We start from the raw sequence: 65,410 nt of genomic DNA, 5'->3' as shown, positions 1-65,410 counted from the left end.
CCCCCCCCTTAGAATTAAAAGACAGTTTATATAGAAGTGAAGGGAAAGAAAAGTTAAATCTAAGATGGGATCTAAGTGAGGTCACGAGGAAGAAAGTTCTAGAAGCCTTTCTCTAGAAAAATGGGGGTAAAGGTTTTATAATAGTCTCACTACGCAACCTCAACCATCATAGTCCTCTAAGTTTAGGCAGGAACTGGGCGTGGTGGCACGCATGCCCTTAATTGAGTTCCAGCACTCAGCAGGCAGGAGCACGCGGATCTCTTGTGAGTTCTGAGGCCAGCCTGGTGTACATAGTGAGTTCCAGGTCAGCTGGGGCTACAGGAGACCCTGTCTCAAAAAGACCAAAAAGGGGGCTGGAGAGATGGTTCAGTGGTTAAGAACACCAGTTGTTCCTGCAGAAGACCCAGGTTTGAATCCCAGCACCCACATGGCAGCTAGCAACTGTCTGTAACTCCAGTTCCAGGGGATCCGAATGCCTCTTCTGTCCTCTGTGGGCATTGCATGACATGGGTGCACTTACCTACATGCAGGCAATACACTCATACACATAAAATAAAAATAACAAAAAAAAAAAGAAAGAAAAAAGAAGAGGGCCTCTTGCTAGAAAAAGGATTTTGGTCTGAGGTCAAAGGATGTCTATTAATTCCCTGATGGTGGAATTCTGTATTAAAATAACGTTATGAGTGTTTACTAAGCACCATACCACTCAAATGTTGATTTCGCCATTTTTCTTTTCAGAAGTACAGCATGAATTAAGAACATTTTGAAATGGGTCCTAGTGATTAGATAGCCAGAGAAGACCTGAAACTGGACCTTGGGAAATGTAAATGATTCAAAAAGAAGCTTTTGGAAGCACTGAAGCTTGGGAAATTTTAAATGAAGGGTCTATCTTAAAATGAAAGCACTAAGATTTACCAGCTCTATGGCAAAGATACATACTTTACTTCCTAACAATTTGCCTCTCATTATTTAACAATCTAAAATTAAGATTATTCTGACAAAGAGACATAGGAACAAAAATCAATGATTCTCTTTCACTTTGCCAAGGCTTATCTGACAAACATTTTTGCAAAACTAGTGAAACAAAAATGTTTCATTCTTCAACACTGATTTTTCATTCTTAGCTGATTTATCATGGAAAAAAAAAAAGAGACAGTCTTGAACTGTACCCCAGGCTGGCTTTGAACTCTTGATCTTCCTTTCTCAGCTTCCTAAGTGTTGTGATTACAAGTATACCCCACCGCACCTACCCCGCAAAAATGTTTTAATTGAATCATTTACATTTAAAATAAATCATGTACCTTTCAAAGTTTTGCTTAATTTACATTTATGTTGATCCCAGAGGGAAAAAAATTAATTTTATGCATATAGCCTTATAGTCTTGTTTTTATTAATTGTACAAGTATCCTTATATTTGTAGACAAGTGCACCTCTCACCACTCATCAAAAAAGCTTCTTTAGAAGTTCCACAAATGATCTAATGCAGAGAATAAGTGACTGTGAGGTGCCCAGCCCTCGGTGACACATCTGTAATGCAACCTCTACACCTAAGGCTCAGGAAAAATAGCAGAACAGGGAGAAGAAAGAATATGAGTGCATCTCCTAACTCTCAACATCAAAGCTTCCTCACTCAACAGATGGTGATCAAGCCAGAAAGCCACAACCGACCGAAAGGCAGAGAATAAGAGACTACAGACCATGCCTGAATAGCACACCTTTATCTAACTCTGCCATCCAAGGCTCAGGGACCATTGGAGAAGGGCCAGTGGGGGGGGGGGGATATATGAGCCCGAGGTGGTCAGTGACACACGTTAACTCACAGCAATGATAACAGCATGCACAAGACCTATGCAAGCTCAAGCCAGACAAAATCCCAAATAGAAGTGGGAAAGGGGGAAAAGTTAAAACCTTAGTTGAGGAACTATTGGCCACCGATAACTACTGGGAGAAGGAGAGCAGGTTTTTGTTAAGGGTGTGACGATGGATGGGTTAACCCAGGGACCATTGGAGAAGGGCCAGGGGGGGGGGGGGGATTATATGAGCCCGAGGTGGTCAGTGACACACGTTAACTCACAGCAATGATAACAGCATGCACAAGACCTATGCAAGCTCAAGCCAGACAAAATCCCAAATAGAAGTGGGAAAGGGGGAAAAGTTAAAACCTTAGTTGAGGAACTATTGGCCACCGATAACTACTGGGAGAAGGAGAGCAGGTTTTTGTTAAGGGTGTGACGATGGATGGGTTAACCAGGCTCCAGTGAATGACAACACACTGATCTAAATATGTTTGAAATAATGCAATGAAAAATAGAAACAGAGAAAGAAACCAACTGCCATTTTACATGTGATATCCAGCATTGGCTGTTGGAGACATTCCTGCTTCCTTCTCAAAAGTCTTGGCTCCTTGTCAAAATCAGTTGGCGAGTCAGTTTATGTCAGATAAATTCTTAAACAACACTGAGAGTCGACTCTAAGCCTCTTGTTATTACAGTTAAAAATGGGTACTCTGGTAAATTTAATATACATTTTGCCAAAATTTTTAAAAAATTCAAACCTTGCTGTCTTGTTTGTATATTTTTTGAATTTTTTACTTCCGTTTTTTGGTTAGTTATTAATGATGGCAATTGTCTTACCTAGTTCTCCCTGAAGCTAAAATACAAAGAAATCCTCATTTGTAATCAGAAAAATAATTTCTGAACAATTTCATTTCCTCCTTAGGCGGGTTCAAATACCAACCACCACATGCCCACTACATTCCGTATAAGGTGAACTTAGTGTCTGCCTTGCTTTGAAATAGTTCCCAGAAAATTAGCACAACAAAATTCTCTGGTAACCTGTTATACACATGTCTTCAAGGAGTCAAGAGTTCACTGCCACCCCAGACCATCACAGGAAAGTGAATTCTGCATTAACGCTAGTGACACGTTTCTATGAATGTTTCCCAGTGTAGCCAGGTGTTATGTACACACCTACTATAACCTTGGCACTTGGGAGGTAGAAGCAGGTAGATCTCTGCGCGTTCCAGGTCAACCGGGTCTGCCTAGGGAGTTCCAAGCCAGCCAATGTCACATAGTGATACTCTGTCTCAAAAACAAAACAAAACAAAATTCTCAGTGCGTAGGAGTTATGACTGTGGTATGTACTATTAAATCTGTAATAGTATTATGTCTAAAAAACTGCACAAACCTTCACATTAAAATGTTTTATGCTAAAAATGTTAATGACCACGTGAGCCTTCAGAGAGTCATAGTCCTTATATAGCAGAGGGTCTGGCATCGATGGTGTTGGGTGCCAGTTGGTCAAGTGGTAGGTGCTTGTCTTAGTTGATGTTTTCATTATTGTGACAAAATACCTGACAAAAGCCCCTTAAGGACAAAGGGGATTTTTTGGCTCACAGTTTGGCAGAATGGAGAGCTCCAGCACTCACAGGGAAAGCTAGCTGATCTAGGACAATACCTGATCTTCAGAGGAAGATTCCAGCTAGAACCTCCGGCCCTAAGTGTCAGTCCCACAAAGGAAAAGGACACCTCAGCCCTTCGAGAACTTGGTCCTCTACTGAACAGTGCAGATGCACCACTGAAAGAAGAAAAAGGAAAGGTGATTAGAATTTTAAAAATAAAAAAATACAAAAGAAAGAGAGTCAACCAATGAACCAACTCCAGATGCATACACTAATCCCATAATAATGGCACCTATTGAAAATGACAGAAGAACTACTAGCAAAGATTTCAAAAGGATGATGGATGGTAAATATGTTCACACAGTTCAAAGACACATGAACAGAACGAGGAAGTCAGTCCGAGGTATGAAAACAGAGATAGAACTGCTGAAGGAAACACAAAATGAAGTGATGTTGGAAATGAAAATCTCTGTAAGCCAAATAAGACCCTCAGTGGCAAACCTCACCAATAGCAGATCACGTGGAAAACAGAGAGTCAGGGCTGAAGACAAGGCAGAGGAAGTGGATCATTTAGTAAAGCTGAACCATAAAAAGAAATGTGAACAGAAAGTGGGAGAGCGCAGGTCGCCGTGAAAGGCCTAATCATTGCGTTGTGGGCATAGAAGAAGAAGACCCACATAGTGAAGACACGGGAAACATTTTCAAGAAAACTGGGCAAGAAAATTTCCCAGTCCTGTAGAGAGATGCATATCCAGATACAAGAGGCCTACAGAATTCCATGTAGGACCTTTAGAGAAACTTCCCACAACTTATGATAGGTAAAGCATTAATATCACAGAATACAGAAAGGGTTTTAAAAGCTTTAAGAGAGAAAGATCAAATCACTTACAAGGGCGGGCCCATCAGAATAATACCTCATTATTCTACAGGAACTTTAAAAATATTTTATTTATTTTTATTTTATGTATGAGTGTTTTGTCTGTGTGATATAAGTACACCACATGCATTCAGTGCTTACAGAAGTCAAAACAGGGTCATTGGATCCTCTGGAACTGGAGTTACAGACCATAGTTAGCTGCCATGTGGGTGCTGGGAACCAAACCCAGGTCCTCTGCAACAGTGACAGTTGCTTTTAACAGCTGAGCCATCCCTCCATCCCTCTACAGAAATGTGTAAAGCTATAAAGGCCTGGAAAGATGTAATCTAAGTTCAGAAACACAAAAACTGTAAGCACAGAATCAGAATACTATACCCCCAAAGACCTGTTAAAATTGAAAGAGAAATAAAAACTTTCCAAGAAAAAACAAATTAGAGGAATTTATGATCACTAAGCTAACTCTACAAAGTTATATCAGAAAGTCATAATAACAGAAATAGCATGGTACTGACACAAAATCACATTGGTCAATGCAATTGAATTGAGGACATGGATATAAATCCATAAACCTATAGCCACCTTTTTAAAATAAATTTTTGTGTATTTCATACATCAAATCATCTTTATGCCCCCTTCCCCTTTGGCACCGTCCCACAGCCACTGCCCCCAACTGGAGTTCATACATTCGCTCATCTGTATTAAGGCCTGTTATGAAAAGTTAGTGTCCCAAGATGTACCTCAGTGCAAGTTCATCCACCGGGTTTAGTCAGCCTATCTAGTGTTCACCCTACAAGAATATCAACTCTTCCTCACCCAGCAGTGATCAGCTGCCAAAAATTCTTCAACTAAGATTGAGACTTGCTGTTCATTTCCACATTTCTGTTCTGGGTTTTTGTCTGCCTAAGTTTGCATGGGTCTTGTGCATGCTGATACCATTACTGTAGGTTTGTATGAGAGAAGGGGCCCAGGCACCTGTAGGACTATTTCCGTATGGCCATGCACCTCCTCCCTGGCTCTTACAATCTTTCTACCCCGCTTCCCCAATGGTCCCTGAGCCCTGGGTGGGTGGACCTCAATATAGGAGTCCTGACAAGAACCCACTCTGTCAACTCTTACTGTCTGTGTTTTGGCCATTTGTGGCCTTTTGTGTTCCTGGCCCTCTGTTGCATAAGGAGCTTCACTGATGGGAATTGAAAGATGCATTAGTGTCTCTTCATCCTTTGTTCTATGTTCTGTGAGTGTTAGGTGTAGAGGTTGCATCCTAGATATGCCACTTAGGCTTGGGCAATTCACAGAGAATCTCTCTGTGTGACCAGTGGTATAACTCTGGAATAATCTCTGTCTGTTGAAAAAGAAGCTACTTTGATGGGTGGTGACTGGGATACTTGTTTGTAAATATGAGGGTCCATGTTTTGCACATAATAAGCAATTAGATTTTTCTAGGGATATGAAAGCCTTAGGATTTTCTCTAAGATTTCTCCAGCTATGTGTATTTGGTTAGGTTTACAGTACCAGACATGAGTTTCCTCCCATTGAGTAGGCTTTAAGTTCAATTAAGCAGCTGTCAATTACCCCCAAGATAAAAGTGCCATTACTGCACCAGTGGTCGTTTGCTATGCTGGTCGTTGATGTGGTTATTAGGCCTTCAAGCTAGGGCTGGACCATCGGTTGATGCTGTCCCCTGTCAGCTTACATAGTGCCCTCCAAAACTGTGAGAGCTAGCTTTCAGAGGAGGTGGCTTCCAGGTCAGTTCCAGCTCCATTGCTCCAAATCCTGTGTCCAAAGTGTGTCCTGTCTTCAACATAAGATCTTACAATCAAGTTCTGGGAGGCAATCAAGGACTCTCAGCCACCTGTATTTTTTTTAATGATAATGCCAAAAATATACACTCATATTTAAAAAATGTTGGTGGGGAAATGAAATTATCGACATGTAAAAGAATGAAACTTGATCCTTCTCTGTCATCTGCACAAAATCAATTACAAATGGATCAAAGACCTCAGTATTAGACGTCAAACTTTGAAACTTCTAGAAGAAAGAGTAGGGGCTGTACTTCAGGATATAGGCTTGGGTAAGGACTTTCTGAACAGGATGTCAGTCAATTATATAGGGAATAAGACCAACAATCAACAAGTAGGACTTCATGGCATTAAAAGGCTCCTGTACTGTAATGGAAATTGCTAATCAATTGAAGAGGCAGCCTACAGAATGGGAAAAGAGCTTTCCCAGCAATTTGTCTGACAGAGAGTTAGTGTCTGGAATACACAAAGAACTAAAAAACTAAACACCAAGAAAACCAATTAAAAAGTGAGTTATGGAACTGAACATAGAGTTCTCAGAAGAAGAAATACAAATGGCTAATGTCTTAAAAGTGCTCACCATCCTTAGCCATCAGGGAAATGCAAATTAAACTGTTTTGAGATTTCATCTTACCCCCGTCAGAGTGGCTAAGATTAAGAGAACAAAAGACAACAAATGCTGGTGAGGACGCGGGGTATGGGGACCCTTCGTGAACTGCTAGTGGCCACTGTGCAAATAAAGTGTGGCAGTTCCTCAGAAAACTAGAACTAGCCTACCGTATCACCCAGCTATACCACTCCTGGGCATACACCCAGAGGGCTCTATTTCTTACTACAGAGACACATGCTCATCCATGTTCATAAGTGCTGTATTCACAATGGCTAGGACAGGAAAGAGCCTAGATGTCTATCAACTGATGAATGGATAACAAAAATGCAGTGTCTATACCAATGGAATTTTTGTCAGCTATAAAAAGACAAAAGAAATAGTGACATTTGTAAGTTAATGGATGGAACTTGAAAACATACTGAGCGAGGTAACTCAGACCTGGAAAGGTAAATGTTCTCATATGTTGATCTGAGCATTGGCTCTTTAGATTGGTGAGTAACCTAGAGTTCCTGTATAATCCAGGAAGCAAGGAAGAGACAATTGTTGGGAAGGGAAAAGAAAGCTCTTAAGGGAGGAGGGGCTAGTAGAGCACAGGTGACATGAAGGGAAAGAGGTGAACAGTGGGGAGAGGGGAAGATGAGGGAGGGCAGAGGAGGGGGTTGAGGAAGAGACAACTAGTTCTAAGAATGTTTGAAAAAGCCATATGGAAACCAACTATCTTATAAGCTTCCTAAATACACACAGACACAGACACAGACACACACACACACACACACACACACACACACACACCACGCACGCACGCACGTACATTCATATAAAAGAGTTTAATCGCAGTTACCCTATACAGAGGGATTATGTTCATCCCAGGTTGTCAAATAAAAAGCCTAGTGCCAGATGTGGACTCCTTCCCCTAGAGTCATTGGTCAGAGATGTCCCAGAGATGCCCAGAACAATACAGGTCACTGTCATTGCTCTTGGTTGCCTACCAGAACTTGGTAGTCAGACCCTATTGCTGAAGAGACCATACCCATTGGTCACAGGACATGAAGAAATCAAATTAATACTGAAAAGGAAGCTTCCTCCCTCTGGCTAGCTCTCATAGTACTGAAAGGTACTTTGGAGACTACTGGAGGGAAAAAGTCACCACAGTCTTACCCAGCTGTGAACCCAGTAAACTATTGTTTAAATAGCCAGTTGTTTCTGCAACTTGCAAATTTCCTGAAATGTTTACTTACATCTGGAGGTTGTTCCTGGCTTGGTCATAAGGGACTTGCCTGCTGGATGAGGACCATCACACACAGCTGCCCTGATGGATGCATAGGAGTATAATTTCACAGAACTCCACAAACTAAGCATCAAAAAAAAAAAATACCCCAAACAACCCAATTTTAAAATGGGGCAAGGAACTGCACAAGGAGTTCTCAAAGATGAGATGCAAATGAAATGGCTGAGAAACACTTAAGAATATGTTCACTATCTATCTTTAGTTATCAGGGAAATGTAAATTACAACCACTTTGAGATTTCATCTCACCCCAGTCAGATTGGCAAAGATCCAGCAAACAAACAATGACAAATGCTGGTGAAGATACGGAGAAAGGGGAGCTCTTATTCACTGCTGGTGGAGTGCAATCTGCTGCAGCCACTACGGAAATCAGTATGGAGATTCCCCCAAAAGCTAGAAATCCATCTATCATATGATCCAGCCATAGCACTCTTGGGCTTATACACAAAAAAACTCTATATCCTACTACAGAGATACCTGCTCATCCATGTTCATTGCTGGCCTTTCACAATCCAGGAAATTGAAACAACCTAGATGTCCATCAACTGATGAATGGATAATGAAGTATGGTGCATTTACACAATGGGAGATTATTCATCTGCTAAGAAAAATGAAATGATGAAATTTGCAGGTAAATGGTTGGAACTGGAAACAATCACCCTGAGTGAGGGAACACAGACCCAGAGAAACAAACACTGCATGATATCTCTCATAGCTGGATGTGAGCTTTGAATTCTTAGATATATATACTTCAATTAGAATATCCAGAGAGGTCAGGAAACAAATCAGACAGGGCAGAGGAGGGAGTATGGGGAGGGATGACTAGCATTAAAAACATGTAGACTGCAAGTTCATGAACTGATGCCTTTTCTAAGGTTTTGGAGCACCTGTAGATGTATGATTTAGCTCTCAGCATTTCTGTGTGCTCACAAGTACATGCCTTTGTTTCTCTATTTTCTCATGTCCTGAGTTTTCTGTCTGTATATTTGGACCTCATTACTACAGAACCCCAAAGAGGGATGAGAAGCAGACCACCAGGAAGCTGGAGTTGGAGTAAACACAGTATCCTATAATGAAGCAAACATCACAACACAATATTCACTTACACACAGGATTTGATTAAAAGATAAAGGTAACTGGAAATCATGGCACACACTTGTAATCCTAGCACTCGGGAGACACAGGCAGAATGATTGATGTTGACTCAAGATCATCCTAGACTACATAGTGAGTTCTAGGACAGTGAGTTCTAGGATAGCAAGACCCTGTCTGTAAGTAAACAAACAAACAAACAAATAAATATTTAAAAATATAAAAGCAGATGGTAAAAATAACCATTTTGGTTCCATCTATTACATGTATTTGGCTTTTATTATTTACTACCTCCTATAGGGAGTAAATAACTATTCTTAGACACCGTAGGTTCTAAATGCTGCATTTTCCTTTTCCAAAACTTAATTCAATGCTCATAATGTTTATTAATGAGGAAAAAGTTGTTGACATATTCACTAAGTCAAGCCCTACTTCAAGCAGCCCAGTGTCCAGCACGCAGCGGGCATAACTACCTGCTGCCTTTCCTTTCCAGTTCCCAAGCATTGCTGCAATGGTCATTTAGTTAAATAGGGTGCATATTGGGAAATAAAGACTATGACATTCACACAATGTAAATTCAATCATTAACTTTCAGAAGAAAAAGACACAAAAAAATCTGCTAATTTTTTTTAATAAAAGTGATTAGAGCTGGGGCTGGAGAGATGGCTCAGCAGTTAAGAACACTGGTTGTTCTTGCAGAAGACCCGAGTTTGAATCCCAGCACCCACATGGTAGCTAACAACTGTCCGTAACTCCAGTCCAAGGGGAGCCGACAGCCTCTTCTGACCTTCACGGGCATTGCATGACACTGGCCCACTTAAACTACATGCAGGCAATACACACACATAAAATAAAAATAATCATTAAAAAATGATTAGAGCTTCCTGGCATGTACGTACTGGCAATGTTGCCATATCAGCTGACAGAGTCTAGGGAGCCTCAGACTTGGTGACCCTATGACTAGGAGTCCAGGAGCCAAGGTGAGCTCACAGGAAGCCAGAGACTCAGACATGGTGAGCATTAGGGTGAGTATGTGAGGCAGACAGGCAGGGCTCCCAGTGGGGCCTTATCCTGGCGTACTCTTCTACTGAAGCCTCTGTCCACCTGTGCCCAGGAATTCCTGATTATGTCACAGAAAAAATATGTTCTTCCACGAGTTCTGCTGTGACACACTCCACAGGGAGCCCGGTTTTTGTAGCGTCTGTGAGGCTCTGGGTAAGCGATGTTTACAATCCAGGAGATTCTTCCCACCCCACTGCTGGTTAGGACAAAAGTTCTGAAAATTACAGGCATTTTTGTTGTTGTTGTTGTTTGAAAAACTCATTAGAACCAGAAGGAAATGTATTCATTCAAAGTCCTATTGAAAAATACATATACAATATATAGGTGCATGTGTATAGCTGAAGGTTATATAATAAAAAACATAGTGCCAGGCAAGAAAAATCTCCCTTTGAGTTGTTAGGGCAGTCCAAGAGACTCCTAAAATAACACAGTCTATTTCCACAACCCTTGATTCCCTCCCAGAACTTGAAGGTACTAAAGACATTACTAAAGACAGGCCATAATTCGAACCCAAGACTTGGAGCAATCGAGCTGGAACCGACCTGAAAGTCTCCTCCCTGAAGACTAGCTCTCATGGTATCAGAGGATACTATACAAGCTGTCAAGGGAGAAAACCAGTCCATGGTTCTACCCAGCTGTAAAGTCTAATAAACAGCAATGACTGACCCAGCAAACTATCACTATTTGTGCTACTACACAGAGGGACTTTTTATCTTGGGGGTAATCAATAGCTGTCAAATTTAAACTAAGGCCTACTCAATGGAAGGAACTCATGTGTGGTGCTGTAAACAACCAAATAGACATAGCTGGAGAGGTCATAGGTTCTAGAGGAAACCCTACTTTTGCCATACCCATAAACCAACATAAGTTCTTGCTTTATTCTAAATATGCATCCTCATATTTACAGACAAGTGTAATTTTACGCCTCATTAAAGAAGCTTCTTTTTGCAACAGATGGAGACTATTTACAGAGTTCCTGAAGGGTCAAACACAGAGAATATGTGTCTGTGAGACCCTTAACCCAAAGTGACAAATCTTCAGTGCAACTTCTACACATAAGATGAATGTATCTCTCTACTCTCATCAGAGAAATTTCTTTATGCAGCAGATGGTGTTAACAAAGAAACCCACAACAGGCCAGGCCAATGTACAGAGAAAGAGGCCACAGAGTGCTTGTCCCTGAATAGGACACTTATTTCAAGTCTGGCTGCCTAGCAAGGCTCAGGGATCAGAGGAAGAGGAGGTGGAAAGATTGTAAGAGCCAGAGGAGGTGGACGACCACAAGGAAACAGTCTTCCAGACAGCTGGTCAGTTACTCATATGAACTAACAGCAATGGTGACAGCATGCACAAGTCCTAAATAAGCTCAAAAGAAACAAAATCCCAGCGTAGACATAGGGAAGTGGGTAAGAAATCCCCACCTATGGAATTGTTGGCAATTGATGGTTTCTGGGAAGGGGAGAGACAGAGTCTCACAGAGATTGGAGTCTTAGTGGGCCCAGTGAATGGGCTCACACTGAAGGACATTTGGAGACATAAACCAGACTCTGTAGGCCTATATACATAAGAGTACATCAAATTTGGTGGGGGGCAGTTGGGGGAGGTTCGTGTATGAACATTCCAAAAATTCATAAAACAACAACAACAAAGCTCATTAAAAACTGGACTCCGTACACGCACACATGTTCTTGGGGCCACATCAGAAAAGGGAGCTTGAGGCCGTCATCATTGTTTTGTCCTAGATATACTTGTGGGCATTGATTTAAAATATGATGAAGACTGAGACAGAACATTATCTGAAAGGACTTCAATAAGGGAAAAGCCCCAAGTGTAAGGTGTGCAAGCATTTCAGGGGTCTGAAGAGAACAGTTCTCATTGTTAAAAGGAGGCAACAGTATAAAGAAGATGCAACTCAAGAAATAATAAAATAGTCAGACATGGTGTCGCCTGCATTTAATCCCATCACTGGGAGGGAGAAGCAGGCAGATATTTGTGAGAGTGAGGCCTCCGTGATCTACATGTACAGTTCCAGGGTAGGTGGGGCTATTCATGGACCCTGTCTCAATGCTAAGATATAATATTAGACTAGTAAACTGGGACAAATACAAAAAGTTTGCTTTAAAAATGGAAATGAGATTCTCCTGTCTCTTGATAGTAAAGCATGTGACCTCCTCATGTAGCCAAGAGACTGTGTTGTTAAGATTATGAGATCCTGTGAGATGACTCCATGTGCAAAGGCTCTCAACTTCAACCTGGCAACCTGCATTCAATATCTTGGACTCACATGTTGGAAGGGGAGAGCAGACTTCCAAAAATTGTCCTCTGACCTCTAAACTCCTGCACAGGGACTGGGATCTGGCAAGTTCCAAAGGGAGAGAGGGCCTTGGAGGAGGTGGTGGTCTTTGGATAGCAGCTATGTGCTTTGGGGTGACCTGAATGGACCATGACCAGAAGTGGGCACAGGTAACCTACCTGGGTCTCTGGCCACTTAGGGTGACTGGCAAGTGTGGAGAGTTTCATGCAGCAAATAAAGATTTTGCTTTTCTTAGTGATATGGATTTTATAGCCTTTCAAAAAGTAATGTGGAAGTTCCATTTAATAATCATCATTCAGAACAGTAACATGGTTCAGCAGGTTAGGGCACTTGCTGCAAAGCCTGACAACCTAGGCTCAGTTCACAGAACCCACAAGGGTAGGAGGAGAGAACCGGCTCCATCAAGTTGTGTCCTCCCACTGTCATACGTGTGCTGTGCTGTGTGCATCTGCAGGCGTACACCATTCATTCATCAAATGTAAAATACCTGTCCATCTGCCCTCTAGTTATGCTGCAATATCATGAGAGTCAACATTTGGGGGCTCAGCTATTGATTATTCTGATTTTAAAAATATTTGAGCAAGCCGGGCATGGTGGCACACGCCTTTAATCCCAACACTCGGGAGGCAGAGACAGGCAGATCTCTGTGAGTTCCAGGCCAACCTGGTCTACATAGCTAGTTTATATATATATGAGTGGTTTGAAGAAACATCAGAGGTATTAAAATTCCCATCACAGTTGGTAGAATTTTCTTCATGAACATTTCTAGGACTTTGGCTACTTGTAAATATTGTATATTTTAATAATTATGTGTATAATTTGAATATACTGAAATAGTATGCGAATAATTTTGATTCTATATAGTACAAAAGGTTTTCATTCATTATTAAATAAACATTTTAATATACTTAAGGTGTTAAAAAATACCAAGACAAATGAATTTGGAAGGATTCCAACCTCATAAAAAATAGTCCCAACAATATACTGAATCTACTGCATATCAAAAGAAACAATTCTAGGAGTGAAGAGAGCCACTAAAGTGGAAGAAAATCTTTAGCAATTAGACTTGACTGGGGAGTAATATCTTGAATGTATAAATAACTCCAAAATTAAAGACCAAGAAATGTTACAAATGAATAGCAAATAAATCAGATAGTTTGAGATGTCCAATTAAAACACGACCAATGAAAGCATGGAAAGAATCTTCTTCCTTAGCCATCGGAGAAACGCAAATTAAAACTGCTTTCTTTTACATCTTCCCCGTCAGAGTGGCTGTCTTCAAGAAGACAACTGGCAAGGATTTCCAGCTCTGATGTTGGAAAGAGCAACCTTTATGGTACTGCAGTTAATGGAAATTACACAGTCACAATGAAACTTACGTGGAAGGGCCTCCAAAAGCTCGACATAAATACATACGACCCAGCGAATGGAAACTAAGTCAGCATACCACAGAATTACCTGCACATCCATGTTTATTGCAGCACTACTAGTAAGTTCTAAATTATTTTTTTGTAGTATCCAAATATACAATCTGCCTAGGTGTCCCTCAGTATGCAGATGGATGAAGAAAATGTGCTATATGTATACAATGGAAACTTATTTAGCCATAAAGAAGACAGTATTTGTGTTTTAATACCTAAATTAAATGGCTAACCATGGTTAGATTTACCCATCTTTTGTAATATAAGGTTCATTTTTCTAATATTTTTTTGTAGTATCCAAATATACAATCTGCCTAGGTGTCCCTCAGTATGCAGATGGATGAAGAAAATGTGCTATATGTATACAATGGAAACTTATTTAGCCATAAAGAAGACAGTATTTGTGTTTTAAAACCTAAATTAAATGGCTAACCATGGTTAGATTTACCCATCTTTTGTAACATAAGGTTCATTTTTCTAATAAAGAAGTGAGGTGATTTTTGTTACGTTTTAAAATTAGAATAGAAAATCATCATAAATTTTCATGTTGTTGCTCAAAATCACTAAAAATATAATAAAGACAGATACATGGGCTAATTTCCAAGAAAAAGTGATTAGATGGCACATTCCAATCACAGATGGTGTTTTCTTTTGAGACAGAGTTTCACTGTGTAGTCCTGACTGGCCTGGAACACGCTATGCAGACCAGGCTGGCTTCAGACTCACAAGGATCCACCTGCCTCTGCCTCCCCAGTGCTGGTATTAAAGGAGTGTGCCCAGCATAGATGGATTTTTTTTAAAAATAAACTTTATATAAAGCTGAAATGTAATGAAGACATAATTATCATTCAACTCCAGATTTTATTTGTAATAAAATAGTCTATTACAGATCTGGCAAGTTTTGTATACACATTTTGACAGTAGAAAGTAAACTATTTATTAGGACATAAAACCTTAATAACAAAAACAATTAAAAGCAACGACAATTACAATATAATTTTACAATATATGTTTAACCACACAGTGTAGAACTAGCAACATTACATCAGTATAATTTTTGTAATATCACTTAAATAACATATATTTGAACTTTATAAACATGTATACACTCAGTTAAGCTATTCAGTTCTTTTCCTTCTATACACAATCTTTCATACATGCCTTCATTTGTAAAAAGTGTTGCCACTGCCCCAAACATCAGGCATATTTATACTCTAATGTTAGATACAAAAAAGTTCAGAAAACACTTTAGAGTTTAATGAGTACTTTAAGTTGTAATGCAAAGATAAATATTTATGTAATACAGTTTCATATTTAGGAATATTACAGATTAATCACTTGGTTATAGGCATTTCATAATTTAAAAAGATGGCTATGGAGGAATTAGAAAGAAATTCTCTGTGTGATAGATATTTTTAAGTTAGAGGTATTGTGAGGATTTCTAGGGTTCACAAGTGCTGAACAAGACACTCTCAAGCTTCCCATAAGGAATTTACAAGTTAATAGAAAACCAAGAGTAAACATATAATGAAATTCTTTCAAAAGTGCAGACTGGGGGTGTGGGTTAGTGACAGAATACTTACCTTGCCCTGCAGTGGCCCTGCATTTAATCTCTAGCAAAGCAAAAAACCAAAATAAAATTTTATAAAGTCATTGTGCTGGGCAGAGTGGCACATGCCTTTAATGCTAGCTTTGGGGAAGTGGCGGGAGGAGGATCATGAGTTCAAGACCAGTGTGAGCTACATAGTGAGTTCTGAGCAGCCTGGGCTACATAGTGAGACCCTGCCTACAAATCAACAAACAAAAAAACAACACGCTATAGTCTGGGCTATGTGGGAATTCATAGAAGGTTGTTGGAAGAACGAATTCTAACATTCACTTTAATCTGCATACTTAGAAGATTGTTCACTTTTGATCACAATAGTAATTGATATTAAATTGTAATCTGAGGTAACCTTAGGATTTGTACATATTATTTTTCACAAATGCAAGGTTTAAATTATTGTTCCCAGAGGGTGGGCGGGTATACACAAAATATAAAACAGGAAAATACTGTGTTCCTCAGGGATGTGGTTCCATTAAATGCTTAGCATTTAGCAACCTCTTATTGCTTGCAGACACTGTATTGAAAGCATTCCTTATCCTGTAATCTTCTCAACTCTACTAAAGGAGCACTAGTATTGTGTTTGTCTTTTAGAGGTAGCAACTGTGGCCCACAGTGGTCAAAGAACTTGCCCTGTAACATAAAGCTAGAAGGCAAGCTCTTAAAGATTCTGTGGTGTGAGAGCAGCCACACAGAGTGGGAGGAAGTGGGAGGATTCAGTGCAGAGTAAGGAGCACTCAAGGTCATTCTATTCCTGAGCTATTTGTTTCCCTAGATCATGTAGGAGATAAGTGACATGAATCATCACCCTGCACAGGTAATTCCCTCAAAAATCCCTCTTATCAAATAGAGATATTCTGTTGTGTCTGCTGTGAATATGCTACCAAGGCAATGCAGGAAAATTTCCTGATTGTGTATGTAATTATTTTAAAGCATTAGCAAATTCATGACACAGTACTAGGTAAGACCCGTTTGCCATTAAGTTAAACTATTGTTTTTACTAGGGCTTGTACTTGATTATTACATGGTTATCAAATTCCACAGTGATACATTCTTATACTTTGTCTTCAGTTTATAGCGCCATACCTCTTATAAAACTTTATCTAGGAATTACAATGTACCTTGGTTCCATAAACAACTCTTGTCAATACTGCAATACTAGCCAATAAAGCCTTTAACTAGCTCTGCCCAGAGTTAGGTATCTGTTAAAGTCCATTGGTTTTCATTTGGCAATCAGTGAATTAAATAAAAGTTACTTGCTGTAACACAGTAGCAATGCGTTTCCAAGGCTGGGGTTGTAGCTCACTGGTAGTGTGCCCAAGGCCCCGGGTTCAGTCCCCAGCACAGAAAACAAAACCACAAATACAGAGAGAGAGAGAGAGAGAGAGAAAGAGAGAGACAGACAGACAGACAGACAGACAGAGACACAGAGACAGACACTGAGACACAGAGAGACACAGAAAGACAGAGAGAGAGACAGAGACAGAGACACAGAGACAGAGACACAGGCACAGAGACAGAAAGAATGTAATTTCATGTTTTTAAGTTGATTCAAAAACTAGTTTTCAGATTTTTCAAACAAACTCTAAAATTTATTTGATAATTTCAAGTATTTCCTAAAACAAATTTTAATTACTTAACCCATGCAGTGCTCTAGCTCACAGAATAAGTGAACTCCTATTGTTTAAAAGGGCTTTTGTAAAGAGTAATTTTTGCAAAAAGTGCAATATACATGACTAAAATTAACAACTGATATTTCTCAAAGACCGTTGGATACAACTTGTAAAAATATACCTTTACTTAAATTTAGCACCATTTCTGTATGTAAAAACTGATATACCAGATATGAAAATGGTTAATTATGTATAGCCTACTACTCATTTCTTTATGTAGTGCAAAAGCTTACCTCCCAGAACAACTTCCCAACTGTGCGTATACTCATAAAGAAGCCCTCTGACTATCTGAACATTTTCTTTTTAAAATGGAGATGTTTCAAAGGCAGAGAAAGGCCTGAGTCTGGTTAAATAATTGAAGTAAACATAAGAGGCAGTCACTAGCACATTTTTACAAAGGCCCAGTATGGGTGTGATAGTTCCTAAGACAATTATTAGACTGAGTCTAACGAAAATGAAGGGTAAATCCTGCAGCAGGATGCCCAGGGAGTTGAGAAGAGGGTTTCTAGGAGTGAAGACCATCCGCAGGAGAGAAATGAAAGTGAATATGTAGACTGGGTACAGCCAGCCTGACTTGTACACAGCGGGGTGACCAGCCACACGCAGCATCTCTATCGTGTCCGACCACGTCAGAAAGCTCCACAGGAGTAACTCCGCCCGGACATCTCTCCTAGACATGGCTCCCAGGATCCCAGAGCGGAAGGAGGGCTCCAGGGGCGCCCCCACCACCGGAACCCGGCTCTGTGGTCCGGATCTGGCTGTGGGCTTGGCTGCCTGCGGAGACGTGGGGTTTTCCTCACCTTGCCCCACTTGCGCTGTCACGGTTTTGATCTGCTGCAAAGACGTGGTATGGATGTGATTATCTTCATAACCTGCAATACAATGATTGATTGACATTTTAAGGTTTTTTTTTAATTTAAAATGTTTAAATGTTATTAAACTCAGTTTAGTGGAGCAGTCCTATAATCCTAGCTGAGAAGCCTGAGGCAAGAGGGTGGTAAGTCAAGCTAGCCTGGGCTACATAGTAATGCTGTCTCAAGCACAAACTAGCAAAAAACTAAGACAAATAATAAGTAAGAAACAGGCACAATGGCTCAGTGACCTTTGCTTTTGCTTCTCTCACTGAAGCCTGATGACGTGAGTTCAATCCCAGAATTCCCTATGAAAGGAATGAATCAACTCTTAAAAGATGTCCTCTGACCTCCCTATTTTGGAACATGTACTCCTGCACATACACACATCAGACACACACATCAGACACACACACATACCACATAATAAAATAAAATTTATAAATGTTATTAAAATGTGAAATCCAAAATTCAATCTCAAAATAAAAGTCTAAGTACTTGACATACGGAAAATAACAAGGGGCTGACACACTGAAAAACAAAAATAGAGGCGCTTAGACCTCGGTGTTCTTCTCGGATCTGGATCTTAAGTCACTTGCACAGTTTCCCAGGAAAACTTTATTGGTTACTTATTGAATCCTTGAAACAAATGGATAAATGATTACTAATCCACTTTACAGTTTTGGAAACTGAGACCCATGAGATTAAATGATGTCCAAATTCAAACACAGAGTCTTGGCAGAGCTTGAACTCTCATGCTGAACTTCTTGACTCCAACTGACAAACTTAACTTTATGGCTTCTATTATCTGTGTAGATGCAAGATACCATGTGCTAATTATAAAACACAAGAGTACCATAAGGTCAGATGAATGGAAAGGTTGTCAAGATCAAACAGGCTCACAGGAATGGCTCCACTTCCGTTTCCGCCGGAGGTGGGGGCAGGAGAGGCTTGGTGCTAATAAGGAATCTGACCTATAGAGAGCCCTCATGAAGAACAAGCTGAATTCAAGACAGCTGAGCTCTTCTTTCTCAAAGGTTTTTGAAGCAGTTAGTAGAACTGGTCAGCTGAAAGCATCCCATCTGGGTCATCAACACACATACCAGTTGAATGGAAAGCTTACTTATCACTGTCACTTGGGGTGTGTGTAGGGGTGTTCTTCAGTGTGTACATGTGGGTGTTGAAGATGGGGGTTATGAAGGGATCCTCAAATCTCATGACCTAAAATGGTGTTATTGGCAGTGGTGTTTCTGATATTGAACCCAGAAAGGCTCTCTACCACTGAACTGCATCTCCAGCCTCAGACTGGCTTTGAACATACAATCCTTCTGCCTTAGCCTCCAGAGTGCTGCAATTAGAGGTATGTAACACCACACCTAGCTCTGACGTTATTTTTATATATGAAAGGTATAGATATTCTCTCTCTCTCTCTCTCTCTCTCTCTCTCTCTCTCTCTCTCGTGTGTGTGTGTGTGTGTGTGTGTGTGTAGGGGCACAGGTGTGTGAATGCCAGAAGTCAACTCCTGTTTCTCAGGAGTCATCTACCTTGTTTTTTGATACAGGGTCTACAGGGTCTCTCACTGAGACCTAGGGATTACTGGTTTGGCGATGGTGGCTGGTCAGGAATACCCAGGGACCTGACTGTCTCCACATCCCTTGTGTTAGGATTACAAGTGCTTGCCACCACATCCAGCCTTTTATATGGATTCTGGGGATCGAACTCATGCTCGTGTGGAAAGCCCTTTACAGATGGAGCCCCTTATGCTCTTTTCAAACTTTTATCCACTTAAAGACCATTTTTGTTGCTAAGACTGTATCAACCTGGTTGAGTTTACTGAGAACATGCTGACTGGCCCTGTCACCTGACAAGACTGAAGGCAAAGGCAGTATTGGCAGAATAGCTCTGAGGGGCAAAAGACAATCAATCAAAACGTGTTGGACTATATTGAACTGAAAGTGAAAACATCTTGAAATAAAATTTGAGTCATGGCTAATAAAATGCTTAGTTACTATGTAGATAAGAATGTTTATTAAGAATACAATGAACAGGGTTGGAGATGTGGCTCAATAGTTAGGAGCACTGGCTGGCTGCTCTTGCAGAGGACTCGGGTTCAATTCCCAGCACCCACATGGCAGCTAACAATGGTGTATAAATCCAGTCCCAGGGAATTTGACACCCTCTTCTGACCTCTGTGGGCATTGCATGACATGTGTGCACACAAGCAAGCATAAAATAAATAATGTAGCACATGACATGCATGCACACAAGCACACATAAAATAAATATAAATAAAATATTTTTTTAAAAAGAATGCAATGAACTTTGGTGGTTTTCTCATACAACTAACATTTAAATTTTTAAGCATAAATTAAGGATTTTTATAAACAACAAAGATTATCTAAGTTAATTTTCTTTTTTGTGTGTGAGGGTTACTAGGTGTGGTATGAACTTGTTTGTGTGTGTGCATGTGTAAGGCCAGAGGCAAACTGTGGGTGTCTTCCTCAATTTTTAAAGAAAAGAACAGTCACTGAACCATTGATTTGGCTATGCTGTCTAATGAGTTTCAGGGATCTGTCTGTCTCTATCCCCCTCCCCACCACCTACCACCAATAGGTGAAGTTACAGCCTCCATCTTTTTACTTGGGTGCTGGGAATGTGAACTTGGGTCCCCAGTTTACACAGCAGGCACGTCACTGAGTTGTCCCTTTAGCCCTGATTATCTAGATTCTTAATGAGATATTCCTTACTTCTGGAATGCATCCATCCATAAGAACACCATCGTACCCATAGCCTTTAGACACTTCTTTACCCATGTGAGAAGTCACAGTGGTTTGAATAGATATCATTTTCACAAACAATACTCTGGCAAAAGAGAATATTATATTATATTATCGATCATTGCTTCTAGACTCATAAAATCATCTTTTAAAAAAAGCCTCAGGCCAGGCATGGTGGCACATGCTTGTAGTCCCAGCACTTGGGAGGCAGAGGCAGGCAGATATCTGTGAGTTCAAGGCCAGCCTGGTCTACATAGTGAGTTCCAGGACAGCTGGGGCCACAGGGAGACCCTGCTTCAAAAAGACAAAAAGAAAAAAAAAAGCCTCAGGTCACTTGTATTTTTCATTTACTTTTAAAGAATTCAATAAAGAGGGGCTGGAGAGATAGCTCAGTTGATAACGTGCTTGCCATGCAAACATCACATCCTGGGTTTTTCCCTAACACCCATGTAAAAGCCTGGACATGGTGGCATAGGTTTGTAATCCCAGTGCTGGGGAGGTGTAGCCAGGAAGATCCCAGAAGCTTGATGGCCAGCCCACCTGCTCAATTGGCAAGATCCAGGCCAGTGAGAGACTTTGTCTCAAAAATAAGGTGAACAGTATCTGAGGACAACATCCAAGTTTGGCCTCTGGCCTCTACACACACACACACACACACACACACACACACTATTCAGTAGAGAACATACATTTCTTGAAGTATGCCATGTCTTAGAGAATGCTCCTTTTCTTCACTTAGTAGACAAAATTGTGTAAATGAAAAACCAAATCCTGGAAATATTGGAGGGAGAGAAAGGGGAAGAACAAGAGAAGCAATAGGATATATAACATGAAAACAGAAAGAGGCCTATTTGAGAGGGGAGGGGGGACTAGCACAAGAGGAGCAGGCAGGACAGGGAAGGCTGGGAAGTAAGAACAAAGCATGTTAATAAAAGAGGAAGCGAGAAACCCAAATTTTTTCGCCAACACTGAGACCATCGTGACAACACTGAGAACATCATGCCAACATTAGGAACATCATGACAACATTGAGACCATCATGACAACATTGAGAACATCATGATTACAACCTCACCATTGTTTCAAGGCCAAGAAGTGATCATCTAAGAAGTGACACATTAACAGGTTCTAAACGGTCACTGCGAAGAAGAAGTGCCAGTCTGAACTTTGAATTCTTAGCTTGTGTTTGATTTTGATGAGATACCAGACCTAATCCACGTGCATTTGATGAAGTGCAGGCTGGGAGTGTTGGATGTCACCACAGCTTAGTGGGGACTACTTTAGATTTGGGGGCTCAGGGACTGTTGTCCTGATTTCCTTTGAGAAGCAACAAGACTATGAAGGGTAGCTCTCCACTGGCCTCCTCGGGGGCAGAGGAGATATGAAGAAGTCAAGACACATTTGGACCACTAGGGTAGACCAGCAACGGATCGCCAAGTAGCAGATATGCTGTGTCGTCAGCAACTGGCCCCAGCGCTAACTTTAATGCTGCTTAAATTTCCTCTTTTTCTTGCTGTTGGTTATTATTTGCTCCATTTCAGTAAAACATTATATGTCTGAGCAAAACATACAAAAGATAGACATTTAGAGAACAGAATCCACTCACATCCTAAGAAGCTCATGGTGCCCAGAGCCAACTGAAAACCACAGGCAACTATGCAGCACCCCACTTAGTGTCTGTTGATAAACAGCTTTACTGTACTAAATAAATAATTTTAAAACCATTGTTTTGATGGCAGGTAGGCGTTTCAGTAGGCAAGCCTTACTTATCTTACCTTATCAGTTACTTCTATTGATTTACTTCTAATTTATTTCCCCCAAAGTTTGTGATGGTTTACATGGAGAAAATGATGTGGCGTAACAAATCAGCACCAAGGCGTTTTAGATGACATTTATTCCTTTTGCAAAGAGAACAGGAAGGCTGTAAGCTATCTCAGTAGAGAAAGAGAATAGATTATGAGGAAGGAACCCTAAAAAGCCAAGAATGAGCCGATATGAAAATTCACAAATTAGACTCCCAGCTGCCTGCTCTGATCAGACACTGATCAGACAATATTAAATGCTGCACAACAGCTAGGCATGATATAGCTGTAACCCCAGCACTTGGGAGGCTGAGGCAGGAGGATTCTAAAACAGTTTACACAACAAAGGCTACATAGCAAGACTCTGTCTCAAAAACAGAAAAAAAAAAGCCAAACATAATTGTTACCCCATGCCTAAGTGGTCAAGCAAATAGCATCCCCATCTTAATGACTCTAAGTCCCCTGTGTTTACAGCAATAGGAATAATGGTGATGGGGTGTGAAAAAGGATAGTACAGTCATTCCGTGGGATTGGTTCCTAGAATGTCCGTGGGATCCCAAATCGAAGGGTGCTGTAGTACCTGGTGGAAAATGATGCAATATTTACAAATAAGCCATGTACATCCTCCTGTAGAGTTAAAATCTTCTCTAAGTTATTTATACTGCTGAATACAGCATGTCTGTTCTGTGGTTACTATGCTGCTTTGCTTAAAGAACGACAAGAACATTTTCAGCACATGTTCAGTGCAGATGAACTTTTTTCTCATAGACATTTATTTTTGTTGTGGATATGTGGGTGTGCACGCATGTGCATGTGAGTTCACTGTGAGATCCTCCACAGTTACTATCCTCCTCATTTTGGCAGGCAGGGTCTCGCACTGAAGCTGGAGCTCACCTTGGCTGCACTGGATGGCCAGCAAGCCCCAAAGATCTTCTTCTCCTCCTCCCCAGCTCTGGGATTATAAGCACACACCACTGCACCCAGCTTTTTTATATGGATTCTGGGAGTCAAACCCAGGTTTTTGTGCACAGCGAGCACTTTACCTACTGTGTCATTTCCTCCACCCTTTCAAACATTTTCTATGTAAGGTTTCTTGACTCTGCAGATGCAGAAATCATGGGCAACTGTAAATTTTTTGACAAGACAACTATCACTATCACAAGGATGTCAATGGAGCCTTATCTGAGGAGAAAGGAAAAGTATGAATTAATTAGATGAAGAATAGAAAAGGAACTGACCAGTAAAAATAGCATGTACCAATAGCCTTCCGTTAGTAGGAATTGAAAGAGTTTGGTGAGAAGTTGGGGAAGCAGAAAGTGAAGATGACTCAGGGAGGGGTTAACATTTATTGTTGTCTATACATCGGGCACAATTCTAAGCCCTTTATATGTAGAAAGTCACTTACAAAGCCCCTGTAATGTGAATGGTACTGCTTTCTCATTGTAATAATGAATAAATTGAGGCACGGAGAAATTAAGAATTCACAGAGTTCACAAGTAGAAAGACCAGAACTTGAATCCCAAACCCTTAAACACTATGCAACACTGGCTGTGGTAGGGACAAATTAAGTAAAACCTTTTAGGCCAAGATTGATGTTTTAGACTTTATTCTAAGTTTAGTCAAAGAGGACGAGGTGAAGTCAGCACAAACGTAGCAGATTCACAGTAAAATTCCTTTTCGGTTCTCAGCCACCCAGAGATAAAGAGTTACTCAGAAAAAGTATGATTAGTCTTGACTAACGGTCTCCAAATTATTTTTCCTGAGAATAACGTATTCTAAAGGAAAACTAAGCATTAATGATTCTGACAGAACACTGTGGGGGGGAGGATTATGGAAGAAAATGAATTGTACTATAAAAATATTTCTTTTTAAAAAAGCAGATGGACACAAAACACTTTGGACTTAATACTTTCAGGAAATAACAGAAAAGAACGGCAATAAACGCAACGCCTGCTGGGGAAGGTGGATGACAGCCATTGTTATTTTGACACCGTGCCCTCCTTGAAGTAGGAAACACAGCCAACAAAGTCAGATAAGGAACCCTGAGGCCTCTGTGCTACCTCAGACAGCTGCTGTGAAAAATAGAGTAAGTCAATGTCCACAAAGCACTTAAACTAGTTTCTGGTGCCTTCAACAATTGTATTTGTGTTTTTAAAAGTAGCAATAGCTAAACAACTTACTGCTTTAAATTAATTGAAACAGAGTAGAACAAAAGGCTGTGAGGCAAACAGTAAGAGTGATTGTTACACTGTGGTCTTGGGTGGCCTGCTGCCTGGTCTCTCATACACAGAGAAAGCCTGGAAGTTTGAGAAATAATGTCACACTACACTGTCTTAACAAGATCATGAGATAATTTCTCACATTTGCCCATTCACACCACAAAGAAGAAGGCTACCCCACAGATAAAAGATATGTAGAAGTAGAGAGAGCTTATCACAGCTCATTGACCACAGCGCTTCCCAGTTCTCTGATACCCAGGGATTCATCTTGGCTGTGTAAAATCAGTCACAATGTGAGGATTTACACAACAGAAACTGGAAAATACTATAAAGCAGGGTTGTGGCGAAGGCTCAGTGGGTAAAGTGCTTGCTGCTTATCCAGGAGGACCTGAGTTTGAGTCCCAGCACCCATGTAAAAGATGGGCATGGCAACTCACACTCGCAGCAATGGGGACGCAGAGACAGGAGGCTCCTGAGGGCTCACTGGCCAGCCAGTCTAGACTCTAAGTTCAGCGAGAGACCCTGTTTCAAAAGATAAGGTGGAGAGCAATTGAATAAGATGGCCTGATGCTGACCTCTAGCTCCACAGGTATGTGCATACTTGTCTGTACACCATCACACACTTACATACACACACATATGAGCACATGTACATGCACAGACAGAAGGTTATGAATTGGTTTCTCCACTTAGAGCTTCCTGTCCCGAGAGCAGTTGGTTGGCTATTGACCAGCATAGTTCTGCCTGTTTCTCAAACTGTATACAAGTTTCCCAAAATAAGGAGGAGGGGGAGGAGGGGGAGGAGGAGGAGGAGAAGGGATGGGGAGAAAGGGAAGACAAGGACAATGAAGAATAAGGGCGGGCGGCAGCAGTGGCTCAAGACAGTTAATCACCCATCATCATTTCGGGAACAGCTCATGGGATACATTCTTAGCTGTGGAATAGCTGTGCCAACGTTCATATGAAAGGCAATGCACAGTAATTCAGGAGCCCTAGTACCCAGTTTCAGTTCCTGTCAGGCATTGCATAACTCTGCCAATGAAAGCACATGTCATCTCTGGGTTTTAGGCAGTGCAAAACTAAAGGAATGCTTTTATCTGAGGACACAATTGGAAGGCTAGAGGTGTAAAGACTATTTTCTTCATTACTATTACTTTATAGGTTGATCTCACCCTGGACAAGGATTACTAAGAACAGCGATGTTTTAAAGTAATCCATTTTGAACACTGAGAAAGTTTTCTAATCAGAGCTTCCTCCTCCTCATCTTCCCATGCGGGATGTTTCTGTCTTCCTCCATACTTGATATATGTTTGGAGAATAGGCTTGCGTTCACATGTACAGAAGCAGAAAAATCTGTTACACATTGATGTTATTTATATAACATACATTTCTAGGTATGTTTAAATGTATGACATTCAGATAGCATGCTGAGTTTTTTGAAGTGGTTTCCATTTTGTAATTAAAAATAAAATCACTTGGCAAAACAGAAATGTGTCTTAGGATTTAGAGACCTTCTAGCTTATACTTTAACATATACTCTAATTTATTTCACTCAGCTTATAGTAGTACTGGGGAACATTCATTGTAAGACTATAAACAAATCTGAATGTGAGTTACCTGCATTTCCCACATCTTTATATCTTCATTTCAGACAAACTTTTTATTAGTGTGTATTCATTAGGCAGGGTCTCCCTATAGTGCTAGCTGGCCTGGAACTCACTATGTAGATCAGGCTGGCCTCAATCTTACAGAGGTCTGTGTGCCTCTGTCTCCCAAGTGCTGGGATCAAAGGTGTGTACCACCATGCCTGGCTGACATTTTCTTTTTTAATAGGAATATTTTTGACATTTTAATTTTTATTATTTTATTATTGGGGAGGGGTCACATGCCAGGGGTGTGTGTGAATATCAGAGGACAGCTTACAGGAGTGGGTTCTCTCCTTCCACTGTGTGAGTTCCAGGGATAGAACTCAGGTTGTCAGATTTGGTGGCAAGTGCCTTTTACCTGCTGAGTCATCTTGCTGGCCCCATAAACACATTTTCACTCGTGTAGATCATACACTCTGACTACATTCTCTCCCATACCCTCTCCTTCCTGCCATTGGGCTCCTTCCTTTTTCCAAATAGGTCCCTTCAACTTTTATGTCATATATATGGTTATGTGTATGTGTGCATATATAAATGTGTAAGATCTGTGATCTACCTTAGAAAATATATAATATTTATCTTTCAATCCTGACATATTGGCCTTACTCTGATGATCTCCAGTTCCATCTATTTTTTGTGAAGATGACACAATCTCTTTCTTCTATATGGCTGAAACTCATTTTATACCTTGGCTATTGTGAAGTGTCATGAGAAACACAGATGTGCTGCAGCATGTGAACCTGGCCTCCTTTCCAGTATATCCCCAGGTGAAGTATAACTGTATCTTACGTTAGTTCTATTTTCATTTTCTGAGAAAGCCAATAAATAACTAGTCTACACACTGGATGTACAAATTTATATTCCCACCAGCTGTGTATAAAGTTCCCTTTCCCAAGCACTTGCTGCCATGTGTTTTCTGGATAGTAGCCATTCTTAGAAGGATGGAAAGGAAGCTCAGTGTAGTTTGGATTTGCATTTCCCTGATGCCTAAGGATGTTGAACATTTTTTCATATATTTATTGGCCATTACATTTTCTTTTGAGAATTATCTGTCCATTTCATTAGCTCATTTATTAATTGGACTGATTTTTTGGAACTCAATTTTCTTAGTTCTTTATGTAGTTTAGCTATCAATCCTCTGTCAGATGTCTAGCTGGCAAAGGTTTTCTCCCATTCCACAGGCTGCATCTTCACACAGCTGTTTCCTTACTCTGCTGAAGCTTTTTAATTTTATGCAGTTCCATGTATCTACTCTTGCTATTGTTTCTCCAGCCATGAGAGTCCTTCCCAGAAAGTCCTTGCCTACACCCACATCTTGAAGTGCTTTGATGCTTACCTCTAGCAGTTTCAGTTTATCAAAGGACTCTGATACATTTTGAATTGATGTGGGAGAAAGGGGTGAGTGGAGAATAGGGTCTCACTTGGTTGCCCAAGATGGCTTGAACTCATTAGAATCCTCTTGCTTCAGCTTTCAGAGTGCTACAGTTGCAGGCATGGCTTGAATTCACTTTTGTACAGAGAGTTAGTGATCTGGTTTCCATACTCTACCCATGGATATCCAGTCTTCTCAACATGCTGCGTTCTTTATGTTCCCTATTATCAAGTTTCATGATTTATTCTATAATATAAATTATATGCTGAATGTGTGTCCATAAAACACTGACAAGGCGAAACATTACGAAGCACATAGTAATCTCATTACTGAGTGCAAATAATTCTAGACTTTGAAGCTGAAACTCTTCTAAGTAGGATTTCCTGTATTATTAGAAAGACATACAGGTATTGAGCGCTCACATACAAACTAGAATGTGAGCCCAAGCTGGGAGACAGACAGTGGCACATACAAGAATGAGCCTGATTCACTGCCTGCCTCAGCTTCATTTATACGTACTTACTAGCACAGTTTATTAACATCTCCTTAGGTCCCCCAGACCATGAGCTCCGTGTATGAGGTCTCTGCCTCTTCTGACTCACTTGTGCACCACAGCAGCTAGTAGAGTGCCCAGCTCCCTTAGTGTGGAATATATGCACCCAGGGAGATCTGCTTAACTAAAGATGGGAAGAATTTCTATTCTGGGGTCTGTTTGTTAGCATGAGGGAGCAATAAACATTCTGGGGTAGGGGGAGGGGGGCTTGCACTAAGGTAGCAAACCAAAGTGTGAAAATACGGCCCAATAACAATGCCGTGATCTCAACAGACATAAGCACAGCACTCGCCACTCAAATTGCCCTCTGATCCTATAAGGAGGCTTTTAAGCATGGCTCTTTTGAGTCCCCTCTCAGGCCTTTGAAGACATCAAGAGATCTGGTACTGTGGCCTAAGGATCTGCATAGCTCAACAGTAAGAGAAGATGTAACGTGACCTGGGGCCCAGCAGAGCATGCCAACATGGTGCAGCACTTACATTGCCTAGCAGGACCCAGGCAGGCTGGTGACAAACCCCCCACAGCAACTGCCTTTCAGAGCATTTAAGAGAACTCCCAGGCAACAGACACCAATAGCATCTGGAGTCAAGGGGCTGGGAATAAAAAGGCTAATGTGTTATTCCAAGAAGACTGTAAGCTCATAGGAAGCAGCCTTTACTTACTCCCCAACAACCAACCCAGCACACTGTGAAATAGGGGGAGTTGGTGTCTGAAAATAACAGTGAAATCAAAGCATGAGAATAGCAGTGTTGTCATAGATATGACCCCACATTGACATATAGAAAGAGTAAACTCCACATTAACATACAAAAGTAAACCCCACATTAAATACACAAAGTAAACCCCACATTAACATACACACAACCTGAACAGAAAGTGATCAGCACATTCACACATTATGTGAACAGTCCCTTTCTATACAAGACATGAACATTCAGATATCAAAACTGGATGACCTATGCCTCTAACTTCAAACTGTGCCCACTGGAAGTTTTCTTGACATAATGATATGGAAAACAAATGTTGGTATTTATTCTAAAGAAATACATGCTGAATTATTTATATCTACTTGCTTTTATCAGTCTCTGAAGAATATTTATATCCAAAATATGACCAAACTCTCAAGAATCTTATTTTGTATACTAAAATTGTTCACAATTTTTGCCACCTTAGGAGAAAATTAACCATTTGATAACACACTAAAATCATCTAGTACTGGGGCTGGGGAGATGGCTCAATTGTTAAAGGGCTTGCCATGCAAGCTTGAGGACTTAATTCAATCCCCAGCACCCACATAAAAATCTGGGGGAGGAGTGTAGCCCCAGTTCTGGGGAGGTAGAGACAGTCAGATCCCTGAAACTCACTGACCAACCAACCTGGCCTAGTCAAAGAGCCTCGAGCCAGTAAAAGACCCTATCACAAAAACAAGGTAGTTCCTGAGGAACAACAGCAGAGGTTGACTTCAATCCTCCACACATTCACACATATATGTGCATGTGCACACACACACACACACACACACACACACACACACACACACACATCCAAAGCTGGATTTATCAAATGGAGCCTGAATTCAGAGCTATATATCACTCATGTCCTGTGTCCATTGGCATGAAATGTAGGCCCAGAGCATTTTGGGTCCTGTCTGTATGGATCTAACCCTGACACTAGTGCTTCATTAGAAGATATAAATCAGAAATTCTACCCTTCTCTCCCTACAGTCTGAGAAATGACCACTTATTTCTTCAGAAAAAGGGAAAAATCCCAGAACTGACATAGTTTCTTGAAACTTCCTTCCACATAGCAAAGGGACCGTAAGGAAGGAAACCCACTCCGTTCTTGGCAGAGCCCTGAACACAGTGTTCCGCATACTCACCCTTAGCACATTGCAAAACCACACGTTATGGAAACCCAGCTTGCACTGTATGTGCCCATATTGTATAATAAGCTGTTCTTTAAAAAGAAACAAAGAGGAACTCAAAATGCCTTTTTATTCAGAAGAGGATCCTGTGTCCCCTGGGTTTTTTTTTTCCTTATTTTAGGATTTTTGTACAAATATATGATGTACTTGTGATTTCATTCACCCCCATTGGCCTTTGATATCACTGTTCCTTTCCCTCTGAAATCATTCTTCTTCCTACCCACTCCCCCAGTGGCTGTACCATAAGAGAAAATGCCCCCCACACACACTTTTTTCTTTTAGCCCCTGTGATGCCTTTTACATTTTTACATTCTAGTTGGTTAAGGCATGGGGCATGACATTTAAGGAAATCTGGAAGGTAAGTAAATTCCTTTGGGATTTGGTCTCTCTGAGTCTAACTTTATGTTTTTCATAGTTCTTAATACTTACTGGAGTCTCATCAGGGTGGATATTGGAATGCTTTATGGGGCATCAAGAGTTACAGATGCCAAATTCTATCTCCATGTCTGTGAAGCAGCAAATACGATGTAATCTTGTGTGTGTGTGTGTGTGTGTGTTTTCTAATTTTATTGGGGGCAGAGTCTCACTGTGGCTTTGTAGCCCTGACTGGCCTTATACTTGAATCTTCCTCTCCTGGTGGTTCTACTATGAAAACCCTGCATGTCAATGGATAGCTTCTAGCTCAGCACAGAAAACTTAAAAGTTCCATATACATCATTGCCATTCAGTTAAGCAACTATGCTTAGGGGCTGGGGATGTAGTTAGCATGTAGTTAGCATGTGCAAGGACATGGGCTCAATCTGCAACACAAAAGGCGGGGGAGCAAGAGAGGGAGACAGTAACTGCGTTTTGATAAGTCACTATCAAGAAAACATAATATAGCCAGGTGTGGTCTTGCACACCTTTAATCCCAGCACTGAGGAGGCAGAGGCAGGTACATTCCCATGAGTTAGAGGCCACCCTGGTCTACAAAGCAAGTTCCAAGTCAGCCAGGGCTCCATATTGAGACCCGGTCTCAAAAAACAAACAATAACGAAAAGGAAGATACAGCCCAGAACAGAAGAGCTTTTTTTTTCTTCTTCCATCCCTGCCCCGCACACACCCAAACCAGGTGGTTTCCAGTTCTGCTGTTTCCACAGTCAACATGCAGATTCTGAGTACCACTCAACAAACCTCATACTCTTGACTGGAGACGGAGCAAATTCCACAATTTTCTCTCTGTCATCCAGGTGACCGTTTCCTCTCTCACCTGCTCTAGTCCCATTCTCCACAGTGTAAGCCCAGGGCATCCCCATCTGCACACACTCTTCCTCTGGCCATCTCTCCCCACTGTTCTTGCCACAAAGTACGCATCCTATCTCATGAAAAAATGGGGGCATTGTGTACTGAATTGCACCTGCTTTATTTCTCCCTAGTCCCGCTTATTTCACAATTGCAAATTACCTGGGAAGTTTCAAAAATTACTAGTGTCATGTGAGAACACTAATAAAATGATTTATAACCTCTGAAAAAAATTCCCCAGTGCCCGAGTCCTTCTCTCCAAAATATGATTTAATAATCTGAGGATAGAGTCTAGGTTTCAACAAGTAAGATCCTCTTATTGATTCTAATATACAGCTGAGAATAAGTACCGCTGCTTTTAACTTGAGACACACCATGAGGTTCATCCACAGGTTTTCTGTTCAACAATTTACATACACCCAAGTCCCATCCAAAATTTCTAGTTTAGTCATTAGGAGGGTGTGTTTATCACTGACATCTTCAATGCACACCTTTAAGTGCTTTAACTTTTATGTGTGGATGTGGTACATGTATGTGGTATATGTATGTGTGTGTATGTAATGTATGCACAAAGTATGTGATGCACACTCCATGTGCAGAGGCCACAGGAGGACATCCAGTGTCCTGCTCTATTATTCCCGACTTTACTCCCCTGACACAGGGTCTCTCACTGAAACTGGAGCAAAGCTGGAAGCCAACAAATCGCAGTGACTGTCCTGTCTCCACCCCTACTGCACTGGTATTACAGGTACATGCCCCGCCACACCCAGCTTTTCTACATGGGTGCCAAAGATCTGAACCATCAGAAAAGTGGAAATACAACAGAAGCGGGAGTCTAAAACCTTTGTCAAGGACTACAGAGATGAGTCAGCAGTTACAAGCTCTTGTTGCTCTTCCAGAGAACCTGGTTGAGTTCCCAGCACCCATGTCGGGTGGCTCACAACTGCTTGTAATTCCAGCTGCAGAGGATATGATTCTGCCTTCTGGCATCCACAAGTATCCACACACATGGCAGACTCTCACACATACATGTAAATAAAAAATTAAATAAAATAAATAAAACCTTTATTAAGTCAAGAAAATTAATGTGTTGTCTTAACTTGGTTATTTACGGATGAACAAATTTGTAACCTATATAAATTCAACCTTTTTTCTTGTTTGGTTTTGTTTACTTTTGAAACAGGGTCTTGCTATGTAGCCTACATTGGCCTAGAACTCGGGATTTTCTTGTCTCAGCCTACAGAGTGCTAGGTTCACAGGTGGGTCCTATTTGAGAAAATAATTGATAAATAATTTCCACTCACCATAAAAACCAGACTGTTAAGCATAAAGCCAAACCAAGGGAAAATAGATAGCTGAAACTAGGAAAAGTTCTTTACATCAAAACCACTGGAGCAAAACTGAAAAACAATAATTCTGAAATATATGCTGTATCTGCGGCAGGCAAAATTTAACTCACTTAACATTCACAGAACTTATAGCTACATAGTTAAAAAGAAAAAGATCAAAGACATTAATATCTTACATTTAATTAAAATTACCAATAAATTTGTGAGAAAACAGTAAACACAACTACTGCTTTGCTTTTTTTAAAAAAAATAAGCAAATTATGATAGTAATAAGATGTTATTTTGCCTGTGTAATTAGCAGAAAGAAAATAGGCTAAATGGCAAGGTTGAGAAGTAGGAATGTGCTCACCCCACTGTTTAGGGACTGAGTTAGAGCGTTCTTTAGAGATAAGCAGTTTGATAACACATATCAAAAGGCTTCAAATCTTATATGAACATTGAGCCAGAAATTCTGTATGGGTGCATTTAAAATAACTGTGCTACTGAGATCCCTGCCCTGCTTGGCCCAGGACTGTAAGCTGAAGAGATAGCACAGAACGAACTGGACTTGGGCCCCTGTGAGCAGATTTATTTGAAAACCTGACCCTACCAACATCATAGAACCTGGCACTTCTACAGAGCACTGAGGTTTTCTACTCAAATAACCTGCTGACCTCATCCCCAGCAAGCCCTCTCTGGCTATGCAGAAGGTTTTAACGTAGCTCAACAACCATTGCCACACCATCCCCTTCTGACCCCCTTCTGTATTCCCTGCATGGAAAGACAGCCTATAGTAGTCACTGTCTTCTGGCAGCTCCGTTGCCAAGGAGTCTGTGCCTGAGCAGATATTCCAGGTCTTCTGAGGACGCTCTGCTGCCATCGTCCTGATATTGTTCGGCTCTAGTCCAGACGTGATTAACTCTCTCCATCCCCAGCTTCTGTTTGACTAGTCACCTGGCTGAGTGGCTTCTAAATCTCATACACAATGCAGGGACCTTTTAAAATAGACCAACTGCATGGTATGATACATGTGCTTTGACCTTAATGTGTCTCTTCCTTCCTAACTCAAAAACACATTGCCTGACTCATTCCAGTAATACCCTTGTCCTCTAACAGCCCATAACAGATTGTTTAAAAGAACAAATATAGCTGTCTAACAATAGATTAGCTAAATACATCATGATTTATTAATATAACGTAATAGTATTTGACCAATAAAAGTAAGGTAGTAGTCTGGGCTGGAGAGAGAGCTCAGCAGTTAAGAGCACTGGCTGCTCTTGCAGAGGACACGGGATTAGTTCCTAGCACCCACATGGTGGCTAACAGTCTTTATAACTCCAGTTCCAGGGAATTTAACACCCTCTTCTGCCTCTGAGGGCACTGCACACACATAGTGTACTTCCATACATACAGGAAAAACATTCATACACATAAAATAAAAATAAATTAATCAGGAAATCTTTTCTAATGATAAAGTAAAAGATGATAAAACAAGAATGAAACCCACCAGACACAACAGGGAAGAGTTGCAAAGTAAGTTTCCTTAGTAGCAAGATGCTATCAGTTATGAATCAAGCTTATAGAGTTATAGTTGTTTGTCATTTCCTATTTGAAATCTCTATTTTACAATTTTCTTAAATCAATATATATTCTTTTGGAAAAATAAAACATGAAAAATTAAAGGATTCAAAATGCCATAATGAAGAAGTTACATGGTTTTCAAGGACATCATGCCCCTACCCTGTGTGTACCCCATCAGGATGGACCTGCTAGTCTTAGACACTGTATCGACCAGAGATTCAGGAACTGAAGGGCTTTGGATGAGGTCTCCTGCCTTCAGATGCTTCACAGCCATGTCTCCCAGGGTGCTGGGCCTAGGGAGAGGCAGGCCATCTCTGTCCCAGAAATAGGCACTGTCTACAGCTCTCCATGAGCTCCTCAATTCCAGGTCTTCAAGTTTGGGGCAGAAAAGTATCTTTTTTTTCTCCAGGAAAAAAATCATGTCACAGAATTCCCAAAGAAAAATCGTACTTCTCTGACTGAAGGAGGACTCGGCACCTCTAGCTCAGTTTAACTCCCCCTTCATTCCCCAAGCCCTCTCTCTCCCAAAGTTTCCTTAATAGGTCCTGACACAACTTTTCAGGTTTCCAAAGTGACAAACTGACAAAGAAGTTGTAGCTGGTTTTTAAGAAGGTAGTTTCCATTCCAGCAATAGGTTTGCTGACTGATGACACCGTGAAATCTAATCAAGTTACTTTTATTTCCCAGGAACGCCCATGGGTTACATATGCACTTGACTTCCCTGAGACCCAAGTTTCCTTCAGAGGAGAAATTTTCCTCTATGTGTCCACCTACAAACTCCTGAAAATTCCAGGCCTCCAATACCTTAGACAAAATTAGTTTTCCTTTGCTATGTATAATACTCTACAAATTGGCACCAAGGAATTTGAACAATGTACTCTTACATTTTGTAACAAGGGATCTAAACTAGGCAACAAGCACTACCACAGTGAGTCCTGCAGATGGACTTCAAACTCCTACCCTAGGCATGGATATTGTCATGTGTGAGTGTCTGCATCTGGTTTCTTGGGGTTGAGGAATCATGGTGGCAGGGAAAGGAATCAAGTGTTGGGCATCATTAAGATTCAGGCACTGACGGGGCCTGGAGAGATGGCTCAGTGATTAAGAGCACTGACTGCTCTTGCAGAAGACCCGGGTTCAATTCCCAGCACCCACATGGTAGCTACAAACCGTCCTTAACTCCAATCCCAGGGGAATAGGAAGCCCTCTTCTGACCTCCACGGCACTGCACAGCACAGGCGCACTCACATACATGCAGGCAATACACTCATACACATCAAAAAAAAAAAAAGGCACTGAATATCCATTACCTCAAAAGGAATTTCTTAGCTCTACTTAAACTCGGTCTCAGGTCTATGAATAGGAGGGAACAGGGTGGTGTCCAGTGGAGAAGAATAGACATTACTTGAAATCCCTGAAGTCCAGGCAACATGCTTGTACCTGTATATTCTGGAACTAAAAGGTGGCCTTTCCAAACAAAGCTTCGAATCTTTTGTTTGGGATCTCTCTAGGAAAGTAGAATTCAGTGTAAGGAAGTTGATATTCTAGCTGACAGAAAAAAAAGATAAAGTCCATTTAAAGCACAGAAAGAACACTAGGTTATATTCCAAAGAACTAAGGCCAGGGCTAATTGTGTTTGGAGCAGAGACTCACCAGGCATGGTAGGCAACCGCACATAGCTGAATGAACAAACAAGAGCCTGGGAGACTCAGCAGGACTCGGGTTTTGACAATGGAAAACAAAACCGGAGTGCAAGGTATTCAACTGTTCGGTCCAACAAATGAAAGCACCCAATGTGAACCTGCTTTAAAATAGAAGCTAGAGCAAGATGGCAGAGGATGAGGCGATAGAAGTCCAGTCATTAGTAGGGGACTCACTGACGAGATTCAGGTGGAAATGTTAAAGTTCCCACATTTGTACTCACAGGTCGGTAGGAATAGAAGAGATATTTAAGCTGTCTGTTGTGTTCTTGTCATCTGCTGTCGTAGCTGGGGATAGGTATTAGAGGCTACGTCTATCTAGGAAATTATCATGCCTCAGGGACTCATGCACCAACAAACTGCTCCTTTAGGGCTTCAGTGCTCACAAAATGATACACTCAGGATCTACGGCATCACAATCATCAGATACTTCAGTATTTCTACTGGAAATTGGAAGCTAATAGAGTTCCTTGGTTAAGCGTATTTCAAAAAATACAATAACGTTTATTTAAATAATTGGAAAAGAAAAGGCTACACAAGCTTTTAGCTTGGAATTAAGATGATGAAGGCTGTTACAAGTGTCCACAACCCAAAGCATTTTAGATAACTTCAGTTTATCTACGATGAAGTCCAAGCTAACGAGCTAATAGCTACGCATGCATTTCAAACACTCTGGACAGAGCACAGACAGGCTCATTTTTTCTTAAACTTTCTCAAAGGAATCAGATCTTCGAAATTCCATCCATCCCTCATCCATCACTACCCCATCTAAAGTTGATTCTGAAGTTCCACTCAGAGTGACACTATATTTAGAGCATATTTGTTTACAACCAGATTTGCCAAGTGCGGTTGTGCACACCTATAATCCAAGCTCTCGGGTGGCCAAGGAAAGAAGACTCTGACAGGTGAACTGTCTTAAAAATTAATTTATAGGGGCTGGAGAGATGGCTAAGAGGTTAAGAGCATTAGTTGTTCTTGCAGAGATGGCAGCTAATAACCATCTGTAATTCCAGTGCCAGGGAATCTGATGCACTCTCCTGACCTCTGCAGGTACTGTACAACACAGGTGCACTTCCATACACGCAGGCAATACACTCATACACATAAAATAGAAATAAATAACATATTTTAAAATGATTTATATAACCAATATGTTTGAGTAGAAAGTTCCAGGGGATAGCTGAGAATACACTGTGGACTCAAAAGTCACAGAATTTATTGTACTAATATACAAGTTAAAACGAGGGTGTATTTTAGTCCACAGTTTATACACAAGAATAATGTAACATTATTTTTAAAGTTTGTATGCAAATTGAATAATATAACATTATTTTTAAAGTGTGATTCTATTCAACAGTGAAAGTATTAAACTGTGTATTAATCAACCCTCCTAAGCTTGGGCATAAATAAGCTCAAGAAGGAGACTTTTCAACTAAGAAGTAGTCATGTACTGTGCTCATCTTTTTCCTATGACTGACTTCTTTGAAACCCTTTCTTTCTTTTTTTTTTTTGGTCTTTTTGAGATAAGGTCTCCCTGTAGCCACAGCTGTCCTTGAACTCACTATGTAGACCAGGCTGGCCGTGAACTCACAAAGATCTGCCTACCTCCACCTCCCAAGTGCTGGGATTAAAGGCGTGTGCCACCACGTCCGGCAATAATGCATTTTTTAAAAAATAAAAAGAGAATTTTTCATTTGGACAGAAAGTTTACATTAATATGTAAAATACAGAGTTCTCGAGAACAGAGCCACCCTTAACGAGCCTAGAGATGGGACAAAAAGTTTGGAAATTCCCAAATCTGCCCAGTTTAAAACAAACACACTTGATTCTGGAGGGCAGATGGAACTTGGGAGTGCTCTTCCCTTGGCAGGTAGCCCAGGTCTGTCATGTACCCGTCACCTGAATGGTATTCCAGTCCATCATCTTCTACCCAAGAATAAAGTGTGAAATGAGACTCGGCTTTCCCAGTGGCCTATGGTGCAGTTTTCCTTTCAATTTGCAGAGAAAGAGTGACTCTAAAGTGGTGGTATGTGGTCCATAAATGATGGGTTAGCTCTAGTACTTACCCATGTGAAACACTACCCTATCCACCTATTGCGAAGTGATCTCTCAATACTCGTCCATTACAAACACAAACACAGCAAAGTCTTGGCCATGAGATACAGAGTCCGAGTTACAAATGAAGCACACACTAGTGCATGAAACTAAATAAAAGTTGAAAGAATTTATGGCTGAACATAGAAAATATTCATTAATGAAATGCATTTTAAAGTCCTGCCTATACTTCAACATATCGCCTGGTCAGAACATGCCTTGTCTCAGTTTTATTAATGTGAACTTTGATCTTTTTAATAATCTGTAATTAAAAATATGCAAGTCTCTAAGACGACACAAGTACAGTGTATGGTAATTATACTAATTCTTGGAGCAAATATATCTAAACAAACGTCTTTTTTGTTGTTTGCTTGTTAGAGATAGGATCTGGCTATGTAGCCTAGGCTGGCCTCTAACATTCGATCTCCTACCTCAGCTGAGATTACAGGTATGTGCCACCAAACCAGGCTCAAAACTATTTTATTCATCTAAACTTAAGGACTTAAAGATTCTAGAATGTGTCATTAGTATACTTAAGTAATTTTCTTGCTGAGATAAATATTGAAGTTTATTGTCCTCTGGGTTAGAGAGATGGCTCAGTGCAGTCACTGCTCTTGCAAATAATCTGGGTTCAGTTCCCAGCACCCACATGGTGGCTCACAACTGTCTTTACTCCAGTTCCAGAGTATCTGATGCCCTCCTCCAGCCTCTGTGGACTTTGCATGCATGTGTGTACATACTACAATCAGGCAAGACACTCATACACATAAAATAAAAATAACTATTTTTTAAAGTTATTGGCCTTAAAATACTTGTTACTTTGTAAATATAACTGGCATCAAAATACGTTTAAAATATTTATGTTTAAGTATCTTCAATTTCAATTTTCTATAAGTAATGTTATTCCTAAGAAAAACTATCTTTAAATATTTCATTCAACAACAGAGAAACTTAAAGGTAAAAGATATATCAAAACTTTTAAAGCATTCATATTTAAAAAGATACTTACTCTTTGGGGGCCAAGGGTGGTGGTACACCCCTTTAATCCCAGCACTTGGGAGGCAGAGGCAGGTAGAGTTCTGTGAGATCGAGGCCAACCTGGTCTACATAGAGAGTTCCAGGTCAGCTGGGGCTACAGGAAGACTCTGTCTCAAAACAACAACAAAAACAAAAACAAATAAGATTTTTTAAAAAAAAGAAGAAAATAAAAGAATACTTACTCTTTTGCCCCCCTCTCAGAGGGTATATCCTGAGTTTTTCAATAATATCAACCAGGATCAAGGACAACAGAACCAGAGACACCGGCAGGTCAGGCAGGGACTCGGGCAATAAAGTAGCAGAACCATTGATGTTCTTTTGAACCTGTTTTCAGGAAACCATTTAGGCACATTAGTTTGCTTTCCTTATTCTGAATTCTTTCAATAGCCTATAAACCATGCTAGAAAACGAGGCAGTGTGACAAAACAGAAAAGCCCATGGACAGACCATACACACCTACGCCCAGCTTATAACAAAGACAAGACCATGTTGAAGGCCGGGAAGAGCAGATGTTTTACTAAATGGTGCTCTGCTCACTGGAAAAAATACAACTTGACCCTCCCTCCATGATATAACAAATCCATTAGAGTTGACTGGACTAATAATCAAAGGAGGAGGGGAACTTTAACGCAGTTTCCAAACAAGACATGGGAAAAGAGCTTCAGGACTTTGAGGCTTTGATTTACCAATCTTTTCAGCAAACGAACCAGAAGAATTTTCCATTAAAAAAAGTTGGTAAATCAGACTATTTTAAGCAAAAAAAAAAAAAATCTGTTCATCAAAAGACACCAATAAAAATGTGAAGGTGTCAGAGTATGAAGATCTGTTTGAATACATACACTGTAATCTGAATGTGTAACACTCTTAAATTAATTTTTGAAAAGTAAGCAAAGATGAAATGATTATCATTAATTTGCCTCATTAATTTGGAGAAAAATGAATTTAAAAATATAATGAGATTCAAAAATATAGCCATCAGAATCGTTAAAATAAAAAGATTTTTCAGTGCAAGTGCTGGTAAAAATGTTGAAGTCTCGAGGCATTCATTCTCTGTTACTGAATTCTACACTACAGAAATCAGTATAGTCTTCCTGGAAAGTTGTTCGATGTAATCTGTTACACTGAATATTTGAATATCACGTGACCCATCAATTCTGCTTATGTCTATGTATTTAATCAGCTGAAATACATGCACACTGGTATAGCAAAAGTGTTCAGGCATGTTCTCAACAACATTCGTGCAAACTAGAAACAGCTGAAACTGTCTTCGAAAATAGAATTGATAGGGCTTTGGGTGTAGCTCAGTTGTAGAGTGCTTGCCTAGTGTGTGTGAGGTTCTGGGTTCAATCGCACACTGCAACAACAGCAGAATGAAACTGTAGAACTGGAACATAAAAGCAGTGTTAAGCAAAAGGTATACCTCGGGGGTAAAGCATGTGCTTGGCATGCATGATGGTTCAATCTCCAGCACCATGTAACAAATAAATAAATAAATTATAGCAGCTTCCAAAATGAAATAGTTGAGGAAACAGCAGTAGAAATGGATGGCCAATAGCTATATACAAAACATGAATTATCCTCACTTGCACTTTTGAATAAAATAGAAGATAACTGGACATTATGTAAATAATATATATAGTCTATAACTTGATTTTCCCTAGTAGAAAATTAAAAATAAGTAAACTACATTGTCATAGAAGTCAAAGTCAAAGTTACCTTTCAGGGGAGTAAAGAAAAGGGGTCACTGCAAAGAGCATGGGATGCAGGTGCTATGCTGCACTTCTCGACCTGAGTGGTGTTTGCACTGGAGTCTGCTTTATGGTTCTCTATTGATACTCTACATCTATGCTTTGAGCACTTTTATGTACATGTGTTACACTTCAATGACAATTTAATAAAAAGAGAAAGGAAAATTACACAATGCGTGAGACTTCTTAGAAAACAACCAAAGAGGCTATATCAAATTCCAAACATACCATCATTGCAGAGACTGGAGTTTTAGGGACTGCAGAGATGGCTCAGTGGTTAAGAGCACTGGCTACTCTTGCAGAGGACCCGGATTCAAGTCCCAGCACCCACATGCTGGCTAACAACTATCCATAACTCCAGTTCCAGGGGATTGGACACCTTCTTCTGACCTCTGCGGACATTGCAGGACATGAATGCACCTACCTACATGCAGGCAATACACTCATACACATAAAATGAAAATAATAAATAAAATATTTTTTTTAACAAACTGAAGTTTTAGAGTTCCTGGAAACTTTGAGCTACTGTGATCCTGTTCCCTAAAACTTTGCAAGTTGTGCAATGAGTAGAGTAGTGGCCCCTGACTTCCTTTGAAAATAAAGTTATAGCCTGTGAACTTTGCCTACAATAGTCCTGCCATGTGGACTGGTTGCCCATTGAAGTCCTTCTGAAGCCATATTTCATCAAATCATAAGGTTATTTTCAAATAGTTAACACATGCAAAGTATTTATCAATGGATAACTTATCAATGATAACTATGTAACAGTATAGATTGGCAGAAATTCTTTATCTTTTCAGACTTTGAAGTAACACTCTAAAGTAAAAATGTAATAGGTTGAATTTTAATTGAATGCTACTTTCCCCTCAATTTCAGAAGAAGATTGGTCCATTAAATAAATGTTACAAAATGTTTTTGCATTAGAAGCTAGAGAGGTGGATTAGCAGTTAACAGCATTTTCTGGTCTTGCAGAAGACTCCAGTTCAGTTCCCTGCACTCACTCCAGGTCCAGGGGAACCAATGCCCTCTTCTGGCCTCTGTGTGGGCACCAGGCATGCACATGGTGCACATACATACATGCAGACAAACACACATATGCATAAAATAAAAATCAATAAATCTTTAAAAAAATGTTTTTGGCATACTACTCTCTTGAATTTCAATAACAGGACATCTTAAAATATCAAAATCTTTCATTAGAAGAAATCAAAAGTCCATACCTCAGTCATAGCTATAGAGAAGCCAAAGCTGGGAAGTGTGGTGAGCACTACACACATCATCAGAACAGGTCTCCTAGCAAAGGAGAAAAAATGAACAACAGCAATAATACACAAGAGCAACAGTTCCTGTTCTATTTTCGCTAATGTTGCAGTTCCTGTTTCATTCATCTACCGTTTTTCTAAGAAGCTCACTGCTTCCTTATTTCCATTCCCCAGATGCTTGAGTATGGCAAAGAGGAACATGGGCAAAAACAGATTTATTTTCTCCAACAAAGGGTAAGAGATTTCCAAATAATCCAACTAATTAGTTAACCTCATCAGACTACTAAAAAGAATCAAAAAACAAGTGTGATGGTATTCAATGTTTCCATGATTCGTTACTTAGAATACTATCCAAGAGGTCAGGACCCAGGACCTAATGACCAACAGAAAAACAGAACAAAGATTCAAAAAAGCATGACTTTATCAAGCTATGGTTTTGGCATTTCAAAAAATACATTTGGGAATGATAAAGTATTAAAATTCAAATATCATTTTGAAAAATGAATTTTTTTACTTGAACTGAGAAAATATCATATGCATAAAAGTTATATAGTTTTTCCAACATTTTGGACCTCCTCTGAATCCTTCATGATGAATCAATCAATAGTGATTGACCTGTGAAAATAAATATGCTATATCTTATGACAGGGAAAATTTAAATGGATGTTTACAAGAGATAGTCAAAGTTTATTTGGGGGGGGGGGTACAGATACATACATGCCACAGCATGTATGTGGAGACAGAGGGTGTCAGTCCTTACCTTCCACCCTGTTTCTTGTTTCACCAGGGGTTAGCCAGACTAGCTGGCCCATGAGTTTCCAGAGAGTTGTCTCTGTCCCCTATCTCTGCATGGGAGCACTGAGTGTGGCTTTTTATGTGAGTTTTGGGGATCTGAACTCAAGTCATGCTTGCGGGAAAGTACCTGCTGAGCCTTAGCCACAGCCCATCAAAACTGTTTTACAATGAAATATTTATCTCCTCTTTCCTTAAATACATATTAATCATATTTACATGAAGTGCTCCTAAGTATAAGAAGTATTGAATAGCTTCAAATTATCAAGTTTCTCCTCACTTCTGTCATATCCCCTCTATCCTACACTCATCTTAGATATAGACATAAACTAGCAGGGGAGCCTACAGGTCCTCTGCTACAACCCAGGACAACAAGGCTAACACCAGTTATAATGGGATTTAAAATCAGTATTTCGAAGTAAATTATTTTGTTCTCTTAAAAAAATAAGTATTAAAAAGAAATTTGGTTCTCTCTCTCTCTGTGTGTGTATGTGTGTGTGTGTGTGAGAGAGAGAGAGAGAGAGAGAGAGAGAGAGACCCAAGTTCGTGTAGCACCAGGCTCCCTAAGCAACCGTGGCTAAGAGATGCACTGGGCCCTTTTCCTCTGAAAGAGGAGCATGTTGCAGAAACTATGCCTGAGCTCTTCTCTAAATTACCCCTTCAACCATCCCATCCACTCCCATGGTTTTAAATACTACCCACTTTCCCATGACAATACACAGTGACTTTTTTCCTGAGCTCTGATCTTAGACACCCAACTGACATCTCCACCTGGATGTTAAAGAGGCAATGTAGACTAAGCACATCTGAAAGAGAGCACAGTCCTCCCCCACCCTTATTCTAATGCATCACCGTATCCTGTCTGACTTCCTGACAAAAATCCACATCCAGTTCCCCCTCTGCTAACACTGTAGTTCACCGACAATCATCTACCTTCTGTAATTTTTCCTCATAGGTTTCCTGTTAGTGTTTCTATTTTGACCTAGCAACATTTTCTCTATATTTTAAAAATGAAGTCATATTTGTGGGGGGTGGAGGGGGGACACATGCATGTGACTGTATGCTTGCATGTGCCTTTGCACACACATATGGAAGCCAGAACAGGAGCCTCAAGAGTCCTCCTCTACTGCTCTCCACCTTACTGTCCTGAGACAAAGTCTCTCACTGAACTGGAAACTCACCATTTTGACTAGGATGGCTGGCCAGTAAAGTTCTCTGTATCCAACCGTCTCTACCCCAACAATACTGGGGTTACAGGCCCACACAAGCACCCATGACAAGCTTTTTACATGGGTGCTAAGAACTCAAACTCAGGTCATTTTGCTTGCACAGCAAGCTCCCTATGAACCATCCTGCCAGCCCCTAGAGTCACATTTTAAAAATGTAAACTGCCTCTTATCACTGCTCAGAGAATTTGTGCTTAATGAGTACAGAGGTTCAGTCTTGCAAGATGAGAAGAGTTTTGTGGACAGATGGTTGACAGTGACAGTAGCCAAGCAACATGAGTGAGTTTAATACCATTGAGCTGTACACAAAAATGGTTAAGGTCATAAATCTTACATTATGCATACTTTACTACAAAAAATATCTAATGGATGTGCAATGTAATTAAAAATAAAGCAGAACCTAATTACCCTAGCCTACATGTTCCACAGGCAATCGTTTTCCTTGTTTATCCTATCTTTCTTCATTTAAAATGGCCTTTTTTTCTCCACTTAACTTCAGCCATCCCAGCCCTCTGGTTCTCTTATGATCCCTCCAAGCCAGCTTCTCCTCAGCCGTATACCATCTGTTTCTTCCTCTTAGACTATCTGCCCTTTGCCTGGGCTCTCCACCATATCTGTTTGGATAGAGCCTACTCTTTATTACCATCTACCTCTCCCCCTTACGTTCATTTTCTACATTCCATCTACACATGATTTTGCGCATTCAGTCCTGCCTGAAATCCTGCTGGATTTTTTTCCATTTTTATTTTTTGTCTTTCTTCATTCCATGGTGTCAATTCGTGGTCACCAAGACTGAAGTTAGATTGTTTACTACTTCATTTCCAGCATGAATTAAATGGCATGTTTGCCAAAAATGCATCCTAAATGCCCAACTCCCCTGTACCTCATCTTTGCACAGATAATCCAGTTACAATAAGATTATTATGGTGGATCTGTGCCCAATAGAATATTCCTAAAAGACAGACTAACACAGAAGGAAGATATGGAAACATAAGGAGTGTGACAGTGAAAGCAGAAATCTTTGTGATTCCCATATTTGCCAAAGAATGCCATGGACTGCCAAAAGTCACCAGAGGCAAGAACACTGGTAAATAACAGAGGCTCCTTCACCTCCCTCAGAACTAGTCCTCTCAATACCTTGGTCTTGGGCTTCCAGACCCTACTACAGTGAATAATGAACTTATATATTCTAGGTGTGCAGCTGAGGATACTTTGTTTCAGCACGCCTAGGAAGTAAATAAAGGTTTTACCACTAGAAGAGAACATCTGAAAATGCAGGTTTGGGAACTGAGTGGACAAAGGCCGGAAGAGTTTACAGAGATGTGCAGTAGAAAAGCCTGAAATGCCTTGGAGAGATTGTTGGTGGAAACATATTGGTAGTGGAGATCCTAGTCAGGGCCTAGGAAAGAAATAGAAAAGCTCTAGAGAAAGTTTCTATCCTCTCAGAAACCAAACATGTTAACATGAGCCGAAAGCTCGTCACACACAACTCACATGTGTGAATGAAGGTGCTTCTGATGGGTAGGATACAAACAGGAGCATATTATTAGAAACTGAAAGAAAGGTGCTCCCTTTTGAAAGATGACAGAAAACAGGTGAAATGAGAACTTACGCATTAGTTACTGTTTCTTCACTGTAACAAAGTCCCTGATATAAACATAGTGATGGCAAATGGTTTATTTTGGCTCACAGTTTCAGCTCCACACCCGGGAGCAGGTACGGTCTTCAAAGCCCTGCCTCCAGTGGCCAACTCATACCAGCCATGCCCTACCTCCCAAAGTCTCCACATCTAGGAAGCAAGTGCTCAAAAGAGCCTATGGGAGAACCTTCCAGATCCAAACATAACAACTTGTGAGCAATAGACCACATATGGAGCCAAGGACATTTCTAAGCAAAGAATTAAAGGCACAGTCTGTTTACTCCTGGTTATTTATAGTAAAAAGTAACTGAAGAGCAATAAATTGAAAAAGAATTGTGTAGCCGGAAAAAAAAAAAAAAAGAAAGAAAGAAAGAAACTAGGAGCTGGAGAGATAGTTCCACGTCGTTAAGAGTACTGGCTACTCTTGCAGAGAACCCGGGTTCAATTCCCAGAACCCACATGGCAGTCAGCCGCAGTCTGCAACTCCAGTTCCAGGGGATCTGAAGCCCTCTTCAGGCCTCCACAGGTATTGTATGACACGTACGTACTTACATTCAAGGGAGATAATATACTCATATGCATAAAATAAAAATAAATAAATAAAAATTTTAAGAGAAACTAGAGTTTCAATGTTTGGAAAATTCTCAGTATATCCATATGGAACAAAAAAATAATAGAAACATCTTGAGAAGAGAACACCAAGATTGTGGATCCAGTCAGCAGAAAGCTTCGATGGAAGATAACAAATACAGGTTCAAACAAAGGAAGACTGTCAGGCTACTGGGACTCTGGAGAAGAAACCAGCTGATGGCTGGAAATATGTTATCCAAAAGGAGGGAAGAAAGACTCTGACTGGCACAGAGGCTAGACAGGCTGGTGCTGTATCTCCAGGTCCAGAGGTTTCCTCTATGAATTCAAAGAGTGGGGACCACCAACTAAGAACCAGTGTCCTGGTGGGCATAAAAGATGGGTCTAGTGAACCCCAGGATCCTGCCACAGAGAATCATTCTCAAACTTGAAAATCTAGTGGGATTTTCCCTCCTAGGTTTTGCACTTGCTTGGTACCTATGAATTTCTCCCTTACCATTTATCTCTTAAAGAAGGTCTGTTCTGCCCATCATTGTGTTTAGAAGAAGCCTACTTTTTGTTTGGTTTTACTGAGGCTCTGAAAGAGCATTTTGCTCTGGGCTAAATGATCCCCGAAGTCACACTCGTAAGTAATACAGATTATTTAGATGGTGAGCTTGGGCACTTTGAGTGGAAGTTTAGATGGGATTTTGAATTCAGAATTAATGCTGGAATAAATAAGACTTTTGGAGATGGTGGGATGAGGGAACCCACTTTCTGCATGGAAGGAACATGAATTTTGAAGGTTCAGAAAATGGAATGCTATGGGGTAAATTTGTGCCCCACTTATTTTTACGTCTCAATTTCTAGTACCTCAGAATATAAACTGAAAACGAGTTTTTACTAAGTTAAAATGGGATACAGGCTTGAGCCAGTACCTTGAGCCAGTATGACTCAATTTGAAAACAGACATGCACAAAAGGAAGACGAGAGGAAGAACCCAAGAAGAATGTCCTGTAAAGGTGGAAGTGTAGGTCAGAGTGATAGATCTACTACAGCCAAAGAACAGCAAGAGGGGCAGCACACCTACCAGACAGTTCCAGAAAGGCATGGAACACTTTATCAATTGCATCTCTCAGAGGGAACCAGCCTTACAAACACCTTGACTTCAGATTTCTAAGTGTTGAGCATTCTCTTTTGTTTTGTTTTGTTTTGTTTTGTTTTTTGAGACAGGACAGAGTGTTGCTATAGCCCCAGCTGGCCTGGAACTAACTAAACCAGGCTGACTATGAACTCACAGAGCTCTGCCTGCCTCTGCTTCTGCTGGGTGGGATTAAAGGCATGTGCCACCACACCTAGCTCTTAAGTGTCTAGAATTTTGAAATGACAAATTTCTGTTATGTCACTAAGCGTGTGTACTTTGTTACAGCAATTCTAGAATGGTACAGAACAGTAATTTTAGAGTAAGAGAATCTAAGCTAGAAATACCACAGACATGTCTTTCAATCTCCTCATGTTGAAACTAACAGAGGATGCAACTATTATGTACACAGCACAAAGGAAAAAACCTGTGAGCCTGGTGTCATTTGCAGATTGAAAAGGTGAAGGCGTGACGACTCCGATGGACATCTGCACTCAGCAATGAGAAGACTCTTCCAAGAGTGTTAACAGGACTGAGCTCAGCCACGATGGGTTAAAACTTCCTGTTTGTGCAGCAAGAATTCTGGCCCTGAGATTACTCGAGGAAGCTTGGTGGGCGGGGAGGTCAGATAATTTCTTCGGAAACAACTCTGCTCGGAAACTTGTAAAGATTCTCTTTTCCCTAACTCGTTAAGTCAACGTTTGCTGCCTGACTTTGAGGCTTCAGCACAGCCCTCCCCTCTACAATATCAGAAGTTCCTACTGTAAGCCAAGCACTGCAGAAAAGCATGGTGCTTCCATCACCCGAACCCCGGCCGAGGGCCTGACTGATGATGAAACCGGTGTTGCAGGTTGAATTAGTATCTGAGCTCTCACCCTAGGAAGTGAAGGAAGAGCTCTACCCCAGGTATTTCTAACTGCAAAACTCACACTCTGTTCCTAATGACTGCCACATCCCCTGTTCCTTTCTCTCTTCCAGCTCCTTTCTAAACAAGCTGGTTTTCTCCTACTCCTTATTTTAAAATGCATGCTTCCTTCCCCATCAGCTTGTTGTGCATCCTCATCCTTGGGGATATGGTCTACTCCCATCCCTCAAAACTTGGCTCAAATTCAGCTTACATTTTAAGAATAACTGTTCTGAAGCCTGAATCCATACTCCCTGCAGCCGGTCAAAACTGGAAACCCTCTGCATGAAAGGCACTGTGTGGACTGAAGGAACAAGCCAGGGAGGGACAGAGAGACTGAATTGTTTTAAAGGTGGGGACTGGGAGATAATTCAGTAAAGTGCTTGCTGGGCAAGCATGAGTTGAGAAGAAAGCCAGGCACTGTAGTGTGTCTCTGCAATATCAGCACTAGGGAGGCAGACAGAAGGATCTGGGGGCCTTTCTAGCCACCCAGTCTTTCTAAACTAGCCAGCTGCCAGTTCAATGAAAGATACTGTCTTTAAAAAAAGAAAATATGGTGGAGAGCAATAAAGAAAGAAGTCTGACGTCAGCTTTTGGCTTCACATGTGTGTGCGCGTGCACACACACATACACACCTCTGACCTTCACATGTGTGTGTCCACACAGGTGCACACACATACACACATAAAACAACCCCCTATTTTCATTATTAAATTGTGATGGTTATTTTTCTGGCTTAATAAAGGATGTATACAGAGAAATGATATAAAATCTAGTAATTATATAGTTTTTGTGGGAATGACTGGGGGAAATGGGAAAGATTCTTTGTAACAAGCCTTTACAAATGGAAATTTTGCATAACCTTGTAAACCAAGTTAATCATATTTTGAGAACATTTAGAACTGTGTACTCCCAAGAAAAACAATGTAATCAGTCCTATAATGATTTGGAATCTCAATGTGGCTAATTCTGACAAGCTAAGCTGAGCACGTAACTTTAATCTTATACCATGTTCCCTATTTGTGTCTCAGTTATGCTTCTGGCTCAGAACCACGCATGTGTGTGTGAGATGTGACAATGATGACATTGAAAACCTCGATGATATTGCAAACAATGTCTCCCCCACAAATGTTGCAAGCAGCATGGGGGCGCAGGTTGATGACATCTGTCTGCGGCTATCTATGCTGCTGAGTCAGCAGGATCAGTAAAGCAACTTCTTCCTTTGCAAAATGGCTGTCAAAGATTGTTCATGCCTTTTTTTGATATGCTGTTCAATAAATGAGAAGGGACCCTTTGCTAGACAGTTGGGTAGAATAGAAGAGAATAGAGTTTTGAGAAAACAGCTCTGAGAGAATCAGAACTCCACCACAGAAGATTGGGCCCACCCTTGGTTAAACTACTCCAAGACTGAAGTTCCTCATTAATGGGCCACCTGCCACAGAACTTTATATGATTTTCTATCCTTCTCCATGCTCAATTGTGTATTCTCTACAGAAGACCACAAAACATTTGAGGAAGCATATGACGCCTAATGTTGTGGGAGATTTCCCTACAGTCTCTTGGAAGTAGTACCAGAGAAGTGAATAATTTGTATAAAGAAACAGCCTAGTAGTCAAGGTCAAAGGGTAGATGGTCTTAGATAACAGACTAAGTCCTGGCACATGGTGACTAGAATTCCTGATGTCAGCTTGGGTACAAGCCTGCCAAGCAGTGACTGTCTACTCAACAAGTTCGTATTTAAAGGGGGACTGAGTAAATGGGAAAAGTGAATTGGAAACAAGTTCCAAATAGTTGAATTCATAGCTATCTGAACAAACCCTCAGTTTGCTTACATCCGTAGTGTAGACTAGTGGATCATCATGAACCTAAAGAATGTCTGGTAAGATCTTTCAGGCTAAGGCATTTGGTAGTGACTTGAGAGGGAATCAGGAGGAGAGATCACCTTGATTATGGAAAACACAAAATTGAATGGGCTACAAGCTTTCAAAGTGACACTGTTAAGATTCTAAAGGTTTCAATTGACTGGACAGGTGATTAAAACCAATAAAATAATATTGAATAGGGATAAGAGTAAACTACTGAATTCAGGTTAATAAAAACTTCAACTATGGGGGCTGGAGAGATGGTTCAGCATAACAGCACTGGTTGCTCTTACAGGGGACCTGGGTTCAATTCCCAGCACCCGCATGGTAGCTAACAACCATCTGTAACTCCAGTTCCAGAGGACTGACGCCCTCTTCTCACCTCTGTGGGCTTTGGATGACATGGGTGCTCTTACATACATTCAGGCAAAACACTCATATGCATAAAATAAAAATGATAAATATTTTAAAAAGTCAACTATGCATTCATTGGCTCATTCACACCAACTGTGCTAAATGCACCCTGTTCTAACAATAGAAAGATAACGATCTCTGGCCTTAATTTGCAGGCTTGTTGGTGTTGTCTAAGTACAGGATGAGGGAACCCCACATTGAGGGAAAATTTTCTAGAAGATCTAGTCAACAAGACCTTCAGATATGAAACTGGTGATACAGTTGCAAATGAATAGTATTATATAGATAATATCCATCAACAAAACCTCAGGATATCATATACAGACATTAAAAATCCAGCTGGCATCACAAGGACACTTCCGAAAAAGTGTAAGGCCCAGAAATCATGGGACAAGAGTGACTGATGGAATTCTGCACATTGAATAATTGAAGAGTTGGAGTGTGTCTAAGGACTACCTTCACATATCTGAAAAACCAGTGCAGATAGGAGAATGGAGCAATAGGGATGGGGAAACGGAGCAATGGGCAGAGCTCCTGGCCATGACCAAGTAAAGGGAGGTGAAGTCTTCAAAGAAGATCGGGAGGGAAGGTACACAGGAGCAGGTTTCACCTAAGCCTCAGGAAATAAGACAGATCATTCTCACAATTAGAGCCACAAAAACTACTACGCTCCCTATGAAAAAGAGATCAGGCTAGATGGTTTATCTGTATTGTGAAAAATAACTTAGAAACTGAACTGTAAGATTTCATCCAGTGTCTTAGTATTATGGGGACTCGTGTCGACATTCGGTTTTGAGAGCAAGTCCATTTTTAAGGGCCAGTGCTGATATCCAGAAATCTTTTCTCCAGAAGAACACAGCCATGGGCCACATAGTGACATCTCAGGCAATGACCAACTGCATGTATGACAGCAGTTGCAAAGATGACAACAGGGCTGAAAAACTCCTGCTACCCAGTAATGTCATAGCCAATGTTTGCTTATACCACTAGGATTTACTAGTGTATGTGTAGTGATGTAAACTATATATATATATATATATATATAGTTTATATATGGTTTACTTTCTCCTTGATGTTAACACATATACTGTACTGCCAATCATATAGAAGCATAGCACATACAATTTATGTAGAGCCTAGAGTACTAATTTAGTCATTTATTATACTCACCATGCCACACTTTTATTGTTGTTCTGCTTTTCAATTGTTGTTTATACTTTTTACTGTTGTTCTTCTACCTATTGAACAAGTTTCTGGGAATGGCTGGAGAGGTATGGAGGAGGGGAGTATGGAAGGCATGGTTAATGCAACAGAGGTGCTAGTGGATAGGAAGAGTAACAGCAAGCTACAGATGACACCAATTAACTGAGTATTTCAAAATAGCTAGTAGAGGGAATTTTGAACGTGCCTAGTACAAAGATAAGTAAGACATCGGAAGGACAGATGTGCTGGCTACCCTGATCCTATCATCACACATTGCAAACATGTATGGAAAACTTCAGGTACAAAACCTCAGGATATCATATACAGATGTTAAATAAAACTAGCTGGCATCCCAAGGACACTTCCAAAAAAGTGTAAGGCCCAGGAACCATGGGACAAGAGTGACTGATGGAATTCCGCACATTGAAGAGTTGGGGTGTGACTAAGGACTACCTTCAGTGATCTGAAAAACCAGTGCAGATACAGTAAGCTCAGAGAAGTCCCTCTGGGGACGCATCATCACAGAAGTCACAGTTTAGGAGAATGGAGCAATGGAGATGGGGAAACGGAGCAATGGGCAACAAGTGCATTGAAATGCCAGCCTGTATCCCCAAACATATGTAATTACTGTGTGTCCACTCAAACTAAAATATATTTAGTTTGAATTTTTTAATTAAAAAACTCTCTTTTATCTAGGTATGGTGGTACACATCTGTAATCCTAGAACTCTGGAAATGGGGGCTGAGGGACAGGAATATAATGAAATCTAGGCCAGTCTAGGCCACAAAGCAAGACCCTGTCTTAAAATAATAAAAATGAAACACAAGAAGAGGGGCATAGCTAGCTAACAGAACACTGGCCTACCATGCACAAGGCCCTGGGTTTGATCCCCAGCACTGCAAACAAACAAAAATGTCCCAAACACTATGCAGTGTGTGCAAAAGCCTCAGGTATCTCATGTTTATTATGACTCTTGAGACATCAAGAGATTTATTTTAGGGGCATTGACTGCTCTTGCAGAGGACTGAGTTCAGTTCCCAGCATCCACATGGTGGCTCACAACCATCTGTAACTACAGTCCCAAGGGATCTGATGTCTCTTGTAGCCTCTGCAGGCATTGTACACATGTGATGCATTTATGGAAATGGAAGCAAAATGCCCATATGCACAAAAATAAATAAAAAATAAATAAATGCACCGTAGAGGCTGGGGAGATGGCTCAGCAGTTAAGAGCACTGGCTGCTCTTGCAGAGGACCTGGGTTCAGTTCCCAGAACCCACATGGTGGTTCACAATCATCTACAGGTCCAGTTTCAGGAGAACTTGACACCCTCTTCTGGCTGCCACAGGCACTGCACGCATGTGATGTGCTTACATACGTGAAGGCAAAGCACTCATACACATAGAATTTTTTAAATTAATTAAATTAATTAAAAATACATTTCATTCTACCTTAAGACACAAATGACTGTCCTATTGACAAGGACTGGGTAGAAGGTGGGGAGCAAAGACACCAGGTGGTGTAGATGGCTGGAACCCCAGCAATAATTAACAAAATGCTCTTCATGTTTCCTTAAACAAACTCCAGGCAAATGCCAGACACTGACTATAAAAGAATATGAGGAACCACGAACTCAAGTCCATGGTGGTCCTGGAAATGAGGGCCCAAGTGGCATGAGATAAACAGCCATAGAGAGCAGAGAGCTGATTCAAGAGGGAAAAAGAAGAAATAATGGATTGTGGTGGGTTTTTGCATGTGGTGGGGAGAGAAGCAAAAAATAGCTCTTGCTTCTTTATGGTGTAGGGTAGGGTAGAGAAAGAAAACCTATAGTCCAGTATGATAAAGCAGGCCGCCTCTGAGGATACTGCCACATGGGAGTGCTCTTGAAGGAAGTAACTATAAGGCAGCAGTATGTAGTAACTGGTATCAGCCTAGAGATGTAGATAGTTGGTATGCTGCTTATCTAGCATGCATGAAGTCCTAGGTCTAATCCATAGCACTAGGTTAAACTTGGAGAGTGCATGCCTATAATCCAAAAAATCTGGGAGGCAGGAGGATCAGGAATTCAAGGTCATCCTCAGCTACATAGTGAGTTTGAGGCCAGTTCGGGATACATGAGCTCCTGTCTCAAAAAGCCCAGACTCATCATAATCATTATCATCACCACTCAAAATAATGATAATAATTACTGGTATCTTACTGGGAACAGCAGGCTGTTTTTCCTGTAGGTTATTAAGTCTGATCAGCAGGGTGCAGATGCCGCTCATGCCGTGTGTGTTATCAAATATCCTACTGCAAGACGTGATGTACTCTAAACTGTACTCTAGCCAGCACACTAGGGGCAACCGGTTCAACTACTTCTTGGTCATATGATCTCCTAACTTTTGTGCCTCAATTTCCTCGTTTATAAAAAGGATACTGTACTTTACTCTTAAGTATCAAGGTTAGGGAATTGACTGAACTGGTAGAGATCACATGTTTAGAATTACGCTTGGTTCATAGAAAATGTTTGGTGAAGATTTGTTCTGATTTTACTCTGATTACTCTTACCACTGCTCCATTGACATTGCCTGACAGATCACAAGGTAAAATCTCAACAAGCTAAAATACCACCCACAATATTGACGCCTTTCAAACTTCACCCTGCTCTGAATTCTCAGAATTCCTGACACATAATAGTCTGAAGTAGTTATATTATGAAAAGTTCAGGAGAATTCTTGAAATATCACTCTGGGTCCTGAGGCATTCTGGGAATTCTTACAAACCCTCCAGGACTGTCCTGTCCCCAGTGAGCCATTACTGATTCTCCAGGAAAGGGTCTCTCTCGACATTGCATAAGCATTGGGTATTTATAGAAGTTCCTGTCTTTATTCCACCCAGCCTTTCCCTAATCCATTTTGAAGATAGGCAATCAAAGAAGGAGCAATACTAAAAGAATGAGGAAGTGTTTAGCACCAAGTGAAAGTCCAGGCTCTGCTGTTGATTTAACATGTGTCTTAAGCTCCATGAAATGGCTTCCTCACTTATAAAGGGAAAATTACGGCCACTTGGTCAATTGACATCCCTGTCAGGCAGGTCAAAGAGAAAGGAAACATAAAAGCAATTGCATAAGTACAAAACAAATTTGAAGGTATTGAGATCATCATATTGAGTCTCATTATGTTCAAAGGGCCAAAGAGATCCTAAAAACTTCTCCAAGTTCCAGGAGTCCACCAATGCTGTCAACTTTTCTTTAGTTGTGTCAAGACTTCTTCCATTTCTCAGGATCGCTCTAAGGATTAAACATGCTCACATTTTAAATGAAATACTGAATTCAGCTTCAGATTGCTCTCACTGATGTTCACTGAGTGTTTACCGAGCCCAAGCCACTGTGCCAGAAACATGGTATCTGTCATTTTATACTGTTTCTTAAAACAAAACTCCAGAAAGAGAAACTAGATTGTTTGCTCTTGGGAAAATAGAAGTTCACATAATATAAACAACTCACACAATCAGTGTCAAAGCTGAGGTGTGAACCTGGGTCTGCTCTGTCTTAGCTGTGTTCTAGGAGAGCCTCTTTACTAACTCTTTGATCCCTCTCTCTAAAGACCAGCTTCAGAGGGCTCATGACCTCTCTCAGAGGAGTGCTCAGCCTCCTCAACATCAAATCTGTCAATGTTATGAATCTGTGAAACTTCATGTAAACAACTACTTATTTAGGTATTCAATAAAAATAATCTGTGATTTCAACCACGACTCTGTACAGTAGCAATCTTTTGAACCATTTTCATAAAAAAATAAAGTTTAACACCCTGTATATATGATGGTATATACTGTGGGAATCATATATAAATATTACTGAAATGCATGGCTTTGGGAGAAATAGATTGCAATGTCATTAAAGTGAAGCACATTCAAAATCAGAAAAAAAAAAAAAAGGAAAAATTGTATAAGACAGGAAACTGCAGAGTTGGGCAGATCTGGGCTTACACATCCCAGCCCTACCTTATGCTAGCCTTATCACTTGACAAAGTTAATCACCTTAAGTTTCTATTCTTGTCATCTATAACATGAGAACAGCAACAATTACACTTCACTGGGTTGCCGTAAAGTTTAAATTTAGCACCACTGAACATGTAAAGCACCTAGAAGTTGTTTCAGGAGCCGTTTCTTCTCTTTAATGCCACTGGAAGATACCTACATGATACTGCTTGTGAATGGGACTGTGAGGAAATAGTTTCAGGGTTCACTGAAACTATAGATAAACTGTCACCTATGTAAAACCACTTACAACACTTGTGGCCAGCCACACCCACAAACAGAAACTAAAGACTTGGAATGGATTCTGTGATAACAAACCAAGACTCTTTCATGCAGGTGGACTATTTGGACCAGATGTACAAAATGAGATTTGAACAGACAGCAATAACTGATGCAAATGTACCATGCTCTAGGGACTAGGAACAAAGGACATCTGTCCTTAATCTCAATTTCCCTAAGAGACCTTGTTCTGTAAAGAGCCAGTCTAGAATGCTGGTTGGAGTATCACGTTTGGAGTGAGACAGGCCAAAGGTCAAAGTCTGTTCTACCACTTACTAGTTGATTGACTTTGGGAAAGTTGCTTAATTTGTCTCAATATCAGTTTCTTTGGGAATCCTAATGATGCATTCATTAACAGAATGAAAAAAATCCATATATAACACTCAGCACACATGATCTGTGAATAGCAATTACAGTATAATACTAATCATACTGATAAGTTACTTGGGGAAGTGTGCTGTATGAATAACATTCAGAACATAAAGGGAATGGGATTTGAAGCAATGCGAATAAAACAACAACCTACCTAAGCCCCTTTTCTGGGGCTACAGTGGATTGGCTTCCTGCTGGTTATTCTTGGTGCCATTTGAGTTTCCATTATCGCTTCAAAGTCCTTGGCTCATCCAAGAATCTTGGACAGTCAAGGAACTCCTGGGGGGGGGGGTGCAGTGAGGAGGTGAGCCCAGCCCAGCTCTTAAGACATCCCTTTGGTGACCCTAGGGCTAAGGTCAAGGTTGGAAAGTTCCTACTCACCGCTGACAAAAGCTGCATCAACCACAAAATGGTTTACTTCCAGAAAACCCTTAGAAGCCCAACTCTTAGAGAACAGAAAGTCCCCTGACAAAGTTCAGGAGTTGCAATCCAGTGTCAGGACATAAGGCCTGCTTGGTGAACTCCGCCATGTTTCAGCTTGGTGTCAGCGTCCTTCCAAAGCCAATTCACTACCTGTACACCTTTCACATTTCTGCCCTAAATTATGTTGCAGTGCTCAGCCCCTCCATGATCAAATGTGCGCTCTCTTGTTCAGCTTTAAAGTAATAAATGAGTAAGGAAGAAAATTTAGCTTATCAAATACAGTAAGAAAGAAATTCCAGGTGAGTAAGAATCAGATCTGAAAATCTAGAAGGGAAAATACATTAGTAACAGGGGCCATTCGTTCTCAGTCCCTTCATAGTCAAAACTGCCAGGCAACCTAAAACTAAGGGCATTTGCTCATTTATTACACTTTTTTTTCCCCCTGAGAGTCAGGGTCTTGCTATGTATCGCAAACTCACCTGAAACTCTCAATCTCTCTGCCTCTTGACTGACAGTGTTGCAGACCTGTGCCACTACACCAGGCAACATCAAACCTTTATCTAAGATATTTCTGTATTATCTTAGAAGAACTTTTTCCCTGCAAGGGTTAACAGAATCTGCTAGCACCTAAACTAATCAGTTGCCTAAAACATCTTAGTTAATGAACGGTCAAATTATGCCTTAGACTTACAAAACGCAATGTAAACATTTAAAAACAACTGGTACTTTCAGTTTGGCACTAAAGTAAAATACTACGTTCTAATCTTTCCGTTATGATTTGTGTAGGACAACTTTGATAACCGCACAGTGTAGTGTACAGACAAATTATTGGCAACATTCAAGCCAGCATGTCTCATTAACATTTGTAATTTTCTATTGTCAGGAAAATGATCATAGCAGATGTAGAAGGTACTATAACATCAATACATTCACAAGCAATGACTGTAATGTCAGCATTAATCAGACATGCATTTGTGCTAAGTACACATGCTCAGCACACCTGTGCACAGCACGTCCCAGTGTGAAAGCAGGTTAGGGGTTCCCTGCTGATGAATTCGCCTACTTACCATCCTATAATTTTTTTGTAAAGATGATGGCTCTTGTATAAGAAAACTTTTGTCGGGACCCAAATTAACAGACTCACTGCGGCCACGTAGGCAATGGAACAGGAAACAATGAGCCAGTAATGTGTTCTGTCAGGCGTGCTCCTCGTCCTCTGATAGGCAGTGGCAAACTGTTCCATGATCACAAGGGTAGGAATGATGAAGGCCACAAACTCCAGAAGCTCAAACAGCACAAGCTTAACTATCTTCCCCGAAAACATCCTGAAGAACAGCAAGCTGCCAAGGATCCAGGGCTTCCCTATTGACTGGGAGCTGGGAGTGGCACGTGAACAGATACTAAACTAGGATCAAGTTCCTTGTACTCAAATCACTAACCAGTGGTTTTATTCTTTTATTGACCCTCATATGGTTCAATGATCTTCTTACTTGACAACCATGGTCTCTTAAAGAAACAGGGCCACTGCGGAGGTGACCAGTAGATGCATTGCCACATTCCTACTTAGAAGTCAGAGAAATTCAAGCACATCTCAGAACACCCATAAAAACAGAGATTTTTTTAAATCTGATGTTTACTGGTAATTTTAGCACAAAAGATATTTATATAATAGTCAACCCTTCTTAGGTCAGAACCACTAGGATAATATAATTTTGGAGCTAAAAAGAATAGATTAATATATCATATAAATAAGTAATAAATTACATCTCTTCTTCCAGTCCCCTGTTTTTATATCTAAGTAAATTCATGCAAACTGATACTCAAACCCAAATATTCATCTCAGAAGCAACTATTATTCTTCAAAGTGCCTAGAAAGGGAGTTTGAATTTGGTTTATCAATTTCCTAACCAGAATTCTGCCTGATACAATATTTATTCATTGCCTGGTGTGGTGTTGCACACCTTTAATCCCAGCACTCAGGAGGCAGAGGCAGGCGGATCTCTGTGAGTTCAAGGCCAGCCTGGTCTCCATAGCAGATCTAGGCCAGCTGTGGCTACAAGGAGACCCTGTCTCAAAAAGACCAAAGCAAAACAACACCACCAAAAACAATACTGATTCATTATTGAACACTAATTTGCATGTAATACAAATTTATGTTGCTTTGTTTCATTAGTCAGGAGATGCACATGGTATTATTAGAGGCCTGTTATCAGGAATCACACATTATGAACTCTCTGTACCTTATTTAAAAAAAATATCAAATATGTAAAAGACAGCCCACCCATCTTTTCTACAAAGAAATCTATTTGAACCCCTTTGATGACTTTGCCAGGCATTCGGGTGTAACGATGAACAAATGGCAGGGCCTCCTGCTCTGAAAATGCTCATCAATGGAGAGAATAAACCTATGAAAAACAACAGAGAATAAAGGTCAGAGGTATAAACCAAATGTAATGGTGACGTGTGGGACTGTGGGAAAGGGAAGGACAGATAAAGGATAACCAAGATGGAGACAGAAAAAGAGGCAAGGAAGCTACAACAGTTAACAAGAACCCGGGTAGCACAGCAAAGAATAGGGCATGGTGACGTCAAAAGGAAGGGAAGCCAGGTAGCTGGGAGCCCCGGGGGAGGCTGGGTAAGAAGCAACAGACTCAGTGAGCCCTGGGATGACATGGACAGACATCAGCCTGCTTCTTTAGTTAGTTGTCTTATGCCTGTCAGACTGATGCAAGCCAACATTTTTCTAGGCTTCTCTGTCACCTATAATTTTCCTCTCCTTCCTAATCTCCTCTCACGTTCAGTTCAGATAACAACCAAGAACATTAGCAGTCGTCTAACATAACTGCTGTTCTTTATCACAGGGAATGCAGGTGAGTTTTCTTTGAGCAGGAGGGAGGCTGTAATTCTTGCCCGGAGACCTCCATGCCATGCAAAGAAATGTTGGCAGCGTTGGTATCCACTGAACACTTCATGTGTGCAGATCACTGAAGTCCCTGTGGGAGATGACACAGATACAGACAGACCTGGAAACATTATAGAGTATGCTGGGCATGTCAGGGCTGGGAAGAGGCCCCCTGCCAAGTCTTCCACCCTACTCCAGTCACATCTGCCTGAACAAGGGGTAATGGAACACCCAGTAATCCACATAAGACCCAAAGTCATCCAAGCCCATCAGACGCTCACCCTTAGCAATGTGAACCAAGAAACAGGTAAAATTGGGTAAGCTGAAAAGGGCCATCAATTTGAGTCAGAATTAGAGCTAGACGAGCTGCTTGTGCTCAAATCACCCCTGTCACATTGTCAATACTTAGGAACTATGATGATTAATTTGATTATCAACTTGATAGGGTCTAAAATCACCTAGATGGCAAGCCACAGGGCATAGCTATGAGGGACTGTCTAGGTTAGCCTCTGACCATGACTGTAGAGGATTATCTTGATTAGGTTAATAGAGATGGCCTGTCCACTATGAGCAGCACTCTTCCTACAGGCCCCAGACTGAAGAGGAGAAAGTGACCTGAACACAAGCCTTCAATTCTCGCTGCTTCCTAACTGTCATGGCCGCCTATATCCTCAAAGTGTGAGCCAATATAAATCCTCTACCCCTTAAATTGTTTTTGTCAGGATATTTTATCATAGCACCGTGGAAATTAATTAAGAGAATAATTACATAACTGAATGAATGGGGAGGGAACAGAAGAGTCAGCAGAATGACACTGACTCAGGCAGTGACGTGACTAGACGAGGCTGACGGAAAAGAATGCAAACCATGAAACACCCCACCCTCAGAGGCCTCAGCTGAAGGCTCAGTTCATGTAAATCCTTACAGAAGGCAGTCGTTCTTTACACCCCTGTCTGAGCGAGTACACACGGAGCTCATTGTGATAAGGGAGCAAGGTTTAGGTACAGGGGATAAATAACATTCTGGACGGATGTGTGACAAATGCTGACGGCTCAGAAGAAAACAATTGCACTGAAAACAAAGTAGGAAGTCAGAGGACAGCTCTGAGTTGAGTCTGGGCCTCTACCGATCTTCCTCTTGACTCAAATAGTATATGTTTACTACCCTGGCAATTTTCTTTGCATAGGGAAATGAAAAGGCATTTCCTTTGAAAAGCGTTGTAAGAATGTTCCTGGTCTATAGACAGCTGGGGAGGGGTGGGAGAGGAGCAAGTTGCAGACACTGTGCTTAATGCTATCAGTGACACAACCCCGTTTTGTTCTAATATGTTGTAGCTCATGCTACATATTTTGCAGCACATATTAATTAAAATATTGTACCTGTATATGCTCATGTACATTTAAAATCCAGAAAGCTATCCATCAACCTAGAGACTGTGCCTGGGAGATGGCGGTAGAAGATATGTGAAGGTTTTGTTGTTTGGGTTTTTTACCTTTTATTGGTATGGTTATTGTCTGAATATTTCATAAATATGAGAAATTAGAAAATGATTTGAGACTAAGAAAAATCCATTTTAAAAATCATTGCAATTGGGTGGAGAGATGCCTCAGCAATTAAAAGCACTCGTTGCTCTTGCAGAGGACATGGGTTCAGTTCCCAGCACCCACATGGTGGCTCATAGCCTTCTGTAACTCCAGTTCCAGAGGATCCACCCCCCTCTTCTGGCCTTCTTGGATACCAGGCATATACATGGTACACATACATAAAGGTAGGCAAGCCCTCACACATGAAACATGAATAAAATTTATAAAAACTTCAATTAAGTAAAAAATTTGTAGTCTATTTCTTTAAATCTTTCTTCCACCAGTTGGTTTCTCCTCACTTTTCCTTAGGCAGAAGCTACATAAACAAATTTCACTTCCTCTTATTCTTCAAAAGATAGTACTAAAGCGCAGCCAACTCTCCAAGCCCTGCAGAAGGCAAGGGGGAGGACGGATAACCGTCTCCTGGCTGGGCCTCGGGGCTGAGCTGAGTTGCTGTCTTGTTCTCACAGGAGAGTGCTGCCATGTACAGCCTTCATCCCCTGGCTCTCATCTTAAATGCTTTCTTGCGTGTGCACACTTTCTCTAGTCACTTTCTCCAAGAACAATGAAGCATATCCTCCTTTCTGTGAGAGCACTTTTGGAAACCTCAGGCTGCAGTTATCTGTCTGTATCTTGGTTTGCGGGCTGGATCCCTGAAAAGTCCATTCACTCTTTGAAAGCAGGAAACACTTCCTCTCATCTAGGTGTCATCCTTTCTCATGCCAGCGTCCAGCACAGAATAGGCCCTTTGCATATATTTATGGTAGGAAGGAGTGAACACAAATAAAGGAGGGAAGGAGGGAGAGAAGGAGGGAGGGAGGGAAGAAGGAAAGAAAGAATGAGGAGGAAGGCGCAGGCTTCACTCCTGGTTAACTTTTATTCCAAAGGAATATTGTTCCTCATATCGACATTTCAGAAGAAATTGAGTGCATTCTGCCCATGATGGATCTGAGCACTAACAAAGGAGTCTGGAGAGAACTACTTGGTATTTTATCTGATCCAAGGCATAACCTTCAATGATTTCAGTCTCCAACTTTCCAAAGTCTCATTTGCCTGAATTATACCTAACAGGTTGGCAGGCAGGGAAGGTTCCTGCATAAGTGACAGAGCAGCTGGCTAGCATAGCAAAGAAAAAGAATGCCATTCTGCCAACCTTAAGCTGCTGGGGTGGGGAGGGGGGAGATCTGATGCCAGAGTAGGACTGGGAGACAAAGATAAAGGGAGATGAACAAGGGCTTCAAAATCACCTACCCTTCAGTGTGGCCCTGTGTCCAGTCCTGATTCCTTCTCTCCTAAGTTCCCTGACGAATCTGCCATGCAACTGCACAGCCAATTACCAGACACGCAGGGGACATTTTCAAGCCACCCCAATACTTTACTTGGAGTCCAGTACTGATCTGGGAAGCCTGCTCTTTTATGCTGGGTGTAAGAACTTCCTGATAGAAAACACATCTAGTTTTCTGAAGCTGGATCTGTGGTGGAAAGACTGACTCTTGTGGTTAGAATTCACTTCCATGCAGGAGTGTTGATGCAGAGCTTTTTATTTTAGTAAGCAGAGGATATTCTGTGCAGAGCAACACCTGTTCTCCACACTGCCAACTGTCATTTCCTTCCTGCAGGCAGGAAGTCAAAAACTGAAACTCTCTAAAATTGTTAGCAAGATCATTTGTAATCTCAAGAATGTCCTGGCATTGCAAGGTTTGTTTCCTGTGATCATAGGATGTCAATGTGCAGAAAGGCAAGAGGTGGGGGCAGTGATGCCACCCTTGGGCTCAAGTTGGCACTGCACCAAACCCCGGGGGAGTGGGGGGGACCACGACCTGCGCTCCTGTGCCTCATTTACTCTTTCTAAAGCATTGCTGAGCCTGTAAGCAGGTGTGACCAAATAAATCATCTGAAGCAATCTTACTAGGTCATGACTCTGCGCATGCTTCATGACCTCTCCCACCAATGATACATTCTCAATGTCTACACAATACTAAAATTTATTGGGGGACCAAGTACAATTTCATCTGGCCAGGTACTAAATAATTCAATCCTTTTTGATAGAGCCAGAACAATACCATGTTCACTTTTATAGCCTTTTTAAAACTGACTCTTCCTTATGTCAATAAAATAATTTTTAAAAGAACGCCCTTACTTTAAAAAATTAATTGTCCTACCTTGAAATGCTTTCTTATCATAATTGCCCAGACCTTTTTTCGGTCTTTTTGAGACAGGGTCTCCCTGTAGCCACAACTGGCCTGGAACTCACTATGTAGACCAGGCTGGACTTGAACTCCCAGAGATCCGCCTGCCTCTGCCTCCCAAGTGCTGGGACTAAAGGCATGCACCCACACGCCCGGCTATTTGCCCAGATCTTAAAAACTAAAACTAAAACAGGGGCTGGGGAGATGGCTCAGCAGTTAAGAGCACTGACTGCTCTTGCAGAGGACCCAGGTTTGATTCCCAGCACCCACATGGTGGCTGCAAACCATCCCTTAACTCTAGTTCCAAGGGAATCTGAAGCCCTCTTCTGACCTACGCAGCATTGCATGACACGGGTGCACTCACATACATGCAGGCAATACACTCATACACATACAATAAAAATAATAAATAAAATATTTAAAAAACAAAACAAAAAAACCCCAAATTAAAACAAAGCTTCCCCTCTCCATCCCATTAGACAGCTGTCACACAACTGGGTTAAAGAGCATCTAGGGATTATGGAATATGATATCAAAGGAAAAAAATCATTCTCTACAGTGATTCTCAAATTTTATTTTTCAGGAGATGATGAAACCTGAGTCCACCCTTTAGTGTTTTCAAGGATCAAATTTAAGCAATCTAAATGTATTTAAATGTAGGTATATCCCTAATCAGTATAAATTCATTCCCAAAGTCATCAGAATGCTTTTACCTAAAATTTCCAAACTTCCACTGTTGAGAACTTAAGTTTTTTAAGTGATCCAATTTTTGCTTAAGTTAAAATTATTTGAAAGCACTCAGTAGGATTGCCCATAATCTTCTCAAAATGCAGTTAGTTTGGTCAATGCCATTCAATTATACAAAGTATCTGCAGTGCTCCCTAATTCCACTGGGTGGTGCAAGTTTTGTTGTGATCAAGTCATAGGTCTTAGGGTTGATTCTCTAAAAATTATGCTTTGTAAATATTTAGGGTAGAGTGTTTGGGAGTATATCTGTTTTAGAACACATACTTAACATGCACACGGCCCTGCATTTAAACCTGAGAATCAAATACTACTACTAAACATAATGATAATAGGGGCTGGAGAGATGACTTAGTGGTTAAGAACACTTGCTGTTCTTCCGGAGGACCCGGGTTTGATTCCCAGCACCCATATGGCAACTCACAACCATCTGTAACTCCAATTCCAGGGTCTCCAGCCTCTTCTGATCTCCACCGGCTTTGCATGACATGGGTGCAATTACTTACAAGCAGGCATAACTCTCATACACATAAAATAAAAATAATAAATAAATAATAGTAATAATAATAGCCTGCAGCCAGGTATGGTGGCACATGCCTTTAGTCCCAGCACTTGGGAGACAGAGGCAGGCAGTTCTCTATGAGTTTGAAGTAATGCTGGTCTACATAGAGAGCTCCAAGCCAGCCAGGGCTATAGTCCCAGCACTTGGGAGACAGAGGCAGGCAGTTCTCTATGAGTTTGAAGTAATGCTGGTCTACATAGAGAGCTCCAAGCCAGCCAGGGCTGCATAGTGAGACCTTCTCACAGAAAAAGGAGACGGAGGAGGAGGGGGGGGA

At 40.8% G+C, this 65,410-nt stretch overlaps 1 protein-coding gene across 1 annotated transcript; it reads right to left on the bottom strand.

Moving 5' to 3' along the window:
• Positions 1-17,441: 17,441 nt before the first annotated feature.
• Positions 17,442-58,480, bottom strand: Tmem236 (transmembrane protein 236). The gene is made up of 4 exons (XM_008824105.1): positions 58,224-58,480; positions 42,273-42,345; positions 39,487-39,628; positions 17,442-18,010 (listed from the first exon to the last, which is right to left on the bottom strand). Exons 1-4 carry the CDS (start codon positions 58,478-58,480, stop codon positions 17,442-17,444), a joined length of 1,041 nt encoding a protein of 346 aa, XP_008822327.1.
• Between the last annotated feature and the right edge of the window lie 6,930 nt (positions 58,481-65,410).

This window comes from Nannospalax galili, unplaced genomic scaffold (assembly GCF_000622305.1).
Source record: "Nannospalax galili isolate Female #2095 unplaced genomic scaffold, S.galili_v1.0 scaffold1569, whole genome shotgun sequence".
In the NCBI taxonomy this organism is placed as follows: Eukaryota; Metazoa; Chordata; class Mammalia; order Rodentia; family Spalacidae; genus Nannospalax; species Nannospalax galili.
Note: the sequence above shows the minus strand (reverse complement) of the source record. Positions and strands in the feature narration are given on the sequence as shown.

Excerpts from the sequence above, each read along its gene's own strand:
- Tmem236 (XM_008824105.1), bottom strand. The coding sequence starts at position 58,480 with ATGTTTTCGGGGAAGATAGTTAAGCTTGTGCTGTTTGAGCTTCTGGAG. Across the intron at positions 39,629-42,272 it reads TCTCTATAGCTATGACTGAG|GTTCAAAAGAACATCAATGG; the intron begins GTATGGACTTTT and ends TCCTGAAAACAG. Across the intron at positions 18,011-39,486 it reads TCTGAGAGGGGGGCAAAAGA|GTTATGAAGATAATCACATC; the intron begins GTAAGTATTCTT and ends ATTGTATTGCAG.